Below are 72,089 nucleotides of genomic sequence, written 5' to 3'. Positions count from 1 at the left end.
AATGGCCATGCAGCAATCACTTCTCCTCCATTCTCCTCTCGGGATCTTGGGCACACACGCACATGCGCTCGGCGTGAGTTTAAGCCACCGTGTCTGGGACTCGAACTGCGGTCAGTTACATGGGAGCCCCGCGACATAGTCATTACGCTAACTGCTGGTCCCTGTTTAAAATCTTGAATACAGCTGAAGAGGAGACTTTCCAGTGTTGTCTTTGACAATAGAGCTATGAATTCCCTGGAATATCTGGGAATACAATAGATAAAACATAGCTCATAGTGCATTTCACATATTAATTCATAATTTTCCAACAATTTATTTCACAACACTCATAGCATTAAATATGCATGAAGACTTTGGTGCTCATTCGCTGTCTAGTAAGCTTTAGCACTGAAATAGGCAGGATTTCATGAGACACTGACACAAAATGTGACTCAAAGCAAAATACCACATTGGCCACTACTTTTATTTAAATAACTCTTATTTAGGAACAGTGGAAGGAAGAACTATACCACGTGACTTTTCCTGTTTTTTATCACATAAGATTTCAAGTTATATCAGTTGTTTTGCTAATATTTTATGAAGTATTTGACAGCCAGTTTATTTTTCAGTAACTTTAATCTTGCTTACTCCAGCACTGATCTAGGCATCTTAAAAAATTCAGCACCTAGAAAAATAAAAATTTAGCAACCATGAAAACATACTTTTCTGTAGACCCAACACCCCACACACCTATGCATCTGTATTTCTGTGCCCTTGTAGTGTAAGACCATCGCCCGTATGAAGAGGCCAGTGCAGTGGACTCCTGAGATTTGCGGGTGTACATTCAGATATACCTGTGAATGTCCACACCCTAAATACCAATATGACACTGGAGGCTGACAGCGTGCGGCGGCGATGCGCTGGGATCGGGGCTGATGGAGGCCGGGATAGATGCTGTGTGAAGACCTGTTAGGGTGTTCGTCCTCTCTGTCTTTCTCTCTTTCTGTCTCTCTCACTCATAGGGAAAAAAACAAACGCGTAAAAAATCCTGAAACTAGTAAGAATATACAATCAGTTTTTCTTTCTTATCTGAGGCCTCTCTTTTCCTTTCATCTGCCACCGCATACACTTTCAGTACTTTTTTTTTCATTTAAATGTATTTATTTATCTCTCCTATCAGGAGGAGAGACAGAGAGAGAGAGGGACAGACATGCTGCTCCCCAGGAGGGTCCCCATTCCGTCCTGGCCTCAGCCAGCCCTAGATTATGGGAGCTCACTGCCTGGAGAACTTGGAGAGATCTCTTGACGGGACTGGGACCTTCCTGGGGTTCAGCCCTGCGGTGTCAGGCTGTACCACTGTGCTACCCCCTGGCCTCCCAGTTTCCGTATTTTATTATATCACTCTTGTGGTTGACGTTTGGTTACTACTCAAAAAAATTGTGTCTTTTCTGACTAATAATAGCAGCAGCAGCAACAGTACTAGCAAACACTGCCTTAAGACGTACCGTGTTTGTGCACGGACCCCAGCGTACCTTCCTGGCCGCAGGTGCTGAGCTGCCGTGCTGGAACCACGTGGTCCACTGTGAGTTCGGGCCCCCTCAACGCTCTCAGGTACCCTCATGAGCTAGGCAAAACAGGCACGATCTCAAACACGACACGGAAGCCCCAGGGGACTAGGGACCAGACGTTGCGTCATGCAGTTGGGCCACAGCATACCTGGACCACGCGAATAGACTAAGGGAGCAACCCGGTACACCCCTGGACTAGGGTGTCCGCCTCAGCTGCTCTGTGCAGTCCATCCCCACAATGACCTCGATGGTAAAATCAGTCAGTGAATCAGTCTCCTGCACAGACCTAATTGTGATAAGGCAAGTGAAGTTTTTTTTTTTTTCTCTCTTTTTTAGAGAGAGATTTTTTCCTGTAGGGCATGTGTGCCCGCTAGAGAGACAGAAGGTAAGGAATCACCCCCGATGGATTGGCCATGCCTAAATCCCTTCTCTCCACTCTCCTCTCAGGATCTTGGGCATGCAAGGGCCTGAGCCTGACGTGAGTTTTAAGCCACTGGGTCCAGTACTCAGAGGGCTGTCGACTACGTGGGAGTCCAGCGACAAAGCCACTCCCCACCGGCTGATCCCCAAATTTAACCCAGCTCGAGTAATGCATTTCCTAATGTTTTCCAGCTTGCCTTTCATCTGTACAATAAACAAATGAACAAGTAATGTATAATAATTAATGACAGATTCATTCTCAAGGGTCAGTTGATGCCGCATTAGAGACAGTCCTGTCTCCTACTACGCTCATATTGTCAGAGACGCCAGCGGGGTGGCCTCGGAACCCAGCTGGCACAGAAGCCAGGTCCTACGGGGCTGACTGCAGTTCCAGGCCTGGCCCTAGCAGCTTGAGGGACACGCTGGCCATGTGTGTGCACGTGCCCTAAATCTGGTAAGATGGAAAAAAGAAGAAAAAACGATTGTGGCATGATTGTTCCCCGTTGGGGGAGGGGTGCTTTTTCTCTCTCTGTCTCCCTCTCCCTCTCTCTCTCTCTCCCCTGCTCTAGGGGGCACATGCAGCCTCTAGTGATGAAAGAGGGGAGCAAATGCACCAGATATCCTGAAGGGGCCAAATATAGTCTCGTGAGAACAAATACTTCACTGTCAGCAGCTATCAAACTTCAGCATAAGGCATAACAAGTGAGGATCTAGGGGCTGGCAGGTGGCATGGTGGTTAAGGGCACTGGAGTCCCACATGGGCGAGCACAGTTGGAGTCCTGGACCTGGTGGCTTGCTTTCTCAGTTTTCCTTTCTCTCTCAGTCTGGTCTTCTCTGGTGAAATTAAAATAAATAAATAAAGTTGAATAAAATAATTCAAAAAAAGGAAATAAAATTTAAAATAAAATAAACGAGGATCTATTAAAGCACCGATTGCCAGATCCAAACCTCAGAGGTCAGGGGCCTGGGGTGGAGCCCAGAAGGTCACATGTCTGACAGCTCCCAGGTGGTGCTCGGCTCGGGGCGGGGGGACTGCACTCTGGGAACTGCTGTGGCCCTAGCACGGTTTATGTCCTGCTCTTCCCGCATTTTATCGGAGCTTCGAATTCTGCAACCACTGATTGCTTTTAAATCTAAGGGTGTGAATTTTCCATCAGAGGCTTTGCTTTGTTTAGTTGGAATAAATATATTTAGAACTGTGTTTCTGTATTAGTATGAAGAACTAAACTAATCTGGGGACCGGCAGATGGAATCGTGGTCAAGTCCTGGAATCCAGACCCAGTGGCTTGAAACACATGCCGGGTGTGTGTGTGTGCCCAAAATCCGAAGAGGAGAAGGAAGAAGGGATTGCAGTGTGGCCATGCTCCCCGGGGTGATATCTCACCTTCTGTCTCTCTGTCTCTCTGGCAAGCACATGAGCCCTATAGCAAAAATTTCTCTTAAACAAAAAGAACAAAACTAACTGAGCACTCCCCTGAGTAGAGTAAGTAGAGCGCGATCTTGGGCTGCTCTCCTAACTTGCTCCCCAAGATCTGAGTCATTTAGAAATTGATAGCTGGTTGGAGGTTTAATTTATTTTGTTTTACTGAATGTCTCTGTGACTTATTTGGACTTTTTTTTCCCTTTCAGCAGCTGCTTGGCATTTCACCGCTACATTGTTATTGCTTCCACAGTAGAAGCTCTCTTAATCCACTTCCTTCTAACCCCTGCGAGGTCTTCATTCTCTCTGTAATACAATGTTTCCATGTTTACAGTGAACAGAAGACGTCCCCAGGGCAGAGCTGGGTCAGCACGTGAGCAGTTTAATGCACAGGGGTGCATTAAATTCACCCGTGACTGTTTTTTAAACTGAAATGCAGTCCCTGGACTGTTGTTACAACTCCCTTTTTCCATTGGTTTATTTTAATTCAATACATACTTCGTTCACTTGAACTTGCAAAATGCCTTGTGTTTGCCGTAACTGGACTCCTCTAGCAGACAGTGTTAGACATGGATGTTCTTCAGAAAGGTGGGTTTGCTTACAGAAGAAGACTGAGCAGTGTGGTCAGCTCCTGAGAACACAGAATTTCCCCGACTTACGTAAATGAGTGAATGACCCGTTCTTCAAGGTGAAAGAGCCTAAGTTAGCCATGGTCTGAGAAATGTCACATAGGCTCAATTTTAGAAATGCAAAAAAATAAATAAATAACTAGAACGTCCATTCATGCTCACAAATATAAATAGGTTTTTGTGGTTGCTATTTATTTTCGTTTGTCTACGATGAGGATGGCAGGGTCACTGCTTCCTTCTCCACCTCCTCAGCAGGACCGCCTTCCGTATGACTGGCCTGTATTGTCTGAGTTCTGAAATATTTTATTAACTTCCTTCAGTTACCCAGAAACTTATTTTCTGGCTTCTAAGGTAAATGTCACTCCCTCTAATATAAAAAGTGTGTTTTCCTGTTAGAAACACCACTGAGATTGAAGGCGGCTGTTCATCTTTCCTCTTGAAATAACTTTGCATAGACATAGAGCCTTTTCATATCCAGGAAACAACATAACCACGTCCACCTTTTCTTACAGCCCTGCACTCACTCAAAGTCCTCCCCTCTGACCTATCTTTAATTTCAGAACAATTCTTCAGAAATGAGGAGTCAAAGGCTGCTCGAATGACTCTAATAAGATCATTAATTACATTAAAAATGACCGATTTATTGTACTCAGGCTAATCCCTGTGGTAACATTGTAGATATTAGATGAGCAGTTCTATGCTGGCTACTGTTCTTCTGCAGGATGGTGTGACAGTTCCACTACAATGAACACCATAAACATCTTTTTTTATTACTTAACAATTTTTAGTCTCCAAGGTAGGAAATTACATGCACAAAGTTTCAAAAAATATGTGTCAGTATAATCCAATAATAAAAACCAATAAATCTTTTGTCAGTCCAAGTAAATTGAGTTTTTGTAGTGTTTTGTTTACAAAGAGTTTTCAAATAAATTATTTGATTTGATTCTTTAACAAATCCATGAGGAGGAATTTCTAATATAGTTTGTTTCATCGTGATGTTCAGAAAACATTAGTGGTCACCTAAGCTTATTCGTGAATGATAAATGAACTAGACTTCATCTGTGAGGATTCTGGTGCTAGCTCCGTGACACAGCCCTCATGGCCTGCTAAGAGGAGCCAGAGCCACGTGGTGACTGCGGTTCGAGTCTCCAGTCCCCGAGCCTCAAAGCTCTGGGCGTGTGCAAGTTCTGATGAACCGGAGGGGTCAGATCCTGGGACCAGACTCTGAGGAGGGCATTCAGAGGAGTAGCAAACCTGTAGAGACAGAGTCTGGGTTGGTGGTTACCTACGGCTAAGAGGTAGTTTAGAAATTAGCCATAATTGGGCAAGAGACATTTCATTATGTGATGAAAGTGTTCAGCTTATAAAGATGGTACAACTTAAAAAACTTAGAAAGTAATTGTGGATTAGAATTTAAAAATGCATTTAAGCATATTAGATGGATATAAATGTGTTCACAAGATATACTGAGAAGTGTTAGATTGGATGAGCATCAAATTAAGGAAAAAAAGTGACCCTGCCTTCTATTCAGCCAATTACCCTTCTTTGTAGACTCTACAGGGGTGACTAGCACATAGCAGGTGTTCATTAAACATATTTAAACAACTAAAACAAAGACAAGTAGGAGGAAGAGGAGAGGGGCATGAAAAAGAAAGGACACAGAGAAGATAAGGGAAATATTTGCCATTTATACTTTTAGTCATTTTTTCTATTGGAATGTACTCAATCACCTTGGAACATAAATACACAAAACACATTATCGTATGTAATTTTATTTTACAGAAAAGGGCATTGCATCTTACATCTTAGCTCACGTGTTTCACTTCAAGGTGTCGCGCCGGTACCTGAAACTCAGACGTTTCCTCTCAGGATCTGCACAGTACGCCCTAACACAGGAGGTTAATCTATTTGGCAGCTTCTTCCCCTTACGTTCACAACAAAGACCCTTGTCTATATATTAGTGAGAAATTGTGTGTTCTGGTGAATTTGAATGTTTTTTATTTGAGAGAGATTTTTGCTATAGGGCTCATGCACTCGCCAGAGAGACAGAGAGAGAGAAAGTGAGAAATCACCCCCCGGGGGATGGCCACGCTGCAGTCCCTTCTCCTTGATTCTCTTCTCTGGATTTTGGGCACGTGCAGAAGCACCCAGCATGATTTTCAAGCCACTCTAGGACTTAAACCATGGTCAGCCATGTGGGAGTCCAGAGCCTTAATCGCCATGCCACCTGCTGTCCCCAGTGAATTCGAATCTTGAACTTTAGATCAGTGATTAAAATGACCAGCTCATGGTCACTGCGGTGATTAACATGTACATACTTAAAAAGTGTTAAGAGTAGTTTTTAAGTATTCTGACCAAAAAAAAAAAAAAAGTTACGTATGTGACATGTCACGTATGCTGAATAGCTTGATTTAGCTGCCCCATGACGTGTTCACACATCTAAGACTCACGCCATATGCCATATATGTATAATGTTTACTTGTCAATTTAAATGAAGAAATGAATGAATGAACAAATAGTGAACATTAATATTTCAGGACAAACTGACTCTAAAAGTATTTTCAAAAATAGAATATGGAGGGAACCAGCAGTTAGCGTAATGGCTATGTTGCTGGACTCCCACGTAGTCGACCGCGGTTCATGTCCCGGACCTGGTGGCTTAAAACTCACGCCGGGCGCATGTGCATGCGTGCCCAAGATCCCGAGAGGAGAATGGAGGAGAAGGGATTGCGGCGTGGCCATCCCCCCTGGGGGGTGATTTCTCACTTTCTGCCTCTCTGTCTCTCTCTGTCTGTCTGGCAAGCGCACGCGCCCTACAGTGAAAATCTCTCAAAAAAAAAAAATAGAGTATGGAGATGCATGTTTTCCTCACCGCCTTGTCAAAATTAAAACCACTATTTGTCTTTAATATTTGGGTGTTTCTCCTTTCTTAAGAAAACTTTCTTTGACTTAATATTATTAAACCACTCAAATACTCTCTGATATTTTAATATAATAACCTTAGAATGTCTTTACACTTAGAACTTTAACTCATCATAAAACTTACATTATCATAAGAGAAGGATTTTTTTTTTTGAGCGGTTTTTGCTATAGGGCACATGCGCTCGCAGAAAGACCGAGAGAGACAGAGAGATAGAAAGTGGGAAATGATCCCCCAGGGGGGATGGCCACACTGCAATCCCTTCTTCTTCATTCTCCTCTCGCGGGATCTTGGGCATGCACACACATGCGCCGGCATGAGTTTAAGCCACCAGGTCCAGGACTTGAACTGTGGTCAACTACATGGGAGTTCAGTGACATAGCCATTACATTAACTGCTGGTCCCTCGTCTATTGTTTTTTTTAAAGTTTCATATTTTCAAATTGTTGAAAACACTGTCTTTATATTTACAGTAACTTCTTTGTTTTTGCAGAGATTTTTGGCTGTAAGTCACGTGTACTCTCTGGGCCACAATGCCACCTGTGGGTCAGTCATTGTGGTCTAGCTTCCTAAACCACTGGGCTATGAGACTGGAACTCCTCAAACAGAAAACATTTAGAGGACAATTTCAAGATAGGCCTAAAACAAAAAGTAAAGGCAGAGCTAGTATTTTATTTTAAGAAAACAAATAGAAAGTGTGCAAAGCCAAAATCAGGTATGTGAATATTTATTAAAGAAATGATGAAATCGCAAGTTTTGAAAATAGCAAGAGATGTTAGAAACATAGAAAAATCTGCCTTACACAAAGCCATAATCTCATTTTCTTACATTCCTTGGCTAGATTCTTTCTCTCTCTCTCCTCTCTCTCTCTCTCTCTCTCTTTTTTTTCTTTTTAGCTGAACAAATTTTGGTTTATCGCTGTCGGTAGAGGTGGAGATTTTGAAGAAGGAGAATAATGCACATTTGGTATACAAACAATTCTTTTAATTTAAAAAATGTATTTATTTTAATTTAATTTGAAGTTGGCTATAGGGCACATGTGTTCACCATAGGGAGAAAGAGAGAAAGTGAGAAAGCAAGCAACCCGGTCCGGGACTCGAACCACATTCTACCATGTGGGAGTCCAGCGCCTCAACCATGACACCACCTGCTGGCCCTGAAGAAATCTTAACCATGCCCACCAGTGAAAGTGGATACGTAGAAGCCATTCACACAGGCTAGCATATCGGCATCATGTACACACACGTATGTGCACATGTACACATACATGCAGAAAATCTAATGTAACGATGTCCCCCCAGTGTCTCCTTGTTCAGCTCCTATAAATGCTCGCAGTCACTACGCTGTCACAGAGGGAATCAGACTGCAAGAGTACGCTGCTTCTCTCTCTCTGGTTTTTTTGACAGGGTCTCTCTACATTGCCCAGACCAGCCTCAAGCTTGCGATGCTCTGCTTCAACCTCCTCAGATCATTGGACTGCAGGTGCACAACACTCCTCTCCACCTTCAAGGATTTGTTTTTCAGTTTCCACAAGATGTGTGCACCCATAAGAAGGAGCCGGCGGGGAGTGGGGGAGAAATCACCTCTCAATGGGACATGGTCACGCCTCAATCCTCCCTCTTTTTTTTTTCTTTTAAGAGTTTTTTGCTACTGGGCACCAGAGAGAGAGAGAGTGAGAGAGACAGAAACAGTGAAAGGAAAAGTGAGAAATTACTGTCTAGGGGGATGGCCACCCCGTAATCCCTTCTCCATTTTCGTCCCAAGATCTTGAGTACGCAAGTACACACGCCCAGTAAGAGTTTTAAGCCACCAGGTCTGGGACTAGAACTGTGGTCACCCACATGGGAGTCCAGTAATGTAATTGCTATGCCATCCGCTGGGCCCTAATCCCTTAATTTCTTATCCTATCAGTATCTGGGGCGCACGCACAGCGTCAGGCATGTTTTTCAAGTCTCCAAGGGCAGGGTTCAAACTATAGTTGCCCGTGTGCGGTTGGACTCCTCTAACCAGTAGGCGGCAGGGTTGGCACTCATTCTCCACCTTCAGGGTGGGCCTGGAAGCAAGCCCAGGCTTGTGTGCGTCTCCACTGGGAGCGTAGCATCTCTGTGTGGAACCCGCCAGGGCCTCTACGGAGCCATTAGCATAGAGAACCTTTACTAAACCTTCCAAAGGCTTCAATTAACAGCTGCGAGAAACTTTTGTAACCATATCTCAAGACTTGAAAGGGGGTCAGGACAGTCCAGGGGCCCTGAATTCCTTGAGGGGCTCTCAAGGAATCAGATGCAACACTTTGAACCCATGTGAAAGTTCATCCACATGACAGAAATCCCCCTCTGAGCAAGTGTCTGCTCAGCAGCTTAAAGGCTTCTCTTACCTTCTCTTTCTGCAGTAGGCCCTGAAAACAAACATCCTGACATTCCTTTCCCTATCCCACTCCATACATTGCCTTGACTTTACCCTGCCCATCAAAATACGGTTCGTATTCACAAGTCCTACAGCTCCCCGACCTGTAAGACTGTGAAGACAGTTTCCTTTAACCCAAACATTCAGCCCTCTTCTCTATGAAATCCATTCTGTTCATTACAAAATAGGAGATAAATTTTTTAATCCCTTGGACAGAACGCAAACCCTTACAAAATTGTTTATTGTTATTTAAACCATGGTTATTAAATAAATGCCATACATGTATTATTTAATCCTCCCCAGGCTGATCTGAGACCGATTTTTCTGTAAATTCCAGGTAAAGACTTAGGAGACAGTGAACAAATTTTGAATCGATGAGCGTGATAAATTCTCCATTGTAGTTGACTAGTAATAAAAAAGATTGTATCTCCTGTATATTCTGGTTTGAACACACTGTCTTAACAACGAAAACAAAATTAGTGAATATCTGTCTATTTCTTAAACAAATAGACAAAATATATTTTATTACTCCTAGTTGGTCGAAATTGGGTATAAGTTCTTTTTATAATCAAATAGAAGAAGCATGCTTACTATCCTGGAGTTTTTAATGTATTTAATGTACCTGTGTAGCAAACAGTCATTCAGACAGAAAATAAAATGAAACAGTTGAAAGGAAAATCAGCTTCTGTGTGTTTCTACTGTTTTACAGGCCACGGCATGTCGGGGGGACACATTTAGATTGTATTTCCGCGCTTTTCTGCATGATTTCCTTGGGTCCCAAGAAGGTGATCTGTGGGGTGGAGTGGCAGTGGAAGGGGACGTCTGGGGTTGGCCACAGTGAGATCAAGCCTCCCAGGGCCTTCTCCCCTACACTTTCCATTTTCACTTGAAAACAGCAAATCTGAGCAGCGACTTTAGTCCAGGGTATCTTCCACCAAGATTCAGGAGACTACTGGCATTTTGACAGCCACCCCTGCGAAGTCTGCATGGCCATAAGAGAAAGGGTATTGAAGCCAACTTTTCTCTCAAGGAATCCGATGTAGCACTTTGAACCCATGTGCTAACTGCTTAGCTAGGCCCGTTCGAGATTGTGAAGTATGCATTTTTACTTCTACCTGAGTATCTGAATTGCACTGCTACCTTTTGGCTTGAGTTTGAAAGAAACCGTTTCATAAGGGCATGGCACAGTTTGAAGGTGGTCTCGAACAAACAGGCAGCGCCCGTGCTGGTAACCGCAGAGCAGCAGGCCCTGGCGACCTGTTGTGCTATTTTCTTTTGAAAGCTCGATTTGTAATGTGGGTGCTCACCGAATCGTGCCTCCCACGCTGCGTGGCAGAGTTCACAGTCACCTCTGCTTGTCGTCCGGGGCTAGAGGTCTGGGACAAGTGCTAGCGATGAACAGGAGGGGCTCGAGGCAAAGGATGAAGGCCTTCACCACTCTCCCGCCACTCTCGTCTCAGGTGTGAGGCTGGAGTCTGGCCTCAGACAGAAACGTGCATCTTCTGGTTGGAGCTCCCTCCTCCCTAATCCCAGTTCTCTCTGTTAATGATCCCCTGGTCTGTCAGGAATGGCTTTTCACACGTGTCCTCTGTCTTTGAAGATGCTGGTGCCCGACAACTTACTACCGCTGCCGCCCACAGCCTGGTAGCTGTTTCTGTGAATACTCGAGAGGGCAGGCAAACAAGGCGAGAGTTGATTTAGGTCTGTTTGAGCCCAGGGAGTGGCCGGGCGCTGACAAGCTCACAGTGAACTCCCAGGACAGAAGTTCCCGGCATGGTACGTGCGTCACTCTTGTCGTTCATTCACTGTCACCCACAACATAAATCTGGCTAGTTCTGCGCTCCTCTCACCCTCGTGATTTTCCCAGAAATTGTTCTGTGCAGCTTTTCCTCTTACGGGACGTTTATGCTCCTGTCTTTATTCTTTTTTTTTTCTTTTTTTGAAGAGGTTTTTGCTATAGAGCGCATGCGCTTGCCAGACAGACAGAGAGACAGAAAGTGAGAAATCACCCCCCGGGGGGATGGTCACACTGCAATCCCTTCTCCTCCATTTTCCTCTCGGGATCTTGGGCACGCATGCACATGTGCCCGGCGTGAGTTTAAGCCACCGGGTCCGGGTATTGAAGCCAACTTTTCTCTCAAGGAATCCGATGTAGCACTTTGAACCCATGTGCTAACTGCTTAGCTAGGCCCGTTCGAGATTGTGAAGTATGCATTTTTACTTCTACCTGAGTATCTGAATTGCACTGCTACCTTTTGGCTTGAGTTTGAAAGAAACCGTTTCATAAGGGCATGGCACAGTTTGAAGGTGGTCTCGAACAAACAGGCAGCGCCCGTGCTGGTAACCGCAGAGCAGCAGGCCCTGGCGACCTGTTGTGCTATTTTCTTTTGAAAGCTCGATTTGTAATGTGGGTGCTCACCGAATCGTGCCTCCCACGCTGCGTGGCAGAGTTCACAGTCACCTCTGCTTGTCGTCCGGGGCTAGAGGTCTGGGACAAGTGCTAGCGATGAACAGGAGGGGCTCGAGGCAAAGGATGAAGGCCTTCACCACTCTCCCGCCACTCTCGTCTCAGGTGTGAGGCTGGAGTCTGGCCTCAGACAGAAACGTGCATCTTCTGGTTGGAGCTCCCTCCTCCCTAATCCCAGTTCTCTCTGTTAATGATCCCCTGGTCTGTCAGGAATGGCTTTTCACACGTGTCCTCTGTCTTTGAAGATGCTGGTGCCCGACAACTTACTACCGCTGCCGCCCACAGCCTGGTAGCTGTTTCTGTGAATACTCGAGAGGGCAGGCAAACAAGGCGAGAGTTGATTTAGGTCTGTTTGAGCCCAGGGAGTGGCCGGGCGCTGACAAGCTCACAGTGAACTCCCAGGACAGAAGTTCCCGGCATGGTACGTGCGTCACTCTTGTCGTTCATTCACTGTCACCCACAACATAAATCTGGCTAGTTCTGCGCTCCTCTCACCCTCGTGATTTTCCCAGAAATTGTTCTGTGCAGCTTTTCCTCTTACGGGACGTTTATGCTCCTGTCTTTATTCTTTTTTTTTTCTTTTTTTGAAGAGGTTTTTGCTATAGAGCGCATGCGCTTGCCAGACAGACAGAGAGACAGAAAGTGAGAAATCACCCCCCGGGGGGATGGTCACACTGCAATCCCTTCTCCTCCATTTTCCTCTCGGGATCTTGGGCACGCATGCACATGTGCCCGGCGTGAGTTTAAGCCACCGGGTCCAGGACGCGAACCGCGGTCGACTACGTGGGAGTCCAGCCACATAGCTATTACACTAACTGCTGGTCCCCTCCTGTCTTTATTTTTACAGAGATATGAACTCTGCTGACACAGATTTGAGACACACTTTGATATTTTGAGGGAGCTACGACACATTTTCTTTAAGCTATATTTAACAAAACAATCTAAACAACTCAGTAAGTGCTATTCTAAATGATATCATTACTCCAGATGTCGCAGCTTAACCTGTTACATGGTGTCCCTTAAGCAAACATCCCATCTCCTAAGACTTCCTGCCCGGGACCCCGGCCCTGTTCTGGTTGCATTCTAGTGACCGTTGTCTAAAAGGAGTGACTTCAGTTTCCTCTTCTAAGCAAACAGGCTTATGTGTGACCTTAATTGTTACCATAGTTACAGGTTAACCCTTTAAGTGTAGCAAAGAGGAATAAAAAAAAGCAAATTCAGGATTAAAAAAATACTGTTTGGTTTTTCCTGTTGTACTATTTCCATTTTACATTCTTAACTGGGACTAGCCTGGAGCAGGGTGTGGGCTGTGTGAACGTGGCCTCTGCAGCCCTGCAGTCCATGGAAGGCAAGGCAGTCCAGCCCACTGGGTCATCCAGGACAGGAATGAGGGATTTTCAGTCGAGCTGCGGACCAATTTCTCATATTCCCAAGTCTCCGTTCATCCTAGTCCCTGCCTTTACACTCTTTAAAGGCTGCTGACTCAGGAAATGGCGTTGTTTTCTCTAGCGACGTCTCCAGTATCAGGAAGGCACTGTGGAATCGCATCATCTCCAAGAACTCGAAAGACGTCCTAGGCCTCACCTGTGACCGAGGTAGAACTTCATCAGAGCTGCAGTCGCACTCTTGTGCCCCCCCATCTGCCTACCCCTGTGCACGCTAGAACCACAGCACTGCTCACGCCCCCTTTGGAAATCCTGTGAGAGGTCTTCGAGGGCAGGTTTCTGGCTGTCCTTCCTAGATCCAGATGCTTTCCAAGGGGCCTGGGAGAGGCCCGGCTCCCACCCTGAATCTTGCTGTGACTACAGCTTAGGCACAGCGATTGTGGAGCTCCTCAGGTCTGACCCAGCGTGGCTTCACCAGATGCCCAGCAACGCCTGGTCATCTACATTCAGGGGAGGGTCACACGTTCTCGTCAACTGACTCCAAGTCGATTCTACCACAGACTTTCACATCTAACCCTGACTTACCTACGAATTTCTAAACCCGTGGCCTACAAGACCTATTTCTAGATGCCCTGCCATTTTGGGCCAGGCCAATGAAGAGACCCCTTACACTGATTCACAACTTTGTCATCTGCTCTCAGAACTCAGCATCCCGGAGGCACTTCTGTGGTTCTCTGAGCCTGGTCACTCAAAACCGTGTTAAGACTAAGCCCTGTTAATTATTATTTCTACAGAGTTTGGTTCTTCGCTGTGGTCAGTCTCCTGCCGAGATGTAACATTTCTGGATAGTCTATGATGCCCAAATCTCTCCAGATCCCACTTGCTCATTGTTAGACGTAGGTTGTTCATATTAACTGATTGCTCTGACATGTGTCCCTCAAAAATGGGTCTGTTGAGATTTAGTTATGAGGGATTAGGACCACTGACGACCTTCTGCCCAGGCTTCACCCTGCTGCCCTCTGGATGGAACCAGGTTAGAGCACCCTGTTTATTCTCTCGGTTTCTATCTTATCTTATTTTATTTTTAATTTTTTAGTCTTAACTCTCTGTTGCTCTTTTAACTTGCTAATTCTTACCTTTTCCCCCCCCCCATAGGACAAGCCAATCACCAGCCATCTATATCTGAGTTCTGAGAGGCCCTTTCACATGGTCCAATAACTCGCTGCACAGTTTTTAATTTTTGTTTTAAAATTTTTTTCTTGTTTTATTTTTCCCTCTTTTTCTTTTTTGTTTCTTTTTTTTTTTTTCTTTTCCTTTCCTTTTTACCTTTCTCACTTTTCTGCTCAACAGAAACACTGAGTTTCTAGACAGGTCTAGGTGCACAGTAGCCAACTATCTGAATTCTTTTAGGTCAGATTAATCTTAAATTTCCATGGAATCTGCTGCACAAAGGGAGAAACACAGTCTTATGTAGAGATTGCAGGTCACCTCCTCCTGCATGCCTCTGAATGCTCAGATTAACTCTGAAAACCATAAAAAGGAATGTATAATCCATCCGATGACCAGAAACATGTAATCCATCCGATGAACAGAAACCACTGCAGAGGCACAAAAAACATGAGGAATCAAGAAAATCTCCCCCCTAAGGGAAAAGAGTAACTGCTCGTCCTCCACACAATACAAGGGAGCTCGTGGGAATGTCAGGTAAACAATTTACAGAATTCATAGTGACAAAGTCCACAGAGACACAAGAGAAGAGAGACAAGGAACTCCAGAAGGTGGCGGAGGAAGGAGCCAATGAGTTCCAGGAGGTGAGGAAGTTCTTGCACGATCTGAAAGAGGAGACACACATCATAAAAAAGAATCAAATGGATGTTAAGGATGAAAGCTGTAATGCAGAATATCAGAACCTCCCTTGAAAGTATTAAAAGCAGATTAGATCATGCAGAAGATCAAATCTCAGATGTACAAGATAGAATCTATGACCTAGAAAAATTCACCAAAAAGACTGAAAAAAATAACCCCCCCAAAAATGAGACTAACATCCGAGTAACACTAGATACCATTAAAAGCCCAAACATCCAGATAATTGATATCCCAGAATGTGAAGAAACTAATCAGGGCATTGATAATCTATCCCATGAAATCCTGGAAGAAAACTTTCCAAACCTAGGGAGGCAAACAAATATCAAAACTCAGGAAATACAAAGGACCCCACACAGAATCAACCCAAGAAGATCTTCTCCAAGGCACATCATAACCAGATTGACCAAAACTGCAAACAGAGACAAGATACTAAAATTGGCAAGAGAGAAATGCCAAGTTACTTTCAAAAGATATCCCATCAGGCTAACATCAGATCTCTCATCAGAAACAATGTGAGGAAGGAAAGAATGGGAAAATATATTCAAAGTGTCCATTTCGGTTTTTTATGTGTGGCAGTTTTAAGTTATTAATTTTTAAAATCAGAACAACTTGACCAAAAATCTGTCACAGCATTTTGAGACCAATTAAAATAAAGTTTAATGAGAAAAAAAAAAGAAAATATATTCAAAGTGTTAAGTGAAAATAATTTCAACCAAAAATACTGTACCCAGCAAAACTGTCCTTCATATGAGGAAAAAATGATAAAAACATTCTTAAATAAACAAAACCTGAAAGAATTTACCAACACCAGATCAGCTCTCCAAGAAGTGCTAAAGGGAGCACTATACCAGGAAAACTCAAGTCAGACACACAGAAATAAGAGCACAAAAAACAACCAAGAAAATGTTCAGCCTAATTAATGGTAACGTAAGTCCAGAGTTGAATGTTAACTTCCAGAGTTTAAATGGAAAGATCAGACCACAGTTAACACCGCAAATTCAATAGGAGAGATTAATTACATGAGACTGAGCTGGTGAAATGGAATTTTATGACTTTTGACTAAAACATCACTGATTTTTTTCTATGCTTTATTTTCCATATTTAAGGATTTTTGTCTTCTCTTGAACTGTTGACAGTTTCATCTACCTAATATTGGAACTGAATGCTAACCTTTTTTCTGACTTTAAGTCTTAAGCAAATTCCTCTTAACGTGTTTTGAGTTTGATCTATTAAAACTAAAACTGTTTTTTCTTGAAATTAAAAAATGCATTAAAAAAAGATTTAGTTATAACGGGTACACCAAGTGTGTGGAAGTTAAGGTAGCTACATCCCACATAGCTAGCTGTGCAGCTTGAGTCCTGGACCTGGTGGCTTGAAAATCACACCAGGCACATGTGTACCTGTCCAAAATCCATAGAGGAGAAGGGACAAGAAAGGATTGTGGGGTGCCATCGCCCTGAGGGGTGATTTCCCACTTTCCCCATTTCCCTCTGACTATCCCTAGCATGTGCATGTGCCTTCCAGCAAACAAAGAACACTTCAGCTGTGAAGGTATTAAGAGGAAACTGAATACCCTCATGGTATCTCAACGTGGGCTCTTGGGAGTGAGTAATGATTAGGGTGGGGCCCCTGTGATGTACTCCTGGGGAGCTTATGAGGAGAAGGAGCTAGAACCAGGAACAAATAACCACACAGAAATTCACGTTCCTCTTATCTCACTATACAATGTCAACAGGGAACCCTGTGGGAATGAAATGGTTTAATATGGATGAATGATTTAACACTGAATTCAACTTATGTTAGGTACTCACCATTTTAGCTACTATTATCACACATATATTGTTATGGTCTGAATATTTATGTCCTCCCTAAATTCAAAAGTTGAAATTCTCACCCTAAAAGTGAGAGTATTAGGAAGTAGGGCCTTTGGGAGGCGATTGGTCATAAAAACAGAACCGTAACGATAGGGTTAACGCCCTTAGAGAGACCCCTTCCCTTCGTTACACATGAGGTAAGAGTGAGAACACAGCTGGCAGTGAGGGAGCAGGCCCCACAGACGCTGAAGCAGTCGGCACATTCATCTTCCCCCCTCCAGAACGGAAAGAATAAATACCCATTGTTATAAGCCGTCCAACCTAAGGTACTTTGTTACAGTAACTTGAATGGACTAACATAAGTATATATTTTCATAAATAAAAATTCCCAATATATCATTAAATCTGAATATTCTAAATCTTTAGATTCTTGTTTCTAGTGCAGAGTAATGGTTTCCTTTTGGTTATTGTTTGAATTACTAATGTGATATATACATATATATACACACACTTTATAAGTGTCAAATGTTAAAATTAATCACACCATAACATGATTTTTTTTTTGAGAGTTTTTTTGCTATAGGGCACGTGTGCTCGCCAGACAGACAGAGAGACAGAGAGACAGAAAGCGAGAAATCATCCCTCAGGGGGGATGGCCACACCTCAATCCCTTCTCCTCCATTCTCTTCTCGGGATCTTGGGCACAGACACACGCACATGCACCCAGCACGAGTTTAAGTCACCAGATCTGGGACTCGAACCGCGGTTGACTACGTGGGAGTCCAGCGACATAGCCATTATGCTAACTGCTGGTCCCCACCATAATATGATTTTTGAATGGGCTTTATGGCATTACAAGCTAGACACAGGAATGTGAAGTTCTCTATTGAAAATGATATTTATGATGATATCATTGACTGACAGATACTGAATGTATGCTTTGAAAAACTTATTATATGGTGTAAAATGCACAATAACTTGTAAATAAGATCATAAAATAAATATTTTAAAAGTTATAGATTTATCAATATAATTTGCTTTTACTTAAAATAATATTTTTATAGTTTCTAAAATTTACCACTTTTGAAAAGGTGAAATTAATATTGACATTATTAGTTAAGCAAATACATCTATTTCACTACATATTCACACACATATATACATGTGGATGTACTTGATTTCTATCAGAGTTAAGAAAATTGATTGTTCAAAAATATTAAAGTGTTTGATATAATCCAAATACTTTTATCAAAACCGAATTATTTACGATTATACCATACTGCCAATATGTACCCAATTTTTTCATGTACTCACAATATTCAATAAAAATTCTCATTACAAATTAAAATATCTTGTTTATTTTTAGAGAGAGATTTTTGCTATAGGATGTGCATGCTCACTGGAGAGACAGAGAAAGACAAGGAGACAGAAAGAGAGAAATCACCCCTTGGGGCATGGCCACATAGCAGTCCTTTCTCCTCCATTCTCCTCTTGGGATTTTGGGCATGCATCCACACATGCCTGGGTCCAGGACTTGAACTGCAGTGGACTATGTAGAAGTCCAGCCATGTAACTATTATGCCATCTGCTGGTCCCGCAAATTAAAATATCTTTAGAATTAGACCATTTCATTTGGATTCTTCCATACGTTTCAGTAAGTACTGAGATACATTTGTTAAACTGTGGAAGGCCGCATATTAGATCTTGCACATGAACCATGGTTCGTCCATTTGGTTCCTTACCCTAACATGGCTGTCTGCTTCTATAAACCTGCTTGCTCTTCCCATCAGAAAATAGCTTGTACTAACCACACAGAAAACCATATCCGGGATGACATTCTGTACCTGCTCCTGTCTTTGCTAACTAGCCCAAAACCCTTTTGTTTAGCAATGTAACTGCTTGCATGGAAACCCTACTCCCCTCAGAAATAATTAACCCGCTTGATTCAGCTTCTGTAACTGCTTGCATAGAAACCCCTAGTAACTGGCCCCTTATAAAAAGACTACACAAACTTCAGTTGGGGCTGCAGTTCTGACTCTCGGCCCCCGAGCCTCAGGCTGTAATCACTGGCCAGCTAAGAAAGACTCTCTTTAACCTTAATCTGGCTTTGGTGGTCGTTCATTTGGTGGCACTCTACAACAAAACTATTAGAACAGAATTTGCACTCATACAATATCAAGGTTATACTCATCTGTCTCAACTTCCCATTAATGTATAGGCGAAGCTACCAAGACCAAGAAAAATTCTAATCAGCACCACACACACACAAATATTTTTCAAATATTATAAAGGATTTGGCAAATAATAAATATGAAGTACTTCAGAACAAAGTTGATTTTTTTTTTAGAATTATCATATTTGACTTTATTTTATTTTGGCAAGAGAGAGACAGAATGAGAGAGAGAGAAAGTGAGAACACAAACCAAGCTGCCAGGTCTGGGACTCAAACCAAGCTCAGCCATGTGGGAGTCCAACACCCTACACCATCATGCCACCTGCTGGCCCCTGAACAAACTGGATTTTGAATGAAATTGATGGTTTCCTTACCCAGAAACAGAATTGTACCCTCTTCAAAGAAGTTGGTTGTGAAAATAATCTTTTTTTTTTCTCAAATATGTGGTTATTGGGGGTCAACCAATCAATAACTGGGTAGTATTTCTTCAATTCATGAGAAGTCATTTCTGAGAAATAGATACATACGAACTCACCCAAAAATAAGTATCTACAATGTTTTGTTTTAGACATTCATACCATAAATCTTTGAGATACAATCAATAGGAATTAGAGGTGGACTGGCTGGTGTTTCAGGATACCTTCTGACAAACAGTTGGAAGTAAGAGGGCTGTCTAGTTTTGTTTTGTGGATTTCCCTTAATCTGAAACAAAGGAGACCAACAAGAGCACCTTAGAACAGACATTCACGATGTATTTATAGTATAAATTGTACTCTCAGACACTTAGGGACTGTTATCAAATAGTGACCACACGTCAGACCAGTAAATCCTCACTGAGTACATTTCTATTAGACAGAAGAATTAGGATACAAGATGGGAATAAAAATAGTGAGTATCTTTAATTCAGAGATTTTGGTTTTAGAAAGTCAAGGAAGGAGAAGAGATAATAAAAGCAGTCTCAGTCTTTAGTAAAAAAAATAAAAGAGAAAAAATACAGAACCAAATATAATTTACATGTCTCTCTACCAGCACAATTTGTATATAAATTGGGGCCGGCAGGTGGCTTGGTAGTTAAGGCCACTAGACTGTAACATGACCTACCATGGTTTGAGTCCAGGACCTGGCAGCTTGCTTTCTCACTTTCCCTTTCTTTCTCTCTCTCTCTCTCGTTCTCATTCTGCCCCTCTCTGGTCAAATTAAAATAAAGAAAGGGAAAGAAAGAAAGAGAAGAAAGAAAGAAAGTTCGGTAAAAAATAATTTTAAAAATGTGTATATAAATCTCATCACACATGAGAATAAGTAAAAATGTTCAAAAACTGTTTTTTGTTTTTAGGTTTTTGTTTGTTTGTTTGTTTTTGTTTTACTGATAGATATTTTTGCTGTAGGAAATGTGTACTTGCCAGAGAGACAGAGAGAGAGAAAGTGAGAACTCATCCCCGGGGGTACGGCCATGTTACAAACCCTTCTCTTCCATTCTCCTCTCAGGATTTTGGACATACTGGCACATGGGCCTGGTGTGAGTTTCAGGTCGCCATGTCCAGGACTCGAACTATGGACAGCCACATGGGAATCCAGCAACTTAACCACTATGCCTACCTGCTGGCATCTCAAAAACTGTTTTTGAAAATAAATTACTGAGGGACCAGCAGGTTGCATAGTGGTTAATGAGCTAGAATTGCTGGACTCCATGGTTTGAGTCCTAGACTCAATGCCTTTAAAAACATGCCAGGCATGTGTGTGTGTGTACCCAAAATCCTGAGGGGAAAATGAAGAAAGGATTTAGACATGGTCATCCCTCTTGGGAGTGATTTCTCACTGTCCCTCTCTCTCTCTGGTGAATACCTATGGCAAATTCTAAAAATGTATATATTACATATTATATAAGTTACTGAAACATAATAAGAAATGCACATTAAAAGAACATAAGATACAGTTTTAGATTATTTTCCATCTTTCAATATTTTTCTTGTGAGCTCTGCTTGCTGTAAGCTTTCCTTTTTGTATTGCCTTTGCTGTATACTAAAGATTGTGAACTGTCATGTTTTACTATCACTTGCTTCAAAACTTTTTGATATTGTTCTTAGTTTCTTCAGTATTTGTTTTGTTTCGTTTTGTCTTTGAGAGATTTTTGCTATTGAGCATGTGTTCTCATCAGAGAGACAGAGAAACAAGAGATACAGAGAGCAAGAAATCACCCCCCACCCTCCCAGGGAGAAGGTCCGAAGACGGCCAGGCCACCGCAATCCCTTCTCCTCCATTCTACTCTCGGGAGATCTTGCAGATCGTGCAGTCATTGTTTTATGTATTTGTGTGGTCTGATGTTAGGTTCATAAATGTTTGTAATTGTTGTATCTTTTTGGTGAGTTGATCCCTTTAATACTATATAGTGACCTTCTTTGACTGTTTACACTACTGAACTGCAACTCCTTTAAATAAGAATTGACATCAATTCTCAAACTGTTTCAAAAGATCAAATGGAGGAACTGTCCCAATGTCATTTATCAAGCCTCCAGTTCCTTGATATGAAAAACAGATAAAGACATGACAAAACATTAAGCCAATATCCCTGATGAATGTAGATGCAAAAAACCTCAACAAAATATTAGCCAATCAAACCCAACAAGACATTGAAAAAATTATACACTATGGGGCCAGTAGGTGAGAAAGAAGAAATTAAATTGTCTCTATGTGTAAGCAACATGGTTACATGCATAAGGAGTACTAACTAGTCCACCCCACACGATTGTATGCATAAGGAGAACTAACCAGTCCACCCCACTCGATTGTATGCCTAAGGAGTACTAACTAGTCCACTCCACGCGATTACATGCATAAAGAATACTAACTAATCCACTAAAAAACTCTTAGATGTTATAAACAAATTCAATAAACTCATAGGATACAAGATCAACGTGCAAAATTTTGTAGCATTTTTATGCATTAACAGACTGAATAGAAATAAAGAAAACACTACCATTTATACTAGCTACAAAATACATTGGAATAAATCTAACCAAGAAAGTGAAAAAGATCTACTAGAAAATTATAAAAAACTGAATAAAGGAATTTAGAACAATATGAAAGATGTAAACACAACTCGTGTTTGTAGATTAGAAGAACCAACATAGTTACAATGTCCATATTACCCCAAATGACCTACAAATGCAATTCTTCTTAAAATATCAGTGACATTTTCAACATAATAGTAAAAAATAAAATATAATTTTTCTGGAATTACAAATGACCCTATATTGCCAAAGCAATACTGTGCAAAAAAAAAATAAATAAAATTGGTGACATCTTCTACCTGACTTTAAAATATATTACAAAGCCATAATAACCAAAACAACATAGCACTGGGACAAAAATAAACACATAGACCAATGTAACAGAGAATCCAGAAACAAACTCAGTAACATACAGCCTACATGTTTTTGACAAATGTTACAAAACAATGCAATGGAAAAGATAGTCTTTTCAATAAATAGTGTTAGAAAAATTAAATACCCACTTGCAGAAGAATGCATTAGACTCCCATCTCTCACTGTGTACCCAAATTTATGCAAAATAGATTGAATATTGAAATGCAAATGTCCAAACTATAAAATTACTTTAGAAAAATGTAGGACAAACCCTTCAAAATACTGGAGAAGTCAAAGATTTCTGAAATAAGACTACTAAAGCACAATCAACACCACCAAAAATAGACAAGTGGGATTATTACAAACTAAAAACCTTTTGCACAGAAAAATAAACAAACAACAACAAAAATCAATTAACAGAGTAAAGGAACAACCCATGTAATGGAAGAAAACATTTGCATATTCTACATTGAATAAAAGATTTATGACCAGAATACATAGGGAATTCAAACAGCTTATCCACAAAAAAAAAAAATAGATAGATAGATAGATAGATAGATAGATAGATAGATACCAGCAGATGGCATATGGTTACATCGCTGGACTCCCACGTAATTGACTGGGGTCCGAGTCCTGGACCTGGCAGCTTAAAACTCATGTCAGGCACTTGTACTTACATGCCCAAAACCCCAAGAGGAGAATGGAGAAGAAGGGATTGCAGAGTGTCCATTCCCCCCCGGTGGTAATTTTTTGCTTTCCATCTCTCTGTATTTCTCTGTCTCTCCTGCAAGTACACACACTCTATAACAAAAATCTCTCTTACAATAAAACAGAACAAACAAACAATAAATAAATAAGCAATCAGTAGAAACAGACAATCCTCAACAGAAGACATACATGTGGCTAAAAAGCATATGAAAAACTGTTCAACATCTATTTTTATAAAGGTGATGCAAATCAAAACCAAAAAACAAAATGAGATATCAGACAACCTCCGCTGGAATGGCTATGATTTAAAACAAAACAAAACAAAACAAAATAAATAAATAAATAACAAGTGGTGGTGAAGTTGTGCAGAAAAGAGAACCCTTGTGCACTGTTAGTAGGAACATAAATTAGTTCAGTTAAAGTGGAAAACGGTATAGAACAGTTTCTCAAAAAGCATGATATGGGAGCTTATGTATGATACAGTAATCTCCCTCTTTTTTTTGTATAAGTTTTTATCTTAGGTACATGTGTTCACCAGAGAGAGACAGAGACAGTGAGAGGGAAAGTGAGAAATAACCCCAGGCAATAACCATCCTGCAGGTCCTTCTCCTGCCTTCTCCTCCCAGGGTCTTGGGTACACATGCACACGGGCTCGTAGTGATTTTTCAAGTCACTGGGTGTGGAACTTGAACTGTGATCAGCCATATGGGAGTCCAGCAATGTAACTGCTTCACCATCTGCTGGCCCTGAGTAATCTTACTCTTCATTTACCTACAGGAGAGGAAATCACTCAGTTGGACCAATATTTGCACCATTTTTGTTGCAAAATTATTCACAATAGCCAAGGCATGGAATCAACCCAGTGCCCAACTATTGATGAATGGATTAAGAAAATGTGGCCGATATACACAACGAAATCCCATTCACCCATGAAAAAGCGATACTATGTTGTCATTTGACACAAAGTGGACAATCCTAGAGGATATCATACTAAGTGAATCAAGCCAGGCTACAAGAGACACTACTGTAACTATGCTTAACATACTCTGAATGTCTGTGAACTACTGCAGACACCGAAGGACTTGCTGGTGTGTAATGGTGAGTACTGCTTGGGGAGCAAGAGGGTTGATTGCAGACACAAGAGTGAGTGTAGAGAAGGAGGATGGGCTCAGGAATGGTGCACCATGGAAAGGAAAATGCCATTGACCACTCAGCATGTACTTCTGCACTTCCAAACAAAATCAAATTTGCTCATCTCAATGTAATGTTCAAAGTTGAAGATGCAGGAAACCAGCAGTTAGTGTAATGGCTATGTTGCTGGACTCCCACGTAGTTGACTGCGGTTCGCATCCCAGACATGGTGGCTTAAAACACGTCGGGCGCGTGTGCGTGCATGCCCAAGATCCCGAGAGGATAATGGAGGAGAAGGGATTGCAGCGTGACCATCCCCCCTGGGGGGTGATTTTCTCGCTTTCTGTCTCTCTGTCTCTCTCTGTCTGTCTGGAGAGCGCACGTGCCCTATAGTGAAAACCTCTCCAAAAAAAACCCCACAAAAAAGAAAGTTGAAGATGCATATATCTATGTCCATGATTTGATAACTACACACTACATGCATGCTGTGAAAAACCATGCTGAGTTCCCCAAAGGAAAAGAAATTTAAAAATGTAGAGCATTGATACAAAAACAGTAGTCTACAACACAGATAGGAATTTTAGAAAATGTTTGCTTTTATTTTCATTATAATGCAAAGGATATAAATGTGGATGACTATATACAGGATGTTGAGAGAGACTTAGTTTAAAAACGAAAAGAAGAAAAAAAGGTTCTGCTTTCTGAATATGGTGGCAAGAAGATGTACATAAACTCTATTCCCCAAAATAAATGTGAAACAACACAAAATTCTCAAAAACAATGATTCTGTGGACCTGGAAATTAATGAAAAGACAGGCAAGATATTGAGAAGCTTTTATTCATGAAAAACTGCCGGCAAATGGAGTAAGAATAAGGTCCACCAAGGTTCCCTTGTCACACGCTGAGAACCCACCCTTCAGCTGAGACAAGAATGGGAGGCCTTGGTGGGAGAGAAAGGAAAGAAAATCGTTTGAAGAAATAATAACCTAAAACATTCCAAATCTGATTTAAAAAAGTAATTTAATATTACTAAAACTCAGTGAAGCCCAGGAAGGATAAGTACAAAGAAATATCCTCTCAGATATATCCAACTCAGGTACTAAGACAAGCATGAGTGTGCACACGCTCACACACACACACACACACACACCTTTACAGGAGAAAACCAAACCATCGGCATGGGAACGCAGCACGATGAGCAACTGACTCCTCCACGGAAACACGGACAGTCAGAAGGTAGAGAACGACATGCTCGAACTGCTAAACGAAAAAGAAAAAGAGAAAGAAAAAGCAGAACTTGTAACGAGGACTCCATATTTAGCAAACTTTATTTCAAAAGTAAAGACCATGTAAACACATGATCAGAAAAACAAAAACAGAGAAGCCATCGGTAATGTATTGCATATTCCCTATAAGTACAACTTGTACAGGACGTCCTTCTTATGAAAAGAAGTCAGCATTAGAAAATCAATACCTACAAGAAGAAATGAAGAGTGCTGGAAATTGTAAGTATGGGCATAAAGGCCTATATTAAAGTATTTCTCTTAATTTACTTGAGAAATCATAAGGTTTTATATGACAACAATAAAATATATCACTCCAGGGTTTAGTGTTAGCATAGGTGTAATGCATATTAAAATAGTGTCACACAAGGCGGAGGAGAAATGAATTTATGTTGGAGTGAAACTCCTCTCCTTCACATGATTTAAGTCAATATTAACACAGAGTAGATTAGGATGAGATGTATTTTCTAGTTACTCGGCCAACTAGTAATAAAATAATTTTAAAAGAACTAAATCATCAAGAGGGGTAGAGAACAGCAAAACAACAGGTCTAGATCCAACTATGTAAGTTTATTGAGTGTGACTTGATAGCCCTTCCAGTTAGCAGAGCGTCGGGCTGGATAGACAAGCAAGATCGACTGTATGTTGACTCTAAGAGGCACACGTAGACTCAAAGGCCTAAAACGCAGACAGTAACAGCATGGACAGAGTTGCTGGGAGGAGTCGGGACGGCCATGCAGCACAAGTCTGTCGCTGGGCCCTCTGGTGGCCTTCTCCTCTCGCTACTGTGCCTTCCAGAGCAGCACCTCTATCTTGTTCTTTATTAACTGTGTACGTCTTTAATTATACTTTCTGTTTGGTGAGTCATGCAGTCAATTCTTTCAATTAATTAATTTTGGGGGGAGAGGTTTTTGCTACAGGGCACGTGTGCTCACCAGACAGACAGAGAGAGACAGAGAGACAGAAAGCGAGAAATCACCCCCCAGGAGGGATGGCCACGCCGCAATCCCTTCTCCATGCTCCTCTCAGGATCTTGGGCATGCACGCACACGCGCCTGGCGTGAGTTTAACCACTGGGTCTGGGACTCAAACTGTGGTCAACTACATGGGAGTACAACGACATAGCCATTACACTAACTTCTGGTCCCTCATTTAATTTTGTTTTTTTTTTGAAGAGGCTTTTGCTATGGGGCACATGCGCTTGCCAGACAGACAAAGAAAGACAGAGAGACAGAAAGCGAGAAATCACCCCCCAGGGGGGATGGCCACGCCGCAATCCCTTCTCCTCCATTCTCCTCTCGGGATCTTAAGCACGCATGCACACGTGCCCGGTGTGAGTTTAAGTCACTGGGTCCGGGGCTCGAACCGCGGTCAACTACGTGGGAGTCTAGCGACATAGCCATTATGCCAACTGCTGGTCCCATTTAATTTTTTAAGCGTAATTTATTTTAACTCTCTGGACCTATTTCTAATAGATGCTTTCATACATTATTCTACTAAGTCATGCTTTGAAACTTGTTCAGTGCAGGAATTTAATAAACCTCCACTATAAAATGGAGAGACAATAAGACAAGTGTAAATATTTAGTAATAATAATCTCAATAAAATATAACCATCAATGATTACCTCCTTTATCCATGTGCTTACACAGGTGTTTGTAGTAACATTTTATGACATTTATTCCTCTCGAGAGTCTTTAAATTGTCAGGTAGCACCTCGAGATGGGGGAAACGTTAGTGAGCCCTCCTCACATAACTCTCAGCAGATGTGGTTGCCCCGTCGACTTTGGAAAAGGTACACTGACAAAATTACTGCTCAAAAACCTTTTACATTAAGCAGTCACAGAAAGAAATTACTGAGTGGGAAGCCTATTATTATCTCTACTAAGAAAGCCACTTAAAATTTCTCCAGCTGAAATTTCATTTCCCAGTGTCAGCTTTAAATAAGTAGATGACGAATTCTCATTTATTGGCAATATAACCCAATTAAGATATAACACTAATAATTAAGAAAGATGATCATAATTTGAAAACTTTCCTGCCTGAATTACAAAGAACTTCACCCAACGTGTCATTTAATTTCCAGTATGTAAGATAGGGAAAAGTGAATGCTTTTAAACTTGCTGTGCACTACATGAAATAGTATCAGATTGATCTGGAAAAATAGTAAGATCATTATTTTTTTTAATGAGAGCACATGTGTGCACCCGAGCAGGAGAAAGAACGTGAGCGCCCTCCACAGGAACTCCCAGCCTCCTTCCCAGCCCTCTGGCTCCTCGGCATCTCGGATTCCCATGCACACTCTGGCTCGTCCTCTGGCTGACCTAGGCATCGAAACCTGTGGTCGCCCTGTGGCTTCCAGCACTGCAGTCCAGTATGCTATGGACTTCACCATGCAAACAAGACCACTATTTTTTAAATTAATTTCATTTATTTATTTATTTTAATTTGATGATAGAGAGAGGAAAGTGAGAAAGCAAACCACCAGGTCGGGGACCCACCCCATGGTCAGCCATGTGGGAATCCAGCACCTCAACCACCACTCCACCTGCTGGCCCCAAGGCCACTATTTTTTAAAGCCACTTTTGGAGTAAAATGATAAGAATTTCCATGTTTCATCCAGGCTGACGTCTATTTCCAACAGACTAAAGAAACGAGAGAGAAGCTAAGACTACAGAGGCTTCCCACAGGGTCACGTGACACTTTCAAAGGCATAATCCACTGTGACATCCCCTCACACAAACCAAAAATATAAAACATAGCATGATTAAAAAAAGGGAAATAAAATTGAGACCCTACCTGGTCTTTATTTATGGCCAGTGTCTAAAACACCTCATCGCTCTGCAAAATACACAAAGGAGGCTGTTTTAAAATAGGCTTGTGTTTTAAAAAAATAGGTTTGTGTTTATTTGTTATACTTGCTTTATAAATACAACACTGAAACTGCAAATCTGCTTTTAATATGACGTTGTGGGGACAGAGACATCGCCTCAGTCGGGGGAGAGAGGGACAAATAAGTGGAACAGGGGCGATTTTTAGGACACCAAGACTGGCCTGTGCGGTACTGTAACGGTGGCTCTGTGCTGAGCATCGGTGCGTCCCTGCAGAGTGCACAACACAGAGTGAAGCCTGAGGTAGCCCATGGATTGGTGGATGACAATCACGTGTCCACGTAGGTTTGTCAATCAAAACCAAGGCACGGCTCTGGTAGAGCGTGTTAGTAACGGCCAGGCTGCGCAGGGATGCGGCAACGTGTGTGCAGGAGCTCCACACTTACCCATCAATTTGCTGTAAATCTCTAAATAACAAAACCTATTAAAAAAGAAAAGGCTGGGGCCAGCGGATGGTGTGGTAGCTAAAGTGCCGGACTCCCACATGGCCGACTGCAGTTTGAATCCTGGGCCTGCCGGCGGGCTTTCTCACTCTCTTTTTCTCTGACGCACACATATGCCCTATAGGGAGCTGCCTCGCACCTGTCCCAAGAAGACACGGTGAGAGAGCACCAGCCTTGATGGGAAGGTAAGCCTCACTAAACGCAGAGTATGCAGGGGGCCTTCTCCGCAGCTGTGCATAGGGAGCTTCCGAGTGCTGACTGCACTCCACGCCCTGAACCAAATCTTAATAAAGGTACAAGGATTCAAATAGTAAAGTGTGTTTATTAAAACAACGGAATTAACTAATAAATTAACGATAAAATGGTATCTGGAAATGACATAATAGGGCACTAAATGAGCCGTAGACTATAGAAGAAATAAAAATGGAAATTAGAATATATTATAAACTGAAAACACGTAAACACAATCTGCAAATATGTAGGTTTTAGTCAATGCAACAGTAAAGAAAAAACTACAGCACTTAGCATCAGTAATAGAGGTACGACCTCAAGTTCATGGTCTCACTTTCAACTTAATGAACTAGGAAACAAAGCGAATTAAAACCAAGGTAAACAGGAGAAAGAATATAATATTAATCAGAGCAGGGATTCGTATGGTTGGGGCCGGCAGGTGGCGTGGTGGTTAAGGGCGCTGGACTCCCACATGGCCTAACAAGGTTTTGAGTCCCGAACGAACCTGGCGGCTTGCTTTCTCACTTTCCTCTCTCACTCTGTCCCTCTCTGGTCAAATTAAAATAAATACAATACATAAATAAAGTTAAATGAATAATTTTTTTTTTCTATAGGGCACGTGCGCTCACCAGACAGACAGAGACAGAGAGACAGAAAGTGAGAAATCACCCCCCAGGGGGGATGGCCAATCCCTTCTCCTCCATTCTCCTCTTGGGATCTTGGGCACGCATGCACACGTGCCCGACGTGAGTTTTAAGCCACTGGGTCCAGGATGCGAACCGCGGTCGACTACGTGGGAGTCCAGCGACATAGCCATTACGTTAACTGCTGGTCCCGAATAATTATTTTTTAAAAGTAAATTCACACGGCTAGCATTTTCATTATCTTAATGGTGGTAATTTTTTCAAAGGTGTTTGGAATCACGTGTCAAAACTTATTTAATTATTCACTTAAAAATATTAATTTCATCTTATGTCAACTATAAATTTTTTAAAAAGCCATGGAAAGAATATGACATTTCAGTTAATTTCTTTTTTTCTTGGGGCCAGCAAGTGGCGTGGTGGTTAAGGAGCTGAATTCTCAAATGGTAGAACACAGTTCGAGTCCTGAATCCGACAGCTTGCTTTCTTAGCTTCTCTCTCTCTCTCTTTTTTCTCTTTGGTGAGAACAAATGCTCTATAGCAAATTTTAAAAATAAATAAATAAATAAATAAATAAATAATATTTTTCTTTCTATCTTTCAGTAATTTACTGTATAATTTAATTGTTTTATAACATCTAATGATTTTACGGAGAAATCTGAAACTAATTTAATTCTTGTTTATTTATAGGATTTTTTTTAAATACAGGTACTTAAACCCTGCTCTACTTTTTCCTTTATTCAGAGTGCGTGTGCGAGTGTGCGTGTGTGAGAGCGTGCAGAGCGCCCTCACAGTTCTGGTACACGTGATCCCTCCTTCTGACCTCCAGCACTCCACGCCTTGGGCAAGCTCACGTGTGCCTGGAGCATTCCTGGCCCGCCGGGCTGGGGTTTCAAACCACGGCTCCATGTGAAATCCAGCTTCGTCCGAGCAGCACCTCCCAGCTCTGCCGCAGAACAGGCCTGTAGGCAGTAGTCATTTATGCTAATTTTTGAGTGTTTGGAGATAACTGTTGAATAATTCTCTTTATGTGCCTCATGATTCTTCACACACTGAGTGTCCTCAGTTCCAGATTCCCTTTTCAAAGAAGTTTGTAGAGGGAAGAGCCTGGGGGAGCAGACAAGTGCCTTCCTATGGAGTGAACGCCATGCGTGCGTACCGCGGGCATAAGGGATCCGAGCTCCCACCCATCAGAGTTTTCCACCCGCGACACAGCCCACTGCGAGCAGGCGTTCACCTGGGCCAGCGGGCATCATTCTCATCGACCTGGGGGGCAGGAGAAACAGCACGAATACGCCGAGCTCGCACCGCTTTGTTTTGGACCCACAAGTCTCAGGTGTACTGCCAGCCCCCATCCACGCTGGCATGGTCACATGTCAGCTTGTGAACGCAGTCCAATCTCAGACTCTTCAGGGTTTTGTTTTTTTTTTGAGAGGTTTTTCCTATAGGGTGTGTGCGCTCGCCAGACAGACAGACAGACAGAAAGCGAGAAATCACCCTCCCAGGGGGGATGGCCACGCCGCAATCCCTTCTCCTGCATTCTCCTCTCGGGATCTTGAGCATGCATGCACATACACCCGGTGTGAGTTTAAGCCACCGGGTCCGGGACTCGAACCGCGGTTGACTATGTGGGAGTCCAGCGACATAGCCATTACGCTAACTGCTGGTCCCCAGTTTTGTCTTCTAGATGACAGACAAAGCTATGCATTTACTAGTACAACATACAGGGTATGCATCCACTGTGGAAAGACCAAATCTAGCAATTTAAGATACATATCCTATCACATAATCATCATTTTGTGGTGAGAACACTTCACGTGTACTGTCTTAGCATTTTCCAAGAATACTCTACATTGTTAATTAAGTAACAAACATATATTATACAATAGCGCTGTTGACCTTCTTTCTCCTGTTTAACCGTAGTTCACACCTGTCGAACATCTCCACACCACAACCCTCAGCCATCGCGGCTCCTGGAAACCATCCTTCTGTTCCCTCCTGAGAGATCAGATTTTAAAGATTCTGCGTAAGAACGAGCTCATTCAGTATTTGTTCTGCTGTGCCTGTCATAGCTCACTGAAAATAATGTCATTCGGTTTCATCCATGTTATTGCAGACGGCTTGCTTTTTTTAATATATCATATTTGCTCTATTTATTTTCTACCCAAGGACATTTGGGAGTTTTTCTTTCATCAGGTAGATCAGATAAACTAATTTTGCCCTCTGCTCCTTCCCACAAAGATGCTGATAAACTGTGGGCAGCTTGGCCTTTGGTTGCTTGGTCTGGGTTTTAAGAGGATTCCCTGTCACCTAATGTCTAGTTCCTTCTGGCTGCTATAACAAATTAGCACAGACTGGATCATGGTTTACAAACAATAGAAGTGGATTTTGCACCGTTCTGGAGGTTGGGAAGTCCAAGATCAGGGTGCAGCAGATTCCATGTATGGCTGGGGCTCCCTCCCCAGTCCACAGTCACTATACTTTAGCCATAATCTCACATGGGCGTAGCTCCCAGGTGTGTCTCCAGAACTCTTCATAAGGATCCTAATCTCATCTGTGTGTGCTCTGCCCCCATGCCCTAGTCACCTTCCAAGAGCCCACCTCCAAATACCATCATGTCAGGTGTGAAGTTTCAACACATGAATTACAGGAAGACACAAACACTCCTATCATAACTCCCAGCTGTATCATGAACATTGTGTGTGTCTTTGCATGAGTCTTCATGTGCGTGTTCTAAGTTAATCTGTAAGATCTTGCAGGGAGATCAACCTGTGGAAAGTTCCTAAAGGGAGGGTTAAATTAGAGAGTCAGAAATAGGAAATGAGGGACAGGGAAGACAGTCAGCTTAAAATCTGAACACCTGGGCTGTGGGAGGAGACGTGTCCTCCACTTCCAAAAGTGGACAATGTTTATGAGGCAACTTTGCATGAATTTAGGAAGTTTTTGCACCAAAATACATGCATACTAACTTGTTATAATATGTCAGGACAGATGTAGTTTGGGGCATTAGGCAAGATATGTTTGAGAAGAGCGCATGTCAAAGCCACATGAACTCCGCTAAAATTAAAGCCAGAACCAACATAAAATCCCAGATGAAGCTTGGGTAGAAAAATGGCAAGATCGTTGGGGCTCTCTGAAAAGTTCTGGGAGAACTCCCTAGATACACCAGCACACGAACGGTACCTCGCTGTTACAGGGCATATGACGATGTTGGAAACGACACGGATTAATGTGGTCGGTCCCAAATTGTGGAAATAATTCATTTTGATTTTGCCTAATTGCAGAAGGTCTATAATTAACAGGAGAAATCATAGCCAATACCTAAAACATTTCAAATGGTTCAGTTTAAGTCATTCTAACTGAAGTTATTTTAAGAGATATTTTTGCTATAGGGCTTGTGTGCTGACCAGAGAGACAGGGAGAGATAGAAAGGGAGAAATCACCCACCAGGGGGGACGGCCATGCCTCAGTTTCTTCCCCTCCAATCTCCTCTCAGGGTTTTGGGCATGTGTGCACACGCTCCTGGTGTGAGATTTTAAGTCGCCAGGTTGGGGACTCGAACCAGAGTCGACTATGTGGAAATCCAGCAACATAACCATTACACCAGCTGCTGGTCCCAAATCTAACTGAAAACTTTAAGTTGAACAAATTTTCTGGTCAGGGAGCCAAGACAGATGAGCTGCAGATTACAGCCGAGCTTCCAATGGAAATTTTAAACAAATGAGATCAAGATCCTGAAGCAACATAACAAACTGTTTTTCTGTTGTTTTGTTTTTGTTTTGTTTTGTTTTGTTTTGTTTTTGAGAGTTTTTTGCTATAAGGCACGTGCGCTTGCCAGAAAGACAGAAAGACAAAAAGCGAGAAATCACTCCCCCAGGGGGGATGGTCACACCGCAATCCCTTCTCCTCCTTTCTACTTTCGGGATCTTAGGCATGCACGCACATGCACCTGGCATGAGTTTTAAGCTACCAGATCCGGAACTCGAACCGCGGTCGACTACATGGGAGTCCAGCGACATAGCCATTACGCTAACTGCTGGTCCCAGATTTTCAACAAATTGTAAGAGGAAGTGGCCCACAGCTTTCCAAGGTGATCCCCAAAACAGGGCACGCTCAAAACCATGGCTCCAAGAGGTGGACTAGGTTCACGCAAAGCAAAAGTGGACGGGTCAAGAGTAACGGCGTGTAAGAGACTTCGAGACGCTCAGAGCATTTGCCTGCTGACCTTCTGGAGGCCCTCCGAGTGGTAACACTTGCTTATTGTGAAAGCGTTTTGAGAAAGTTAGCTGAAGCTCTGCAGAAAAAGCTTCGGAAAAGTTTCTTCAAACCATTCTCCATGGCAGTGTTCCTCCTCATTTCTCTCCTCAAACAAGGGCAATTTTATAAGTCTTAACAGAAAGGCACTAGGAATCGGCCTGATGGGCCTGAGTTTGCTCTCTCTGGCTTACTTTTGTTGTTCTAATGTCCTAAAGTTTTTAAAGGTTATCCAAATTTTTCTTCTGTAATATAAAAATATTAAATAGGCGTCATTAAATTGGGAATGCCCCCTTTTTTAGGGATAGGCTAAATGACTGATGTCATTTCTTACAAAAGTATCTTACATATGACAGAGCTTACACTGGAGAATAAAATTGATGTTTTAAATGTTTATTTTTAATTCCATTTCCATGAACTTTTTGGAATCTCATATTGAAAGAGAGACAGACAGTTAGAAAGCGAGAAATCACCCCCCAGAGGGGATGGCCATGCCACAATCCCTTCTCCTCCATTCTCCTCTCGCGATCTTGGGCACGTACGTACACACACCCAATGTGAGTTTTTAGCCACCGGGTCTGGGACTCGAACCGTGGTCAACTACATGGGAGTCCAGCGACATAGCCATTTCGCTAACTGCTGGTCCCCACACTGGCATGATTTTCAAGCTGCCAGGTCTGGAAGTCAAACTGTACTGGGCCATGAGAAAGTCCGCCATCTTAACTGCCACGCCACCTGCTGGCCCCAGTTTTTAACTTTTTTAGATGAGGTCTGCTTATGTCAGACCTCAGTCTTTCAGCTACATCTAAAGATGAGTACCACTGCACGAGACGTGACTCTGTTTTAGACACAGCCTCCTGTGTAGCCTAGAGCAGCCTCGACCTCACAGTCCTCCTGCCTCTGCCTCCCTGCTCTCTGGGGTTGCAGACGCAGTCCCTGGCCCGTTCTTTGGGTTAGACATGGAGCCAACCATGGTTCTCTTGTGTTGCCTGTCCTGCAGGATGTCAGCACTGATGTTGGAGACCGCCCAGCATTGATTTTTTTTTTTTTTCATTTTATTTTGCTACAGGGCACATCACCAGGGAGAGAGAGAAGGAAAGAGGGAAAGTGAGAAAGCAAGTTGCCAGGTCCTGGACTCGAACCACAGTCAGCCATATGGGAGTCCAACACCTTAACCATCATGGCACCTGCTGGTCTCCCTGCACGGAATTTTTGAAAGCAGGCGAGTTTGAAATAAACGAAGAGCAGATGTGCACAGTCATGTTAAGATCATCCATGTAGTGACAGATGTTCTGGGGTAACTAGAAATCTCATTCTGACTAAGCTTAATGACAATATAAGCTATTAGAGTCACCTGTGGAGCTCAAAGAGCAAGACCATAAAGGTTTCCTCCTGGCCCATCTGAGCCCAACTCCGAGGTCTGTGAGAGTCAAGGTAAGAACTTTGGGTCTACGGTTCTTGCCAATAGTGGGTTACGTTTCCAGACATCAGAATCTTTGCTATGCTGTGGGGGTGATTTCTCCCTTTCTCTCTTTCTCTGACTCTGGCAAAATCACATGTAGAAACAAAATCTCATAACACACGAATAAGTAACCTCGGCAGAGACTTCTCATGTGCACTATGGTGCTGTTGTTTCCTCCTCTCACCCAGTAACATGGAAGCTGTACAGAGGTTGAGAAGAACGCTATGGGCTGGCCCATGGCCTACTGCTTGAGAGAGTAAGATCCCACCTGGCCAACCACTGTTCGAATCTTGGCTCTGGCTGCTTGAAAATCGTGCCGTGTGTGTGTGTGTTGTGTGCGTGTGTCTAAAATTCCAACGGGCTGGAGAGATGGAGGACGAGTGATGGCTCTGCCCACTGAGCGGAATGGGCTCTCCCTCTCTGCGCTCCTTCTCCGTCTCCCTAGTGGACGCATGGACCCTCTGCTAGAGAAAAAAAAAGTATACCATTAATAACAGCATGCATTATTTAGAGCTTAATGTTTCTTCAAACCTGTCATTCTCTTAGAACCTTCCTGAAGAGTAAAAGATGAGCATTTTCTTTCAACAACAAAGAAAGACTGTGTGTCAAAAAGAGTGATTGATGGGGACCAGCAGTTAGTGTAATGGCTATGTCACAGGACTCCCATGTAGTCGACCGCAGTTCGCGTCCCGGACCTGGTGGCTTAAAACTCACGCCGGGTGCGTGTGCGTGCGTGCCCAAGATCCCGAGAGGAGAATGGAGGAGAAGGGATTGTGGTGTGACCATCCCCCCCGGGGGGTGATTTCTCGCTTTCTATCTCTGTCTCTCTCTGTCTGTCTGGCGAGTGCACGCGCCCTATAGCGAAAACCTCTCCAAAAAAAAAAAGTGATTGATGGAGATGATCTGTACCCTTCATGAGAAAAGCCGGGTCATGGCTGTCATTTCTTGGTTTGTATAGTGTTGTGTGAGTGTGTGTGTGTGTGTGTATGTGTCTGTGAGTGCGTGTGTGTGAGTGTGAGAGTGTGTGTCTGTGAGTGCGTGTGTGAGAGTGTGTGTGTCTGAGTGAGAGCGTGTGTGTGTGTATACGTGTGTGTGTGTGTGTGTGCATTTCAGTGTCAGACGTGTCATTTCTGGCCCCTGCCTTGATTCTAAGCAGAACAGAGAGCGCCCTGGCGAGCCGGCGGTCTGTCCAGCAGGTTTCCGCTGCCCATTCATCATCGGTCGAGCTCTGTGCTGGGAGTGTAAGATGAATGGGCTCTTCCGCCTTTTCTCCTCTGTACTTGCGTGTCAGCCCCTCAGAGCGGAAAGAGAGGTGTTGGAAAAATTAAGCAGTGGAAACGCAATATGGAAAGACCTTCCAGGGCAAGTCCAGCTAGCAGTAACTTTATCATCAGGGGATTCCCCCCTCATTCTGTTCTGAAACAGCTTCAAATCCAAGTCAAACAGCAGCTGTGAACCCAGAGAGCTGGCTGAGAGTCTAGACGGCCAGTGCCTCCAGGGGTTGAGTTTAAGGTCCTTGCGCTGGTCTCCTCAAGTGACAGCAACCTGCATGGTCTAGAATTCCTTTCTGTGTATGGCTGAGTACTATTCCGTAGAGTATATGTGCCACTCTCTTTCAATTCATTAGTCTGTTTGTGGATATTTGGATTGGTTCCATATCTTCACAATTGTGAATGGTGCCACAGTGAACATAAATGTGCAAACACACACACACACACACGCACACAAAAGAATTTCTACCCTTAATGGCTTATTTGCTTAACCCTGTATGGAGTGCTCATAAAAAAAATATTATAATCTGGGCCAGCAGGCGGCGCTGCAGTTAAGGCGCTGGATTCCCACGTGGCCAGCCATGGTTAGAGTCCCGGACCTAGAGGCATGAGACTCAGAGGACGTGTATCCAAGGTCCCAAGAGGAGAATGCAGGAGAAGAAACTGCGGCCTGGCCACCCCTCCTGGGAGTGATTTCTCACTTTCCCTCTCTGTCTCTCTCTGGAGAGTGCGTGTGCCCTCACACCACCACCCCCCCCCCAAAAAAAAATTACACTAAGATGTCTATCACTTGTTTTAAAAATGCAAGATGCTAAGGAAACACTCTCTTTGGAAACATCGAATTCAGATGTACCATGTCTAGTTACTTGCAGCAGAAGAAAAGTTAGTACCTGTTTTATTGTTTCAAGGGAACAGAGGCTAGAAATGGCTGGATGTTCAATTCTTCTCAAATGTTGAGGCAATCAGATCACAACAGTTAATGTGACCACAAATAACAGGTCCATACATACATTTTTTATTTGCCAGACGGTGTGTGCCCTCGCTGAAGGGAAATAGACAGAGAAGGAAAAGAGACCACCCTCCATCCCCCCAGCTGTGAGGAGCAGTCACCCAAAATCCCTTCTCCATTTTCCCTTTGGGTTTTGGGCACCCATGCACACGTGCCCAGTGAATTTCTCAGGCTGCTGGTCTAGGACCTGAACCACTTAGTCAGCCATGTGAGATCCAGCTGCCCTAACCACCAAGCCATAGGCTGGCACTCAAAAATTTAAAGAAAAAAATTAAGTTTCTTACATTATATATTGATTTTCCATTTTACTTATAACTGTCCTGCAGTTCATTCTTCCTGTCCATCCCCCCAAATCCTGACAGTACAGATATTTTTAGGGAATTACATTGAAACCAATAGCTTCATGTAACGCACACCATGAAAACTGACTCTGAATAAAAAGGTACGCATACAAGCCACATCCACTTACCTTTCTCCGTTTGTCTCACTCACCTTTCATCTGGGAGACGGGCTGGGGGTGCCATCTTCCTGGGAAGATTTAAACGTCGGCACCTCGCTACCACTGAGAATGATCCTGTCACCTTGCACACCAGAAGCAGCCTTAGCTTTCTTAACAATCGTTGAGGGAGCTTTTAACTGGACGTGGTTTGGTTGCGACAGAGGCACCATCTGGGTGCGTGATGGCAGGCTCAGCCCAGAGCACCCTCCGCGCCTGGCATGCAGCATCACCCGTCTGTGCCTGGGACACGCGTAAACGCGCACCCAACTGATGGCACATGGGTAACAGGAGACACGTCCCGGTAAGTCGGGTGCTTTGTCCACGGTGAGACCGAGAGCCGGCTGGTTTCAGGAGCTCTTAAAAGTGCTGAGTATACGGGACCAGCAGTTAGCGTAATGGCTATGTCGCTGGACTCCCACATAGTCGACTGCGGTTCATGTCCCGTACCCAGTGGCTTAAAACTCACGCCGGGCGCATGTGCGTGTGTGCCCAAGATCCCGAGAGGAGAATGGAGGAGAAGGGATTGCGGCGTGACCATCCCCCCTGGGGGGTGATTTCTCGCTTTCTGTCTCTCTGTCTCTCTCTGTCTGGCAAGCACACGCACCCTATAACAAAAGCCTCTTCAAAAAAAAAAAGTGCTGAGTATACAGGAGTAAGGTAACAGCCCGAAGTTCCCAACCTCATTTAACTTATGCTAAAAATAAAAATATTGGCCAGTAGGTGGTGTGGGGGTTAAGGCACTAGACCTCCACATAGGTGACCATGGTTCGAGTCCCAGCCCTAGCAGCCTGAAGATCACACCAGGCGTGCGGGTGTATGTCCAAAATTCCAAGAAGAAAAAGGAAGAGAAGGGATTGTGACATGCACATCCCCCCAGAGGGTCATTTCTCATTTTTCTTCTCTCTACAAGATGGTTCTTCCTAAGAGTCCATACCCATTTTCCTAGATGCTCCATTTATTCGTTTATAACAAGTTAGTATGAATTTCTTTTGGTGGGGATGTTGGGTAGAGTAGGTTATAAAGAAAGAGAAGTTGGCCAAGGAATGCAACTCCCTACTGTCACAGAGCAGCACAGGGTAGGGAGGCTGCACGAGCGCCCCTACTCTCACGCCAGCACCCTAACCACGCCTCCTCACCTCACGCACATGTGTGGACTGGACGGTCCCTAAGCTGTCCCAGGAGGGCTGCTGCCCATCGTGAGGAGCAAATCACCAATGATACTAGAAGAAACTTCATGGAGCAAAGACTGCTTATTAAACACGACTGCTAAGCGCTAAGAAACAAAACTGAAAAAGAAGTGCTTACGTATTGCTGGAATTCAAAACAGAAAGAACAATGTGAAAAGTCCTATGTACTTATTAAGAAACAAAAGGTTTCGGTCCTTCTGCCCAGGCAGGAGAGTTGAGGCCTTCAGAAGAGGATTCCTCATGGCTCCTGTTAACTAGTCATTGCAGGGGACAGGAAAAATGAAGATTTTCTACCGATAATTCAGCCTCCAACAAAGCTAGCACGCCACGCAGTTTTCTATTTTTTGGTTTTTTAAATCTTTTGTTGTTGTTGTTGTTGTTGTTGTTGTTTTAAGAAAAACAGTAATTACAATTATTTTCTTTTTTTTTCTTTTTTTCTCTTTCTTTGTCATTTTCTTTTTTCTTTTCTCTCCACTCTTCAATATCCATTCAATGTGTTTCTAGATGGATTTAAGGGCACTGTAGCTAAACATTGAAATACTATCAGAGTTAACATATTCCTCAACATCTACTCAATCTGCTGCACCAGTGATCACAACAGAACGGCAAAGAGATTCCAGATCACCTCTTTCTGCTTGCTCCTGAACACTCAGATTGAACTTCAAGAATTCAAAAGAAAAACGCCATCCATCAGATGACAAGAAATCACCACAGGACCACAGAAATATGGGAAAGCAAGAAAATACCTCTCCTCCAAGGGAAAAGAATAATTCCTCTTCATCCACAAGCAGTTCAATGCAAATCATGGAAACGTCTGATAAAGAATTTAGAACATTTATAATGGCGAAGCGTTGATTGCCCAGTACAGCCACTGCTAAAAATTAATGATATAAGCATACATCTTTGATTTGATTATAAAACATTGTATACATGTATTAAAAACCTTACTGTACCCCACAAAGATGTAAATGATATGTAAATCAGAAATTGAATAAAAAAGAGAAAAAACACAACTCAATATCATGTTTCAAAAATTAATAAACACAGAAAATTCTTGCCAATAGTATTCCACTGTTTTACTCTACTTTATGCTGTGTTATACCTATTCTGTCTGTATGGCATAAATCCTATAAAATGATGTGCTACTGCCTTTTCTGCCACCCAGTGTCCTTTGGTGTCAAATTGATAACTCCAAGATCAGCAGCAGAAGGGATATTTTCACAATGGAAATCAGCAAATGCTACTAAATCAGAGCTTGATTTACTGATTGTGTGATTATCTAGACTTGAGATAAGAAGGGAGAAAAAATAAATAAACAAGCTAAACTCAAATGCGTAGCCACTACATGGTACCAAAAAGTTGAAGAAATATTATAATAAGTAATAAAATTATTTTTCAACTTAATGAAAGAAAGTGGCTCTTATTATTGATGAGCAAGTACAATTTAGGAAAACATATACCCACACAACAATGTAAACAAAAATATAAACCAACATCCAGGCTAGAACTAAACTCATTTGTCAATAAACCAAACAACTTCTTTGCTGAATCAGATAGTAATCAAGCATTAATTTTAAGTCAGATATTGTCAGTAACCTTTGAATTGCAACAATTAGTTAAGTATAAATTTAAGAGGTGAGCAAAATCAATGCCAGTATTTTGTAAGAATCAATTGAATATACAGAGTTTCCAATAAAGAGTCATATATATTTTATTGTGGAAAATTGTTTGTCATGTATTTTTATAACAGTGAAATTTATTTAAACACTTGTATACGTATATGCATGCGTATTTCTGGTTGCTAAATATTTACTGACATGTTATTGACTATTAGTTGAAAGAGTTGAGAGAAAGAGTTCTAGACAAAAAGTCAGATGTACAAATGTCCGTAAGCTATTTGAGAGAAAACAGTGAGGCCAGCATAGGTGAAGGGAAAAATCAAAAAACAATGAGAGGAGGGTAGGAAGGGACAGAAGGTAAGAAAGAGGGTGGAAATATTTCTAGGAACTAGAAATGGAACATTTTTTGTAATGTGCATGATTGAGTCACTATGCAGTGTGTACTGGATGGGAAATCGCATTTTGTGTGCTGTGATGATGCTTAAGGAAGGGATGTAAATTAAGTTACAAAAAAAAGAAAGTTTCGGAAAAAAAATCCATTCGATGACCACAGTTAGGATATATAGCCCCAGCTAGGTGATACTTTATAGGATGCCTGAAGTTAGACTTGTGTTCATGGAAATGTATATATCAGCTGTGTTTGCTATGAAAATATTTAGATTAATTAAGATCTTTAGTAATTCAATAAAAAATGGGGGGAAAACAGTATAGAAAGTAAACATAGATACCAGAGACAGTGTGGGAAGAGAGTGGGAGATGGCTGAGGGTAAGAGATAGGGAATCAAGGATGGGGGGGAAGCAAAACATATAGGAAACAAGAAATGGAAAATTATTTGTTGATAACACGTATGTTGATGTGCTTGATTGAGACAATATACAATGTACTCTGGATGGAAAATCTCATTTTGTATGCTGTAATGATGTACAGTGAATGAACATAAACAAATAAATAAATAAATACATAAAAGAAAAGAAAAAGAAACAAAAGTTTCCTACACCTGAATACATAAGCATAGCACATCTGATTTGTTATCATGTCAAGTTCAACTGTATCATTTTAAAACTGTTTTTAGAGATTTTTGCCTTAGGGTACATGTACTTATGAGAGAGAGAGAGAGAGACAGAGGGAAAGTGAGAAATCATCCCCTGAGGGGATGGCCATGCTGCAATCCCTTCTCCACTCTCCTGGGATCTTGGGCACGCATGCACCCGCACAAGCCACTGGGTCTGAAACTCGAACTGCAGCCAGCCATGTGGGAGTCCAGTGATGTAAGTGCTACGCCATCTGCTGGTCCCCAACTGTTTCATTGTACACATGAACCAAATGAAGATCCGCGTCCAAAGGTTTTAGTGTCAGATTCAATAGAAACTAACACCTTGCATATTGGAAAGGTCTGTGGACTTTCTGGGAGATTTTAGACCACTCGATATTCCAGCCATCAAATACTTGCTGTACTGGACGGGTCGCTGGACTTCCACGTAGTCGGCCGTGGTTCGAGTCCCGGACCCGGTGGCTTAAACTCACGCCAGGCGCGTGTGCGTGCGTGCCCAAGATCCTGAGAGGATAACAGAGGAGAAGGGATTGTGGCGTGACCATCCCCCCTGGGGGGTGATTTCTCGCTTTCTGTCTCTATGTCTCTCTCTGTCTGTCTGACAAGCACACGTGCCCTAAAGCAAAAACCTCTCCAAAAAAAAAAGAAAAAAAAAAAAAGACAGTTTTCAGTTTTAAAAAAAGTCATGTCACTTAACATCAAGACCATGTTTAAAGTAATTATACTTTATTTAGTGAGCAAACAGCCACAGTTACACAGGCTATTTGTTATTATATAAAAGAAAAAAGAAAGCGTAGCTTTTATCTTTGCAAGTAGTTACCATTTCAATCAAATAATGAGAGTCTGCAGAGAACAGATTGTAGCTTAGTATAATGTGGATTATTATTTGGTTCTAAAATAGTGTACTACTAATGCAGAATTCTAAACCAATTGTGATTGGTTTAGAAGAAAACCACATATTATCTTAGAGACTAACATTATAATTCTGTGGAAAATTAGTGAACACTACTCAAATAGTGTGCGTGTGTGTGTGTGTGTGTGTGTGCGTGCATGTGTGTGTAGAGAGAGTAATGCATTAAAATGGCCATAGGCATATATTTCATTTAAATGCCTTTTTCATTGATTTTTATTAATATAACAATTATTTAATGTGATTTTTCAGTACATAAAAACTGCGTGCTGCCTGAATTAGAGTACCCAGCATGCTTGGGATCTCGGCCATTTGAAATATTATATACTGAAAGTTGTTAATCACCTCTCCTCATTGTTTTTTTTTCTTTTTTTTTTTTTTTTTTTTTTTTTGGAGAGGTTTTTGCTATAGGGCACATGCGCTCGCCAGAGAGCCAGAGAGCCAGAGAGACAGAAAGTGAAAAGTCACCCCCCATGGGGGGATGGTCACGCCGCAATCCCTTCTCCTCCATTCTCCTCTTGGGATCTTGGGCATGCACGCACAAGCGCCTGGCATGAGTTTTAAGCCACCGGGTCCGGGATGTGAACCGCAGTCAACTACATGGGAGTCCAGCGACATAGCCATTACGCTATTGGTCCCGACCTCTCCTCATTGTTAAATTGTTAAATGCCTATCTTTAGATGAGAATTGACAAGAAACCAAGAGATATGTGTTTTAATTCTTGCTTTCCCATTAAAGATATTTTATACCCTTAGCTGGCCTTCACTTGGCTGTTTTCTGATATGATAAACAGAAATAATAATGAGATTCTACATGTGACAGTTTCTAGAACCTTCACAGAACTAGTTTAATTACGGTGTTCGTGGTAAAGGGAACAGGAATATTTTCTGGGGTATTTGAAGCAATGGTAAAGAAATAATTATTGTAAGGATTCACGTTGACAGAAACTAGAGTTTGGATGTAAATAGAATTTTCCCCCCATTTTGTCTTCTTGTCTACATGTTCTTCCTCTAATGACATCTGTTTCTCTTTAAATATATGTTCTCTCTTCTCCAATAAATGTCATAATTTCATATGCGTTTTCTGTATTCTCTTACCGATCTTCAATTGTTTTTATGACTTTTAAGCTCGCATTCTGGCCTGGTTTCTACCTTCCCCATTTACAGTCACTAGAGTGAAGATACCGTTCCCCCCAAACCCCCTGCAGGAAGACCATGTGCTAGCGCCTTGGTAGCCTGGTAAACCGCCTGCCTGGTGGCGGTGTCCGCTCCAGACAGAAGCAGCTGTGGCAGAAGGAGCAGTCCGCGGTCACGGCCAGCTGGAGGAGAGGCAGGGCGTGCAGGAAGAGCAACGTCCGGGAGGATGACAGCGACACTCCCTGAAGTCACCAGACTGCGGTGTGAGACGGAGAGCCCCAGACTGGTGAGGACAGGAGAGGAGGCACGCGCAGCGTTCCATAGTCAGCGGACCTCCCGGGGAAGACAGAGCCTGGAGACGTTTCTGAAGCTCGGCTGGCGCTCCCGCTGGATGAACTGAAACGCCCCGCTCCAGGGCGCCCAAGGCCTGCAGCAGCGCGGGCCGCGCTTCACGGCGAACCTGGATTCGAACCCTCCACGTGCGCTAAAGCCAGGCGCGCTGATCCGAGCTGAGGAGCAGATTGTTCTCTGCGCATGGTACCAGGAAGGGATTCCTTAGCAGGCACCGGAAGGCTCTCAGAGCCAGGGGGAGGGCTCAGCACCCTCTGCCCAGGACGCTGGCTGCGGGGAGCAGGTTCCGGCCTGGCGCACCTGATTACCCCGCAATCTGGCTGCGAAGCCGGGGAGACTTGGACTGCCGCCGGTCCCTGCCTGGGGTTTGTCGTCCTTTCCCTCTGTCTCGCGCGGCTTCTCACTTTCACGGAACAAATAGCCTTTAACGAAGTGGAAAAGAAGACCCGCAGATCACAAGGAACCGCAGACTTACTGGGAGGACGCAGGGGCTCCTGGGACGCACCTGCTGGGAGAACTTCCGCGGCCGCGCTTAACCGCAGTGTGGCGGCTTAGCGGTGCGTGCGGAGCCGGATCCCACGGGACGTACTTGGTTGTGAAACACGCTGGTTGTGTGTGGTGTGTGCCCCAAGTCCGAGCAGAGTGGGAAAACGGAGCAAAAAGAATGAATGACCACGCCTGTTGAGTGGGACCCCCCTTCCTTTCTGTGAAGAACCCACATACCCTCTGATCATTTAAATATAAGGGACCAGTAGATGGCTAATGGTTACATCTCTAGACTCCCACGTATTCAACCGTGGTTCGAGTCCGGACCTGGTAATTTAAAACTCATGCCAGGCACGTGTGTGTGTGTGCCCAAAATCCGAGAGGAGAATGGAGGAGACGGGAATGCAGCGCGGTCATCCCCCAGCGGGGTGGTTTCGCCCTTCTGTCTCTGTGTCTCTGACTCTGGTGAGCACACACACACTATAGCAAAAATGTCTCAAAAAAGTAAATTAAAATTAAAATTAACATGCACTCGTGCTTGACCCCAGGCCTGGGCAGGTGTACCACCACCCTGTGCAGCACGATGGCTCACGTTCCCCCAGCATGTGCTGCCGTGCCTGCAGTCGGTGTGGTCTGCCCGGTCAGGTGGTGAGTGGGCGTGGGCTAGTGGCCATGCGACCTGGTGTGCTCTGCCCCGTCAGGTGGTGAGTGGGCCTGGGCTGGTGGCCATGGGACCCAGTGTGGTCTGCGCCGTCAGGTGGTGAGTGGGCGCGGGCTAGTGGCCATGGGACCCGGTGTGGTCTGCCCCTTCAGGTGGTGAGTGAGCGTGGGCTGGTGGCCATGCGACCCGGTGTGGTCTGCCCGGTCAGGTGGTGAGTGGGCGTGGGCTGGTGGCCATGGCTGCCTCAGGGTGACTGCGTCGGGGAGAGCAAGCGTGTGGGGACCAGGCTACCTGGATTTCTAGTCTTTCTTTTGCTTTTATTTGATGTAATTTGGGCAAATTAACTAACTGTTTTGTTCCTTAGTTTTCTCATCTGCAAAATAAAAGAAAAAGAAAACACTAATTACATAAAAGAGTTTACAAATTAAAAATGCCCTCCTTGAAAGTGTTTTTTTACTTATCGTCAGGGGTATGCGTGCCCACCAGAGAGAGCCAGAGAGAGAAGCAGTCCCAGCGAGGTGTGGTCCCACCTCAGTCCCCCCGTCCCCCTGGGCTCTCCTTCCCAACACAGGTTTGGGCCAGGACTCAGTGAAACCCAGTCGTGTGGGACCTACCTGTTTTCCAGTGCCTAACTGTCACCCACGGCCCTGCAGGGCCGGCTCGGGAGTATTTACAGCGGTCCCGAGATGCAGAAAGCTCCGAGGAGCTGCTCCTTATCGCGGGCAGAGTGCCAGCAGCACAGATGGGGTAGATGGGATAGAGCACGTCCCCGGAGAGGTGACAGGACACTTCTCCTGCACATGCAGAGCACAAGTGAAACCAGCGGGGGGCCGTCTGCCTTTGCACGCGTCCTGCCCTCTGTCCCGACGACTCGACTTCCGGTTCTGTGTGTGTCTACATGGCTACCCTTTAAAGATCGACCTCCATCGCCACCCTCAAGGCCACCTTGACGCCAGCAGGCAGACCGATTCATTCCTTTTTTTCTGCTGCCATATATTTTATTGGCTCGTTCTTAAATGTACTTAGTTATTGCCTTCAAATTATAAACTTGCTTATCTGTTTTTATTAAAAAATAATTCTTTATTTTATTTATTTATTTAAATTTGACCAGAGAGGAACAGAGAGAGAGAGAGAGAGGTGGAAAGTGAGAAAGCCAGCTTCCAGGTCTGGTATTCAAACCATGATCGACCATGTGGGAGTCCAGCGACACAACTGCTATGCTATCTGCTGGTCCCAAATTGTTTATCTTTATATAGGTGAAATAGTACTCTCGGTATATTCTTTTAGAGTTATTTATTTCATTTTATTTATCATTATTATTACTTTAAAATGTGCTATAAAGCATGCACCCTCACTAGAGAGCGAGAAAGTGAGAAAGCAAGTTGCTAGGTCTGGGACTCTGACGGGGGTCAGCCATGTGGGAGTCCGGAGCCTTAATCACCACACCTCCTGCTGGCCCTGCCATAATAAATTCCTTATCGACCTTCCCTAGTATGGAGCCTAGCCATGGTAGTGTGCTGGGGTGATAAAGGAGTGAAGGAGCCCACCCTAAATCCAGTCACTGAATGAATCCATCCACATTGTAGCTTGAGGGGGGCTGAGGTGGTGCAGTGGAGGAACACCCTCTGTACAGCTGACCACATTGGGAGGGTCCCAGATTCATAGCTCAGACCTCCCTGTCCACGCGTGAGTTGCTGTGGGCAGGAATCATGGTGTTGGGAGGTGCCGTCTGTCTCTCTCTTCCTCTCCCACATGGAAGGAATAGATAAATACACTTTAAGGAAAAATCATTGTAACTTGTGCTTAATATCTCTTACCCCAAACAGGAAAAAGCACATCACAGTAAATGGACCAGATGAAGATCTGACGGGGACATCCTGGTCACGTGATCTTGAGCAAGTCATTTAGTGTTTGGGTTGTCTGTGTCCTCCCTCGCAGGTCCAGCACTCCATATCAGAGAGCTATAAGAGGGAAATGAAACAGCATGTTTTATAACTAGGTAACTTGTCGAGGACGGTGCATAGCTGGTTGTCTACTGATGTTTTAACATCGAACTGCACAAGCAACTGTTATACTAATTATAGGAAAAATGAGTAAGTGGCGAGTCTGCATCTAAATGGGTCACTAATCACTCAAAAGGGTCAATAGTGTATTCATTTTTATGCACCTCGGAGATATATTAAGCAAATTAGTTTTAAAATATTTGAAATCGCGAAATCATGTTTTGGGTGAGGAAATTCTCATCAGGAATTTTATTTTAATTGTAACTTACTAAAATGACACATGTATATTTCTTCTATTCCATGCAAAGATTCAAGGCTGTTGAAGTGTTGCTCGTCACACAGTAAGGCATGAAATTAATCAGATGTAGAGACCAGCCCGGGTGTGGTTAAAGGGCTGGACTCCCAGGTGGCCGACCACGGTCTGAGTCCCATACATACCCAGAAGCTTGGAAATCAGGCTGGGTACATGCGCATGTGCCCAGATCCCATCAGGGGATGAAGGAGGGATGGCAGCATGGGCGACTCCCACCCCCAGCAGGTGATTTCTCGCTCTCCTTCTTGCTGTCTCCCTCTGGGAAGCACACCCACCCTATGGCAAAAACCTTTAAAAAAGAGAAAAAAGCAATTAATCAAATTTATTATCAATCTCATTGTCACTGTTTACAACAAAATCTGCCTATATTGAGAAGCTTACCATGGATTATGGTTTTAATTAACATTTTGTTTCTAAGAAAAGATGCAATAAACAATTTTTGACAAAAATTATTCTCTTAAAACTATGACTGAGGTATTTTGTAAAGGAAAAAATGAAAAAGAAGATAAGATAGAAAATACTCTTCTTTCAGTATGTATGTATTATGTATAATATTATATATAGTAATATATTATTTTATAATCATTATATAGAAATTTAATAATTTTATCGTGTATATATATATATGTAATCCACTGATACTTTTCTTATTCTACCATCCTGTGCACATGTGTCTGTCCGTGTGTGTGAGAGTTTCAGTAATATGCATTATTACCATTTTTTTCTAATGTGCAATTACTTCTTGAGGATTTGTTCTTAGTTGTAGAGCTAGGTTATTTTCACTAACTGGAGCATGAAAAATTAAAAGAGCATCTCGAGTTCAATGAGATCTTCTATCTTCTATTATTTTTCTTGTATTTAAAATACACTGATTGTCTTCTTTAAACATCCTTAGGGGTTTTCAAATTATAATGCAGAATGCACTTAGCATCTCACAGCCTTCCTCATCATTTGCTCACATATTTCAGCCCTTTTTTCTTTTACACCTATCTAGTGTTCTAAGGAGAAAATCAAAGAAGAGAAAATTACAGGTTTATGAAACTATTTTTTAGTTCTCCCTCTTTCGACTCTTTCAAAACAGAATGGCCTTTGTGTTGAGCCTAGTATTTAGTCACCAATTTCAAATCTGTTTACTTCTCTCTATATACATGTTATCCGGATTTACTCTCCAAAGAATCAAGGGAAAGATTTCAATTTTTTGTATGAATAAAAATAAAAAAGACACAGCGGGCCCCTTCCTTTGAGGAGTTTTCTAATGTTTATAATGGCTGGCTCAGAAGAGTGGGTAGGAGCGTGGAAAAGCAGGCTATTTCAAACATGTATTACCAATCTTCCAAGGAAAATAGAACTGCCCAGTGCCTGTGCTCCTCTCTAATAAAACGTGCATTCTCCAACTTCATAAAGTGGAGAAAACATCAATTAAATAAATGTGACAAATTTACTACTGAGAGAAAGGAAAATAGAAAAACAGGTTCTTTCCTGGGTAATTCAGAATTTGCAATTCAATCGTGAAAGTGTTTAGAAAAATTGCAACACAAACAGAGGAAACAAGCCCACTGTCTCCACACCTTGACTACCACAGCTCGACTGGTCATTCTTCATCATAAACAGAGAACTCCAGGACCATCCGTACGTGGCTAACGTAGAGACGCAGGGCACGGAGCAGCTGCCGTGGCGTAGAGACACCGTCTATGGACAGGTGACGGCTGTGTGTAGGGTAAGGCCATGGAGCTAGGCATGGAGAAGGATGGCCATCTCCAGCGACTGCATACGACCTCTTACACAGGTGCATTAGCAGAATCATTAATGGACATTTTCATTTGCAGTGTATCTATTTATTATTATTATTATTCTTTAGGTTTTTGCCCTAGGGAGCATGCACTTGCCAGAGACAGACATAGGGAGACACAGGAGAAGGACAGTGAGAAACCAGAGAAATGCCCGCCTGCAGTCCCCTCTGGTTTTGGGCACGCACACGCGCCTGGCGTGTTTTGCAAGCTTCAGAGTTTGGGACTTGCAGTGCATCGTCAGACCTGTGGGATGGGCACTGGCTGCCCTCTGGAATACTCTCTTAAATGTGTCCGACGTCTCGCAGACGCCACAGGGGGCATTGTCCTCATATTTACTGTGTTTCCTACAGAGAAGACGGAGACTGTCCGTGGCCTCGGAAGCACTGAGGTCAGCCTTCTGGAGTGGAACCCACCTCGCTCAGTCCAAGGGCTTCTTCGTGCACTATCTGAGAGCACTCTGGCGGTTAGGCCATTCTCTCACCCAGAGGGACAGGTCTCTGCCCTTCCTTGTGTCCACGCAGTTCTTCTTGAACTCCCCGAGGTCTGGTAGACCCGAGCGAGGAAGGTGAGGGGCGACTCGACCCCCTCCTCAGTCAGGTCAGGGCATCATTAATGCACTCAGATAAGATGGCCATGCCCACGTCCAAGTCCCCACGAATCTAGTTTAACTTAAAAGACTGAAGTTTCATGTAAATTGCCTCATGACTACTTTGAAAAATGTATAAAATCATGTGAGGATATGAAGGATCTTTTAAAGAGCTGGCTTTGTCATTATATTAGAGACTAATTTTCAGGGCCCGTGGGTGGTATAGTGGTTAAGGTGCAGGATTCCCACATGGCTGACGGCTGATCAAGTCCTGGGCCTGGCAGTTTTAAATCATGCTAGGGATGCGTGTATGTGCCAGAATCCCACGGAGAGGATGGAGGAGAAGGGGCTGTGGTTTGAGCGCAGACCTAACTGAGTACCATTACACGCGTGGTACACTTGATTACAGGGAAGGGACACGAAGCCTGCCATCCAAGGAGACTCACAGGGAGGGGCTGGGAGGCCCAGGAGAAGCGTTCCTGGTCTGCAGGCAGCATCGCCCTCAGTATCGGCATGGGACAGTGCATTATTCTGCTACCTGCCTGCGAAGCTAGCCCAGGCCTCAGGGCCCAGGGTGTTCATTGGGGCTTCGTTATGTAGACATAATTGATCAACGATTCATTGACTGCCTCTGACACTGGCCTCGGTCTCCTGAAATCTCTTTCTCAGAGGCCAAGCTGATGGCATGGGTCCCAAAGGGCTCACCATGAGTCATATGATCGGCACCAGTAATCAGGTGTGGTCCGAGGGGCCTGCCATAAACAGACGCTTTTATCACTTGGAGCATTCCATGGGTTTAGAAATTAACACCCCAAGAGCTGTTAGCAAAGGACAGACCTCTTTCTGGGTAGGATGAACTCTTCATGACACATCATCCTTGAAAATGCAGAGAATGAAAGAAAAAAACTCATTGTTTTTCTTTTATTGGGGAGGGGGGACAGGGAGCGTTTTCATTTAAACTAGAGATTTAATGTGTTTTAGTGGCAGCAAATATGTCTCTGCAACACCGTTTCTGTTACGGAGTGAGGCAGTAGAACTAGGACCTCTCTCTCACCGACTTCCTGCCAGCGTGTCTGATGTCCATGGGCGTCTTTTCCCTAACATCTGCCCAGAGACACTCATCTGGTATTAGAGTGCATTTACTCTCTCTGGGTAAGTTCTGTGCACTGCAGAGAGCCTGATTTGGGAGAAGTCCATGCAGACGTCCCCTGAGACCGTGGCCTTACTCCACTGAGGAGAAAAGCCGGGCAGCACAGTAATAGCACAGGGGCCACGCGGCCTCCTCCCTACAGGCTCCCTGGCGCTGATCCGACTGACTTTATGAGCAAATGAATGAAGACATCCCTCCCACTAGCAATGCATGATAATTACCGGCTTCCTGGTCTCTTCATTTGCTCCTCTTTCCTTCTGTGTCTTGTCTCCATCTTCATTAGCCCTCTGTTAAAATGCAAGTGCCAGGACCAGCAGATGGCATAGCGGGCACATTGCTGGACTCCCATATCGCCAACCACGGTTTGGGGCCAGGACCCAGTGGCTGAAAGTTACTCTGGGCACGTGTGTGTGCGTGCATGCCCAAGATCCCCAGAGGAGAATGGAGGAGAAGGGATTGCAGTGTGGCCGTTGCCTTGGGGGGCTATTTCCCACTTTCTCTCTCACTGTGTCTGTCTGTCTCTCTCTCTCTTTAGTGCCCTAAGGTAAAACCCTCAAGAACAAAAATGCAAACGCCTGGGTAGAAATCCAGGCGTGAATTTGTTTGGATGAATTTGTATGTGAGATGCTTAACCAGGGAAGAATGTGGGAGGGAAGAATTAGAGGAGGTGAAGCAACTTACAACTACAAAGATACACAGCGGGGTGTGTGAAGGCGGGTGGATCAAATCCCCAGGGGATGTTTGCAGTGGTTGAAGGGAATGATTTCAAAACTGATTCCAGCTGCCCACCCACGGCGAGCCCTGGTCCTGTCCATTGAATGTATGTAGCGCGATTCGCTCTTCTTCTTCAGGATTTTGATATTAGTTCAGGATAAAGTGTTCAGAAGTAATAAAACTACTTCCGCTCTAAAGCAGAAACAAATCAAAAATAAACTCATCTCATCCAAATCTATTAGCCAAGATGAACACATTCCTTCAAGAAAAACATGATCAATTCAATTAAAAACAAGGGAACATAAGATTAAGGAGATTGCAATGTGAAGGAGAGTAAGTGGCATGGCGTGCATGGTGTGTGATTATTTCAGGGTTTCAGGGAGACATCTTAATTGTCAAGAACTTTCTCCTGCCTTTTTTGAAGACGATGCTGTAGTTGTTCCTGTCTAACTGAAGTCAAAAGTGGAAGTGTGAGTCCTGGACGTGTAACTTGGGTGATCAGAGAAGAGTGGTTGCGTAGCTCACTGGCCCAGAGTCCTCAGCTCTACAGCACACTAGTCACCTACACAGACGGGGAGAGGCAGAGTAAAGCCGCAGCGGACGTGAACTGGACTCGCTTTCAGGGGTCATTCTCTGTAGAGAACCGGATCGTCAGATTTTAGGGGTAGGAGCCATTTATCCTCAGAAAGGCATTGCAGAAATCTCAAAATAACACCGGTATTCTATTGATGCTAAATACCAACAGAACATCATTAAGGAGCTATGGAAAATGAGAAGACTTTAAAGCAGATTATCTATACTCGAACTCCTTCTAGTGATCTGATCTGAATGGTCACTGTGTCAGTACTCAAGATCTAGCTGTGAACATCTCTTTCAACTCTTCATTCGGCAAAGGCATACTGGTAGTTTGAAATCAGCCACAGCAGGCTAGCAGGTGCATGGTGGTTTGGGCACTGGATTCTCGTGTGGCTGATGGTGGTTTGGGTCTTGGATCTGGCAGCTTGCTTTCTCACTTTCTCATTTTCTCATTTTCTCTCTGTCTCTCTCTGGTGAGCACATGTGCCCTATAACAAACCTTAAAATAATAATAATAAAATGAATAATGCTTAAAATAAAGAAATGAGTCATAGTGAGAATATTTAGGTCATAGCGATCTGTAAGCTTGGACAACAAGTCCTCCCCACGTGTCATCCCTCGATAGAAACTTCCACACACCCTCCCTCCACAGAGGGTTGTTAAATTTCCAGCATAGCTGGGACCAGCAGTTAGCGCAATAGCTATGTCGCTGGACTCCCACGTAGTCGACTGTGGTTCGAGTCCTGGACCCAGTGGCTTAAACTCACACTGGGTGCATGTGCGTGCGTGCCCAAGATCCCGAGAGGAGAATGGAGGAGAAGGGTTTGCGGTGTGGCCATCCCCCCTGGGGGGTGACTTCTTGCTTTCTGTCCCTCTGTCTGTCTCTGTCTGGCGAGCGCACGTGCCCTATAGCAAAAACCTCTCCAAAAAAAAAAAAAAAAGTTCCAGCACAGCTTCGCTTATGCAGCAATGAGAGAAAGAAGCTGACAGCCAGTGTCAGATGAGAGGAAGGAGGCTCTACTGCGTGGCCGGTAATAGTCCTTCCCTGGGACTGCATGTGATTTGAAGTCTTAGGGAAGAACTGACATTGAAGAGAAGTAAGCCCAGGAATCCAGGTAACAGGAGCGTGGTGGGCTCGGGCTCAGCGGGACATCCCGCTGTGCCCAAAGGCTGGGTCCACGTGGAAGTCTGAGCCAGACTCCAGGTCCACCCTAAGGGCCGGTGTCTGCACCTGTAATACAGTGGCTCAGGGAGGCAGAAGGTTAGCTGCAGGCCAGACTAAGCTCACTGCTCGCCCTGGCCTGAAGGGTGTGCACACCTGCAGTTCCAGCTGGGAGGCTGAAGCAGGAAGAGGCCAGGGACAGGGACAGACCCTGTTTTATGGTGGTGGTCTTCTTTTTTTAAAAACAAAACAATCAAAACAAGACAAAAAAAGAAAAAAAATGTGAAAGAAAGTTCAAAAATAAAAAGTTATCAGGCACTTTTGAATGAAAGCTATTAGAATATTGGGCACTAGTGAAAAATACAATGAATCCCACCCTAATTATAGGAAGAACTACTGGTGTGTGTGTGTGTGTGTGTGTGTGTGTGTGTGCATGCGTGTATGTGATGTATATTAAGGCCAGCAAAATAAAGCCCTGAATTCTGGGCTGCAATATTTAGGTAAATTTGTAAATTTGTGGAGGGCATGGGAACATGGAAAACCATCAGGGAATCTTATGAGGAAAACCAAACAATCTCAGTTATAAAGAGATCATCTTCAATGTGCACGTCTTAGAAGCTGACAAACATCTGGGAGACTATAATCCAAATTAGAAGCCACATCATCTTCGGTAAGTTCCGAGAATATAAATACATTCTGTAAAAGGGTAGAGGGCCAGTCCTGCGACCTGGAAGTTATGGGAACCAGATCCCACGTGGCTGACCACAGTTCAAATCCCAGCCCAGGTGGCTTGAGAAGAACACCAGGCTTTTGTCTGTGCCCCAAACCCCCAAAATAGGAAATGGAGGAGAGTAGGCTGCGGCATGAGCAGGCCCTTTCTGGGAGCTGCTTCCTCTCTCTCTCACTCTCTCCCTCTGTCAAATAAATAAATAAATAAATAAAATATGTAAAAAGGAAGGGAAGGAGGGAGAGAAGGAAAAGCAGAGAGAGGATAAAAAGTGAAAAACCCTGACTTTAAAGAAAAAGTGCTCGAACCAGTTACGCTTATAGAAATCACAGTGCATAAGGGATCACAGTTGGTGTAATGGCTATGTTGCTGGACTCCCACATAGTTGACGGTAGTTCGAGTCCCAAACCCAGCAGCTTAAAATTCGCTCTTCGCACGAGTGCATGCGTGCCCAAAACTCCACGAGGAGAATGGAGGAGAAGGGATTGTGGCCATGCCCCCTGGGGGAGGTGATTTCTCACTTTCTGTCTCTCTGCCTCTCTCTGTCTCTCTGATGAGTGCATGAGCCCTATAGCAAAATTCTGTTTCAAAAAAAAAAAACATAGAAATCACAGAGCACAGTATTTTTTTTAAAAAATCCCCCTTTACAACAGAAGATTTCTAAGTGTGCGTTTTTATGAGATAGATAATATGTTGGTGAAGGAATGGCCCCGAGAGACACTTGCCAGCATGACAGGAAGTACTCGCCGTCGCGCGGTGCACGCACGTCCTTCTCCTGGTGGAGACCGAGGCCTCCTGTCCAGTCCGTCCACCTCCTCTCTTTCCCCGCTCGTTTTCGGCTCACTGTTATTTTCTAAAATTATAGACTTTTTTTTTTTTTTTTTGGAGAGGTTTTTGCTATAGGGCGTGTGCGCTCGCCAGAAAGAGAGAGACAGAGAGACAGAAAGTGAGAAATCACCCCCCAGGGGGGATGGCCACACCACAATCCCTTCTCCTTCATTCTCCTCTCTGGATCTTGGGCACGCACGCACACACGCCCGGCGTGAGTTTTAAGCCACCGGGTCGGGGACACGAACCATGGTCGACTACATGGGAGTCCAGCGACATAGCCATTACGCTAACTGCTGGTTCCTAAAATAATAGACTTCTAAGTATTCCATCTCTATGCCATTACGCTCAGGCTTCACTTCCCATTTTTCAACTGATTGCTGCTCGTTAGCACTCTTCCTACAAGACACACGTTTTTCTAGAATGTGCGAAAGTCTCATTTCAATGTACAATACAATTCCCTAATGAGCCCCCCCTTTTTCATGTGATTGTGATATTTAGATATTTCTATTCCGCATTTAACTTTAAACATCATAAAAGTGGGAGCCAAAGTATCACCAGAGATCCTTGGATTCCATCTAATTCTATACGTTTAAAAAGCCGAGGTCGTTCCTCGTTCGGATCGTGTAATTCGTTAGTGGAAATGCGGCGTTCTTACTTTTCCTTCACCGTTAATGACAGCTCCTAGCTTATTTTTAGCGTTAAGCCTTTGATTTTTGTTGCTTGTCAATGTATACCACCTCTACTCGTTTTAATGTGGATTTCAAATTATAGAGCTTCATCTCAACCCACATAAAGACAGACTTGCTGAAAGTCACCATGAAGTCAGAATATCAGGTAATCAAAACGTTTCATTTTAAATCAACTGTAATTCTAACTACGACCTGAAATTGGAAAACACAGTCAAGCAGCGATCTTAGCGCTCACATCTGAGATCCACATGGCCCTGCAGGTGTGAGGGTGTCTGCCGATGCAGAAGGACAGCTGGAACCAGTTAATGAGCCTCGCCCGGGAGCTGAGGCTGGAGACCCGCTGGGCCTGGGGTGGAGGGTTCTGGCGGGGAAGCCGGAGCCGGCTGCTGCAGGAGCGGCCCTGGGTGACACAGACACCAGCTTCATTATGCTGGTCTCCCACCGGCAGACTGGAGTGTCCCTTACCTTGCACGTGTGAGGCTTGGTCCTCAGTCGCTGGTGTCCAGGCCTGACCCAGCGTGATCGGGAGCCCTCCCTCTCAGGTCAGACCTGAAGAGAAAATAAAAATGGCCTTCGTTTAGAGGCCCCAGGAAGCAAGCCTGTTGAACTTGAAAGGCAGGCATTCTCTTGGTGAGCTGAGCTTTTCTTTCTTCTTAGATGCTCAGTAGTTATTCATAGTTTGACATAAAGAATGGAAGATGTTTACTGCCTTACATCAGGTTAGGCAGAAAAACAGAGAAAAGTATGTTAGCTTAACAGTATAATGTCATGGCTCGGTATAATGTCATGATAAAAATGAAGCAAGATCTTTAAACCCAAGTGCCAGTTAATATTAGCTCCAGAGAGTGAAGTCTTTGTTATTATATTTATTACTTATTTTAACAGAAGTATCGTCCTAAATACTCTGATATATGATATGAAGGAATTAGAAAATATTTACTAAGAATTCAGAATTGTAGGACCAGCAGTTAGCATAATGGCTATGTCGCGGGACTCCCATGTAGTCGACCACGGTTCGAGTCCCGGACCCAGTGGCTTAAAACTCACACCAGGTGCATATGCGTGTGTGCCCAAGATCCCAAGAGGAGAATGGAGGAGAAGGGACTGTGGCCTGGCCATCCCCCCTGGGGGGTGATCTTTCGCTTTCTATCTCCCTGTCTTTCTGGCAAGCGCACAAGCCCTATAGCAAAAACCTCTAAAAAAAAAAAGGATTCAGAATTGCTCGCAAATTCTATAACTTGTGTGTACTAGGCATGATTATCCAAGGTAGGATTTATATTTCCCAGAATCCTTGCTTTATAGCTGATAAATAAGTACAGGGTGATGACTTAGTGAGGGGCGAGTTGAGAAAATTTAACTTTCGCTTCTGTTCTCCTGTACCTTAGAATAAAAAGCAGTTGCATGAGGAATAAATACACACACACACAGACACACACACACACACACGGAGGTGGTAACGGTGCACTTATCTATGTAACAATTATGCACTGAACATGGACCTATTCCAGAAATTCTTCTTGGCACTGAGAGACGCACAGACGCACAGCAGTGACCCCGCCCTCCTTGGGCACTGACCCCGCCTTCCTTGGGCACTGACCCCGCCCTCCTTGGGCACTGCTGCACGTGTGCACACACAAACACACGACAGTGTCATGGATGTACAGGGACAACAGGGATGATAATATGGCTGTCCATGCGAGAATGACATTCCTTGAGGAAAGAGAAAGTTGTCTTTTTCGAAATAACACAAGCCTCCCAGAGTCGCATGGCCGCTGTGTGAGTCACTCCCGCCAGCTTTACCTTACTGCCCTGTACATGCTCTTCTCCAGGAGACGGCACAGTGACAAGCTTGATTGGCACGGACTGAATGTGAGTCACAGCCAGAAAATAATCGCTAGCAATACCACCACGTAATGGGTGGGGACAAAGGTGCAGAGAGGGCACCTGACTTACCCAGTCACGTAGCTAGAGCAGTGCCGTGCACGAATCCCAAGGCAGCGCGACTCCAGAGGCCAGGTTTCTTCCTACTCGCTCCACCTGCCCAGTCCACACACGGTGCTTAAAAAAACAGAGTGCATATATTCTAACTAAATAGCGACCTCACTGAATGTGAACACAATTAAAACCATTACCTTAGCTGTCTTGCAAACCTCAATTTGCTTCTGAAGTTCTCCTTTCCAAATTTCAATTTCAGGTTTTTTTTTTAAATTTTGATTTGCAACCAGCATTTGATCAAATTCAAAATGCATACCATAAGGGTGTTCAAGAACGAAGACATTTTGATTCTGATGTAAGACGGTGAACAAATGAAGTCATATTTGGCTCAAAGAAGCTACCAAAGACTCTTCTCCGTAACAACTCATTTTTTTTTTTTTGGAGAGATTTTTGCTATAGGACACGTGCACTCGCCAGACAGACAGAGAGAGACAAAGAGACAGAAAGCGAGAAATCACCCCCCAGGGGGGATGGCCACGCCGCAATCCCTTCTCCCCCATTCTCCTCTTGGAATCTTGGGCACGCACACACATGCGCCCGGCGTGAGTTGTAAGCCACCTGGTCCAGGACGTGAACCGCGGTCGACTATGTGGGAGTCCAGCGACATAGCCATTACGCTAACTGCGGGTCCCTGTAACAACTCTTCAAACACTGAACTGTCCTCTCTCTCTGGCCCGGTTCCCTAGCAGTGTGCATTTTACAAATCCAGGCATAGTTTCTCTAGAGAACAGATGAACTGGGTCTATAGATCACTAATGTTGGTAAATAAATGAACAGAGTAGAATTCGTTGACTTCGTTCCATTGAATGGCAACTTGTTGTGCTCAAGTTTAACACACCTATCGCTTTGGTGTTTCTTGCCTCCTCTTTAGCGAAGGTAAGACCAAAGCTGACACAGGGTATACATGCAGCTCCCCCAGGAGCTAGCAAATACTGTGCTTAGACTAGAGATCTTCACGAGGCAATTTGCTTTTACAAGGTCATCCTTTCCAAATGCCAATCAATAACTAAACAAGGTCTGAATTTACAGCCAGCCTACGACCAGGTCCAAGGTGCCTGCCTCGTGTATCGAGCCTGTGAAGGCAGCTTCGCATTCGGGAACAAGACAGCCAGCTGACATTCCCTGAGCTAACAGTCACCCAGCCTCACTATGAGAAGAAGGATGTGATTACATAATTGAACGGGCGAGTTGGCTGTTGGGCAACGTTGAAGTGAACATTTTATTCAAAAGCAACAGATTTTTTCTGTCATTAAAGCATTAGGTCATGGAGAAAGTCATGACGTGTTTTCCTGTTTTTCTACACGAAAACTGCATCATGACTTTCCAGGCGACCCACTAGTTTAAGAGTCAAGAAAGGCCCATTGGTCGTGACCAGAGCATGGTGTCATGGTTTCATCACCGGACTCCCAGTTCGAGCCCCAGGCCCGGTGACTTAAAACTCACGCTGAGCACATGGACATGCATGCCCAGAATCTCAAGAGGAGAACGGTGACCAGCAGGTGGTGTGATGGGTCAGGTGCTGGACACTCCCACATGGAGGACCATAGTGTGAGTCCTGACCTGGCAGCTTGCTTTCTCACTATCCCTCTCTCTCTCTTTGTGTGTCTCTCTGTTCAAATTAAAATAAATAAATGAACAAATAAACATTAAATCATTTTTTTTTGAGAGGTTTTTGCTATAGGGCACATGTGCTCGCTGGAAAGACAGAGAGACAGAAAGCGAGAAATCACCCCCCCACCAGGGGGGGTGGCCACACCACAATCCCTTCTCCTCCATTCTCCTTTTGGGATCTTGGGCACACAAGCACACATGCCCAGCGTGAGTTCAAACCACTGGGTCCAGGACTTGAACCACAGTCGACTACATGGGAGTCCAGTGACATGGCCATTACGCTAACTGCTGGTCCCCCCCCCAATAATTCTTTAAAAAAATAAAAAAGAGAGAGAATGGATAAGGGATTGCTACATGGCCATTCCCCTGGGGAGTAATTTTTTGTTTTCTATCTATCTCTCTGTCTCTCTGTCTCTCTAGTGAGCTTATGCACCTTATATCAAGAATCTCTCTTAAAAAAAAAGAAAGGCTCATAGTAATATTTGGTGAAGTTTGTTCTCGTTTCTTAGTTCCATCAATACTTACTCCCTCTTCACATTAATTATACTTTTCCCTCATTTGTTTTACATCTTCCTTTTGTTGTGTACGGCCCCTTTGGCATTCTGTGTATTTCATGCATTCTCTCTCTAACACCTTGAGACTCTTTGCAGAAAACAAACGTTGAAGTTGGGACCTCCTCCCTGTCAAGAGTTTCCATTATGGGATAGGCAGTCACCTCCATCCATAATGTTTATGCTATTCATAAATTGCAGTTACGTTTCTTTTCACCTTTGTAATTTTGTCTGTCTCAAAATTGCCTGGTTCTTGTCAGGAGCTTGGTTTGCTTTTGTTTTGTAAAAGAATGGGACATACATATGCAAATTATATCTATTAAACAATTTAGTGATAAAGCATTACTCCAGAAATAAAATACTTGATTGAATGAATGGAGAAAGAAGCCAATGGCAATTATATTGCACACTCAAGGACTGGTCAGAATACAGTGATACACTTTCAAAACGATCTATGGGAAAGAAATAACAGTAATTTTTGGTCTATCTGAACTGTAACTTTTGCCTATATATCTGTGACCTCTAACTTTTTCCATTTTATTTCTAAATCACTCAGTAAGTTATTTTAGTGAAACCATGTGTAATATCTCATATTTTCATACTTCTAAACATCATATTGTTGCAAATAGTAGTTCATTATTTACATAATAAATAAATGAGCATTTTTTACCCTAGTGAAATATTAGGGTTGTCAGAAATATCATGACATATTTTCCTATGTTTGTCTATTCATGACTTTCAAATATCCAATATTATTCTGGTAAATCAGCCAAAAAGGAAACATATAGATAGGTTAGCGGAGGAGGAAGAATTGAAAGTCTGCATGTGGGTTCAAATGCAAGAGACAGTCACCACTGTATAAGTGACAGCTCCTTTGTAAGAACTAGGAAGGACTGAGGACAAGGGCTTTGCTGTAGGGGCTGAGCACTCATTCCTTGGAGAATGTGGGGTTTACAAAGTTAACTAGACCTGGAAGTTGGGATGGGATGTGTCTTAATGAAGATATAAACAGCGACCCTTCCTTACCTCGTGAAGGCAAATCCACGTGTGAAGATACCTAGCCTAAGCTGACATCTTCCAGCTCCTGAGGAAGTGCATGTATCCTCCGTGTCAACTTAGGTCTTATCTTCGTGAAAAAGGAGAGAAGAAACACCAAAGCCATAGGTTTGTTACAGTGGAGCACAGCAAGAAATTACTCCCTGGGGGGTGGCCACGCAGCAATCCCTTCTCCTCCATTCTCTCTCTTTTTTTCTTTTTTTAATACAATTTTCAGTATTTATAAAAGAATACCCCAATTATTAGCATATTTGATACTGGGAGCAAGATCTGGAAGTTCCTAAGTAGCCCAACAAGTCACTAGTCACGTATTACCACTGAGCAGACTGCCGGTCAGGAGGCTGGGGCCTGCCAGGCGGGCTAAGGTCTGATGGGGATTCCCGACCGTAGCCAGTGCACCTCCCGGGTTGGTTCCCACGGCTAACTCTAACGGGCTGGCGATGATGCTTGGAATGCTGCGTGCAAAGGATTTCAAGCCCCTCCGTACCCATCAGTAACAGGTGATTAGTACAGACGTGACAGGGACTGGGGTGTGGAGGGCGACAATGCCCTACCGCGGACCGCGCCACTAGATGGCGCCAAGCGGAACTCTCTTACTCGCGTAAAGAGTAAACAGATTCCAGGAAGTTCCTTATCCGGAACGCGTGCACTTGGAGTCTAGCCAATAACAAGTCGCATGATCAGCACGGGACTCTCACATATGGCCCATATGATAGGCTATATGCACTTCCGTACACGTGTACACAACACTGATTGGCCATTTTACTCTTTTTATTCGGGCCCGTCTCGGGGCGCGCGGCGGCGGACGACTGACTACCTCAGGGGAAATAAAGGGACCAGAGGAAGAAACCGCTTTGTGTGTGTCCTTTGTTCGCGGCAGCGTCACGGGCAGCGACACTGGGGCTTTCAGTACCCATCGGTAACAGGTGCTGTGATTAGTACAGACGTGACCGGGGACTGGGGCTTTCAGTACCCATCTACCAGGTGCTGTGATTAGTAAGAGGTGACAGGGACTGGGGCTTTCAGTGGCAGGGACCACCCAGTACGTCCCACCTCTCCTCTGTTGTCATCAGTATTCATCAAGGCGACGAGCTGATGACCAATAACCAGACGGTTTGCTTATTTTCTAGGATTTTCTTCTAGCCAGAGTTTGCCTCTTCCGTCTTTCTGCCTATGACAAACCTGCCCATGTGTTAAGACCCCCCCTTAATTCTCGCTCCCAGGTGAATCACTTTTCTCCTCCTTTAACACAATTCTCTCCCTCTCCTCGTCTCCCGTCCTGTGACAGTCTGAGTGCTGCCCTTCCTATGGCTTGCTCTCTTTGACATGTCGCCACCCCTCTTTACATGTAAGCATCTTCATTGTGTGCTCTCTGGAACCCCCAGAGCAGTGGTCACCAGCAGGGGCGAGTGGTCAGGGGCAGATCATTCTGGAACGTACAGGCCCCCCACGTGCAGAGTTCTAGCCAGAACGCTCTCTTTAATTACTGTCCTGCCTCAGGCTGCTTTTTCTCTCTCCCTCTCTGTCTCTCTCCTACAGCAGACTTAAAATGAAGAAAAGCCCATGGAGAGCAGCTCACAGGGGCAATGGCTGCGTACTGCTCAGGAAAGCCGGGTTCGCCTCGGTGATGCGGTCTGCATTCCTGACTCAGTCAGCCCAGACACGATGGGCATGGGTACGAGTCCCCGAGGGACACAGGGGACTGGAGGGAGGGGCGTGATGGGCCGGCGAATGGCACACGTCTCTTTCTGTCTCTGTGTCTCTCACCTGCAAGGGAGGGAAGGAGGGGGGTCTATTCATTACACGTCCTCCCAAAATACAAATAGGGCTTATGTGGGGTCAGCTAATTTTTAAATTATTACCATCAAGCATTAACTTACTGAACAAATGAGCACAAAAATGAATATTTCTACACATCTTTTTAATTCAACTATTTATATAATATTTTCTTGTAAACTATAAACCTGATTGTCTCCCCCAGACAAAAAGCACAGCTTACCTATTTACTCAACAAACAGGAATACACTTCTTAAAGTCTAAGATGCACGTTTGCACTCAGGATGTTTCCTGTAATGGCATGTCAGTTACTTTGCTGTGTTTCCTTTCCATGTCATAATTCTACATTACAGAGCAGTGTGACCTACAGAAGCTGATGCCCTGGGTTCGATAAACTGTGATAAAGTGAGTGTCTCATCAAGACCCACACAGAGCGTTTTGAAGTAATATGTTAGTTACATGCAATAAAAATAAGGCAGCATGTACCGCATTGCATACTATGCAGATGACATTTTATTAGTAACTTGATTAATGACAGCCTGCGACCTCCGTGCGGGAGGAAGTGTTAGTGTCCGTGCAGGTGAAACGCTGAAGTGCACACGTACTGAGCAAGGGACGCGTCGGAAATCCCACAGGGGCGAAGTGGACGGGCCGCGCCGGGCCGTGCAGGGACTGCATTCCAACCCCGCCTCCCAGCCTCCTGCCCTCGCGGCCGCGCTGAGCGCCTGCCCTCTGCGCGTTCACCAGCATTGGCTCCTGCCCATGGCACGTCCTTGACTCCCTCTAACCCCAAGTAACTTCGTACATCCTAGGTTATTTTTCTAAAATACTTTTCAGATTTGACAAGCTCAGTGGCCAATAGGAGCACAATATCTATGTAAAATTAAATCCAGACTTTCCAAGGGGGCAGATGGTGGTCTGCGGTAAAATGTCCTGTTCTGCAAGACTGGGCCACAATGGAAGGTTCTGGGTTCACGTCCAGGGACCTCCCGGAGCTCACGCAGTGTGATGTGTGCCCAGGATCTGGGCAGATTCAGTATCAGGACCTGTTGGGGTTATTGTCTCTGTCACTCTCATTCAGGAAGAAATAACTTAGAAAAAAAATTAATTAAAAAAAAAATCTAGATTTTTTAAGGTACAATTGCAAAGATTCCCAACATAGCGAGTGAAATAGCAGTAATCCTTTGACCCTCAAACTGAATTTTCACCCTAAAGCATATTGGACGATGAAGCTTTAGATCAATTAAAATAGTTTTAAAAAAACATCTAACTGGGCCAGCAGGTGGTGTGGAGGTTAAGGCACTGGATCCCACATGGCTGACGATGTGGGTGGAGTTCAGGACTTGGACATCGAAAAACACTCTGGACATGTGTATATGTGCGCCCGAAATCCTGAGAGGAGAATGGAGGAGAAGGAATTCAGCGTGGACACCCTCCCTGATAGGTGGATTTTATGTTTTCTCTCTCTCTCTCTCTCTCTCTCGTCTCCAGAGAGCATATATACCCTATGGCAAACTAAAAAAGAAAAATGATCTAAATGTATGAAACGCTTGTTTTCAAAAGACCTGGAATTGCATCCTGAATGACATCTCGGAGAGGTCGTGTTTCAGCGTGGGGCCAGTTCTCACGGAGCCACTAGTCACGTGTAAAACCACGCACCCTCAGAGCAGGGCAGGGAGCTCAGGAAAGACGGATTCATGTGACATCTTGGAAACTAAAGCACAGGAGGAAAATGCTTAGCAAACCACACATGTCTCCATCTCGCCTCTTCTTTTCCTTTGCGTTATTTATTTATTTATTTGTTCTTTTCTTTTCTTTTTTTTTCCCTTTCTTTTTTTATTTGTTGGCTTGTTTTAAGTTACCAAGCCAGGGACTTTGCGGTATAGCTCAGGATGAAAATCCAGGAAATAGGAATCCCCATTTGAGGAAAGGCAGACGCAGCATTGTAAGCCTTGGCACCGAGAGTGAGCGTGGCTGCCGGGCGTTTACCGGCCCGATGGAATCGGCAGTACTGGTACCAGAAGATGGTGTAACAGGGAGGTGGCTGGACTTCCACATAGTTGACCGTGGTTCGAATCCCAGACCTGGGGGCTTAAAACTTGTGCCAGGCATGTGTGCTTGCATGCCCAAGATCCCCCCACAATATGGAGAAGGGGGGTGGTTCCTCATGTTCTCTCTCTTTCTGTCTCTCTCGGTCTCTCTGGTGAGCACATATACGGCGTGTACCGGCCCGATGGAATCGGCAGTACTGGTACCAGAAGATGGTGTAACAGGGAGGTGGCTGGACTTCCACATAGTTGACCGTGGTTCGAATCCCAGACCTGGTGGCTTAAAACTTGTGCCAGGCATGTGTGCTTGCATGCCCAAGATCCCCCCACAATATGGAGAAGGGGGGTGGTTCCTCATGTTCTCTCTCTTTCTGTCTCTCTCGGTCTCTCTGGTGAGCACATATACCCTATAGCAAAAATCTTTCTTAAAAAAAAAAAATCGGGGACAGCAGGTGGCATGGTGGTTAAAGATGCTGGACTCCCACATGGCTGACCATGGTTCAAGTCCTGCACCTGGTGGCTTGCTTTCTCATTTTCCTTCTCTCTCTCTCTTTCTGTCTCTCTCTGATCAAACTGGAAAAGAATAATAATCAATAAACTTAAATGAAATAATTCTTTAGGAAAAGAAAACCCAGCAATAGTAAAGGCACCAAAGATATTTGTTTCTCCAGTGTTTGGTCAAGAATAGTCAAGGGTAGTATTACTGAGGAATTTAAAAATGCGAAATCCATATTGGTATTTGATTAAGGCTTTAAAAAGCCTTTTGTAATAAAACAAAGCTGTACAACAGAAATGAATAAACTCACAAACTTAACATAATAAAAATAATATTTTCATGAGGACACCATCAATGAACTTAAAAAATAGGAAAAACATGATTGCAACATGCTGTGAGTCAAGGTAGAAAAGCCGTCATGGCGAACAAGCTGAGTGCATGTTAAGGCCTGCTCAAAGTCATGAAAGATGAGAGAGAGATGGAAGAGAAGAGATTTGGGGGGCATTAATATCCCCACAGGGGGCGCTTTCCTTCCCCCCCCCCCGGCTCTGGTGCACACACCCACTGCAGGGCGTGGGGAGGGGTGGAGGACAAAGTATGTATGTATGTATGTATGTATTTAGGAGAGGTTTTCACTATAGGGTGCGTGCGCTTGCCAGAAAGACAGAGAGAGACAGAGAGACACAAAGCGAGAAATCACGCCCCAGGGAGGATGGCCACGCTGCAATCCCTTCTCCTCCATTCTCCTCTTGGGATCTTGGGCACGCACGCACACGCGCCCGGCATGAGCTTAAGCCGCCAGGTTCGGTACTTGAACCGCGGTCGACTACATGGGAGTTCAGTGACACAGCCGTTACACTAACTGCTGGTCCCAAGACAAAATATTGAATTTTCTCATTAGCCACATTTCATGCAACTCTAAAAAAAATAGCTTTTTGGTCAATTCTTTCTCTCTCAATGATTGAATATGACTTAGATATAGGTGAGAAGTTGGAAATACCATGTCCTCTGTTTTTGATTTAGGACAGAAAGGGAGAAAAAGGGGAGAGGGGCGGGGAGAAGAGGAGAGATTGAAGGAGAACTGGTCTCCATTTTCCGACTCACGTCCTTCCCGTCCGCTCATACACAGCATGACTGGCAGCGTGTTTTCAACGCCAGCTGCAGGGCAGGGAGAGTGTCGAACACTGCCCCAAAGCACACAGGTACGCCCCAAGCCCACGGAAGGCACACACCACTCGGTGGATTTTCAATTCTAAGTGTTATCTGGCGCGGAAGGTACTGGGCTCAGTTGTTTGCTCAGTATGAATTTTGGTTTAGCCGTCAGTTTGGAACTACTCTGAGGACAGAGCATTATGAGAAAAAGCACAACTCTCCAGCCTTAAAAGGTAACGGGGTCAACAGGTGGTGTGGTGGTTAGGGCGCTGGACTCCCACGTACTCTGCTGTGGTTTGAGTCCCAGAGCCACTGGACACACATGCCTGCAGGCCCAAAGTCCTGAGGGGAGAATGGAGGTTGTGGGAACTGGTGCGGTCACACACACACTCCCCGCGCCCCCCCCCCCCCCCGGGGCATGATTTCTCACTCTGTCTCTGCCTCTCTCTCTCTCTGGCCAGTTTGTGCATCCTATGGCAAAAACAAACAAACAAAAAATGAACAACAACAGTGAAAAAACATTAGTGGAGTTGACTTTGCTGGGTTTCGGACTTGTTTAATACCCACGGCCCCTGTTCTCTCTCAGACGTCTCTTTTATTGAAATAGAAATGTCTATTCGAACCCTGTCTCACCATTTTTTTTTGTTTTTAAGCTGTTAACTTGTCTTGGTTCACAGATGAGGAATTTTCGTCTTGGGACGAATCATATCTCCAGCCTCAGCCATATGTCACTCAAAACAGCCACTCAGCGGAGTTCAGCCTGAATCGCTATCAAACATGAGCCAAGCAACAGTGATGTACTTATTTTGGGGGAGTCTTATAAGGCTCTTATTTTGGGGTAGTCTGTTTTGTAGCAAAAGTGGACTAGAAACAATTTCTGAGGACAACAACAAGAATCTTAAAGACATAAGGGGGATTTCCAACAAGAGGGAGGATGACCAGGGAAGACAATGCAGGGAGGGCTCGAGATCGTGGGGGACCTAAGAAGGAACCTCACATGTTTGGGTGCTTGCCCTGGCAAAATGAGAAGACATTGATAAGATCGATGCTATAAAATATTCTGGGGACAGCAGATGGCATAATGGTTACATCACTGGACTCCCATGGAGTCGACTCCAGTTTGAGTCCCAGACCCGGTAGCTTAAATCTCATGACAGGTGCATGTGCGTGCATGCACAAAATCCCAAGAGGAGTATGGAGGAGAAGGAACTACGGCATTGCCATACCCCCTGGGGGGTGATTTTTCACTTTCTGTCTCTCTCTGGCTCTCAGAGAGTGCACACACCCTATAGCAAAAATCTCTTTCAAAATATATATATATATACATGTATATATATACACACACACATAGTCTGATTCAGGGTGGAGTGAGGGTTCGGGAAGCACAGAACCTATGCGGCCCCTGTGGTGGTCCGGACAGTGCACTGGCAATGCTGGTGTGAGGCGGAGGCCAGGCTATCAGAGCAGGTGTTGGTACCCACTCACGCGGTGAAGACCTGAGGCTGCAGCAGAGCATGTGCGTGGGTGGAGGGCGGGCTCTGCTTAGACCATTCGCCTCCCTGCGCTGCAAAACAGCAGGGTGCATTAGGCTACTGGATGCGAGTGCAGAAGTCCTGAGCCATCTCAGCCTAGAGAAAGATGGCCAGCAATTTCAAGGTAATTAAGCAATGGAAATTCATACTGTAACAGTGCCCCTGTGTGTGTGTGTATTTATGTGTGGACATATATATTTTTATTAACTTTTTTATAAGAGATTTTCCCCATAGGGCATGTGCACTCACTGTAGAGACAGAGACACAGAGACAAAAAGCAAGTAACCACCCCCAGGGGATGGCTACACTGTGGTCCCTTCTCCTCCATTCCCTTCTTCTCCTTTCTCCGGCATGCATGCACACACACCCGTTTAAGTTTAAAGCTGTTGGGTTCAGGACTCGAACAGCAGTCGACCACATGGGAGTCCAGCACCTTAACCACTGTGCCGCCTGCTGGCCCCTATTAATTCTTTTTTAGTTTGTTTTTTAAACAATAGATTTTGAAAGTGTCGTAATACTTTAAAACCCTTATCATACAAAGGCTTTAACTAAAATAAATAAAATTCATCGCATTCCAAAAAAAGTTAATTATATTAAAATATGTATTCTCAAAAATATTCTAAAATCAAATTTGCAACGTAGTCAGTTCTGTGCTTCTTCGTTAGGACATTAAATAACGAGGCCCACATGGTGGCACAGTGGTGGAGAGCCACTTAGCCACGCTGTGTGGACTTGAAGATCACAGACGTGGCTCCCAGGGCCCTGCACACACCTGGCAGGTACACACAGACCAGCAGGCATGAGACCCTCCGAGGGTGCCCCTCTCTCAGTCAGCCTCTCGCTCTCATGAAAGAAACTTAAAATTTAAATATCAAAATGTATTTAATGCCCAGTAACAATTGCGCTTTCCCGTTTAGGCACACATGCGTATTTCCAGATTCTTGCAGCTCTAATGTGATATGAACGTATACCCGAGACGCGCACTCATACATAGCTCGAACTGCTGCACCACGTACCTGCACCTGGGGTTTATAAGCAGATGCTTTCAGTTGGAGGCTAGTGAAACACAGATGGCGGTGCTTCCTCATCAGGGCAGGAGGTCTCTGTCAGCGGACTCCCAGGAGAGAGCGTATAAAGGGCTCCAGCAGAGTGCGAGGCGTTCCTACCTAGGCTGAAAACTAAGGACTCGGGGGGCCCTTGTTGGTAGCTGGTAAATGATACCCACACGCTGTCCACTAATGCTGTGTGTTTAGGCAACGCTGCCAGAGCGTGTCCAGCCAGTAGAGACCCCTAGTTCTGTAATGAATCTAGCCCCTCAGCTCTTGAGGGGTGACCCGTTAGAAGCAGAATACAGTGCAGGGCTCAGGAATGGAGGTCCCAATTCCAGGCTTCCTGGTGGCTTTGAGACTCAGGCATGTGCTCTTACCCTTTGTTTCTTTTCTTATTATAGATCTGGAAAGAAGCAGGGGCAGTCAGCACCAATGTGGCCAATTTTCAGTTTCCTCTCCCTGACATCCTAACATCAGCTAGTAGAGGAGAGCTCTAAAAGATACAAGAGCCTTTGAACCTGGCAGCTTTGAACTTTGAATCAGGTACTCGGGAGGAACAGCAGCCATTCTACTATGGGCTCAGAGTACAATTGTGATCCAAGGGGACTCAGCCCCGCCAGCCTTCGCCAGCGCTTTGGCTGTCTGGGTTCCGAGGCGGCTTGGTGCACAGCCAAGGCAACGTCAGAAGTTTATGAAAGAAACTGCAGATCCGTCCCACATTGTTGCTGACTGCCCTGGCTCTTTCCAGATCTATACTAAGAAAAGAAAGCGTAAAACGAACAGCTTCTCCAATAGTTCTCCAACAGGAAAATGCGGAAGCCTTAGCAAGGCCTCAGGCTCTTCTGCCCCACAGGTTAAATTCTGCAGCTGAACATGGTGCCCACGCCATGGGGGCAGGGGGCTCCAAGGGCAGGGCAGCGCCTCACCCCTGTAATCTCCTGCGGGGAGAGCTACACACGGACATCTCCTACCCAGGGCAGTTCCTGGACTGAGGTCCTGCCTAACTGGCGGCAGGACTTCGACAGCGATGGGGCGAAGCGACACAAGTCCAAGAAGTAGCCCTCTGTGCCCGTGGGCTGTAGACAGGTTCAGGCTGCTCTTGTGCTTGGTGCTGAGGCCGCCCGTCAGTTCAGGGCTGAGGATCCAGAGCTGATCTAAAGCAGTCAGCCTTTGTCAGGCACTCGTGTGTGCGTGTGTGCGTGTGTGTGAGAAGCGAGCGGAGTACTCGGTTTTTACGTGAGTTAAAGGCACGACTCGGGGATATTTCTGATGACTTGGTATTCCATTTTATGTTAGATTGTTATGGCAAACTTGCTCATTGTAAAAACTTACCAAACCCTGCAACTGAGGTCTACCACGAAGTCTCACTCCGTGGCCACAGCGAGCAGTGTGGACGACTGAAAGGCAAATACGCGGGTGGCCCTGCTCGGAAGTCTGTGCGCTCACCAGAGAGACAGAGAGACAGAAAGTGAGAAATCACCCCATGGGGGGAGGGCCACGCAACAATCTCTTCTCCAGTCTCCTCTCTGGATCTTGGGCACGCACGCACACACACCCGGCGTGGGTTTAAGCTGCCAGTCCAGGACTGGAACCACAGTTGGCTATGGGGGAGTCCAGTGATGTAATCATTATGCCATTTGCTGGTCCCGTGAGCATTCTTTTTTTTTTTTTTTTCTTTTTTGAGAGAGATTTTTGCTATAGGGCACGTGCACTTGCCAGAAAGACAGAGAGAGATGAGACAGAAAGCAAGAAATCACCCCAGGGGGTGGTGGCCACACCACAATCCCTTCTCCTCCATTCTCCTCTCAAGATCTAGAGCATGCATGCACACGCGCCCAGCGTGAGTTTAAGCCACTGGATCTGGGACTCGAACTCTGGTCAACTACATGGGAGTCCAGCAACATAGCCATTTCGCCATCTGCTGGTCCCAAGCATTATCCTTGTGTCCGATTCTCTTTCTGAGGCTTAATTGTTGCGTATTTGCAAAATGCTACTGGGAGCGAAATGCCGTCCTGAAATTCCTTGGGGGGCATTCTCGGGTCATGACTGCGGCGCAGTTCTGTCACATCACAACACTCTTCGGGTCGGTGACTGTTGGTAACTGTCACTGTGTAAAAAAGCAGCCCAATTCAAGAGCACACGCAGTTGCTCTGTTATGCACAAGGGTTTTATGGATCCAAACCCCAGGAGGATGAAGCGAGGATGCTGTCGCTGTGGTGCCTGTGGTCTTCCTGGAAACAGCGGAGCAATGGAGCGACTCAGCCTCTGAAGAAACTGGAATCACCTGAAGGCTCATTCGCTCGTGGCGTTCATTTTTGTCATCAGTATTGATTTTTCATCAGAATTTTAGTAACTAATTCATGTAGTTGTTAGAAATCTTACAGTTTTCAGTATGTACACATGTAGGCAGGTACGTGTATGTCTCTTACTGCAATTATTGGAAACGAGTAGCAGCATTACCTTTGTAAATATGCAACCATAAAATAGGACACATAGAGAATGCTCTTAACATAGTTGCCGTGATGGGGCAGGTGGCGGTGTGGTAGTTAAGGCGCTGGATTCCTACATGGCCTACTGTGGTTCAAGTCCTGGACTCGTTAGCTTGAAAATCATGCTGGGCGTTCATGCATGCCCCAAATCCCAGGAGGAAAAT

Source organism: Tupaia chinensis, unplaced genomic scaffold, assembly GCF_000334495.1.
Source record: "Tupaia chinensis unplaced genomic scaffold, TupChi_1.0 Scaffold138802_1, whole genome shotgun sequence".
NCBI lineage: Eukaryota > Metazoa > Chordata > Mammalia > Scandentia > Tupaiidae > Tupaia > Tupaia belangeri.
The sequence above is the reverse complement of the archived record's forward strand: the minus strand, read 5'-3'. Positions refer to the sequence as shown.